The 71,276-nt window shown below is 36.7% G+C and overlaps 4 protein-coding genes across 4 annotated transcripts in view; all 4 read left to right on the forward strand.

Annotated features, from left to right (window-relative positions):
• Window positions 1-8,152: 8,152 nt before the first annotated feature.
• Window positions 8,153-37,228, forward strand: LOC112009304 (ubiquitin C-terminal hydrolase 12). The gene is made up of 32 exons (XM_024041637.2): window positions 8,153-8,361; window positions 8,732-8,801; window positions 9,367-9,517; window positions 9,612-9,769; window positions 11,526-11,791; window positions 11,883-12,101; window positions 12,189-12,297; window positions 12,382-12,497; window positions 16,479-16,577; window positions 16,731-16,840; window positions 17,972-18,046; window positions 24,334-24,412; window positions 24,496-24,642; window positions 25,183-25,263; window positions 25,374-25,493; window positions 28,485-28,607; window positions 29,112-29,189; window positions 29,282-29,370; window positions 29,455-29,563; window positions 31,697-31,765; window positions 31,860-31,970; window positions 32,642-32,697; window positions 32,848-33,025; window positions 33,104-33,205; window positions 33,286-33,357; window positions 35,129-35,194; window positions 35,532-35,597; window positions 35,793-35,879; window positions 35,999-36,115; window positions 36,317-36,391; window positions 36,475-36,561; window positions 36,799-37,228. The coding sequence occupies exons 1-32, from the start codon at window positions 8,332-8,334 to the stop codon at window positions 36,838-36,840; spliced, it is 3,357 nt and encodes a 1,118-aa protein (XP_023897405.1). The 5' UTR covers window positions 8,153-8,331; the 3' UTR covers window positions 36,841-37,228.
• A 1,514-nt stretch (window positions 37,229-38,742) lies between these two features.
• LOC112009306 (uncharacterized) lies at window positions 38,743-42,377 on the forward strand. The gene is made up of 4 exons (XM_024041639.2): window positions 38,743-39,231; window positions 39,330-39,366; window positions 40,975-41,058; window positions 41,561-42,377. The coding sequence occupies exons 1-4, from the start codon at window positions 38,881-38,883 to the stop codon at window positions 41,611-41,613; spliced, it is 525 nt and encodes a 174-aa protein (XP_023897407.1). The 5' UTR covers window positions 38,743-38,880; the 3' UTR covers window positions 41,614-42,377.
• Window positions 42,378-44,117: 1,740 nt separating this feature from the next.
• On the forward strand, window positions 44,118-47,011 carry LOC112009305 (carboxylesterase 15). The gene is given in 3 exon segments (XM_024041638.2): window positions 44,118-44,582; window positions 44,584-44,910; window positions 46,502-47,011. Coding segments are annotated over 3 exon segments (933 nt in total). The 5' UTR covers window positions 44,118-44,283; the 3' UTR covers window positions 46,809-47,011.
• Window positions 47,012-62,643: 15,632 nt separating this feature from the next.
• LOC112009326 (kinesin-like protein KIN-12E) overlaps window positions 62,644-71,276 on the forward strand; it is a 12,057-nt gene continuing 3,424 nt past the window's right edge. The window contains exons 1-19 of the mRNA XM_024041655.2: window positions 62,644-63,018; window positions 63,560-63,715; window positions 63,815-63,898; window positions 64,067-64,186; window positions 64,786-64,899; window positions 65,148-65,240; window positions 65,529-65,618; window positions 65,729-65,799; window positions 65,908-65,982; window positions 66,115-66,202; window positions 66,824-66,882; window positions 67,166-67,229; window positions 67,573-67,638; window positions 68,622-68,777; window positions 68,857-68,961; window positions 69,749-69,984; window positions 70,511-70,580; window positions 70,680-70,736; window positions 70,830-70,895. Coding sequence (XP_023897423.2) covers window positions 62,743-63,018; window positions 63,560-63,715; window positions 63,815-63,898; window positions 64,067-64,186; window positions 64,786-64,899; window positions 65,148-65,240; window positions 65,529-65,618; window positions 65,729-65,799; window positions 65,908-65,982; window positions 66,115-66,202; window positions 66,824-66,882; window positions 67,166-67,229; window positions 67,573-67,638; window positions 68,622-68,777; window positions 68,857-68,961; window positions 69,749-69,984; window positions 70,511-70,580; window positions 70,680-70,736; window positions 70,830-70,895 — 2,046 coding nt within the window. The 5' untranslated portion in view covers window positions 62,644-62,742. The remainder of the gene's footprint in view (window positions 63,019-63,559; window positions 63,716-63,814; window positions 63,899-64,066; window positions 64,187-64,785; window positions 64,900-65,147; window positions 65,241-65,528; window positions 65,619-65,728; window positions 65,800-65,907; window positions 65,983-66,114; window positions 66,203-66,823; window positions 66,883-67,165; window positions 67,230-67,572; window positions 67,639-68,621; window positions 68,778-68,856; window positions 68,962-69,748; window positions 69,985-70,510; window positions 70,581-70,679; window positions 70,737-70,829; window positions 70,896-71,276) is intronic.

Consider the following 71,276-nt stretch of genomic DNA (forward strand, 5'->3'; position numbering starts at 1 on the left):
TATGAATCTCTAGGAGAAAATCATAACATAAAAGTAAGCACTGAGAAAGGAAGAGGGAAAAAAAAAGGAAAGACAAAGAACTTAGAATGGCAGGCATGCACCAATAGGTTGGTCTCCTCTCTCCCTCTAAAGCCCTGCCCTCTATCAAAGAAAAATGATCCTCATTGAACATAAACCATTTAGGCCCATTCCCTCAAAGCAATTAGTCTTTTTTCTTTGAGAGATTATTTGTATTGAGGAAGTGGTTTCCCTTCTCGGTTTCAACTTTGTAGCATTACTTGGCATGGCAGACTGATTTTCCCCCTTGATCCAAGAAGCCCATTATTATTATTTCCCCATTTATTTCTGTTACCTTTTGTGTACGGGGGTACTTCTTGTCACTCCCTTTTATCCATTATGTCTAGTATTTCTGTGTTATCTTTATTATATTTGTCTGCCATAACTTCACCGTAGTAGCTCTGCCTACCATGGGTATGTTATCAAAGTCTGGTAAAAAAGGGCATAGTTTGTGTACAAGCCAGACCAAAGAGAGTTGCAGTTGGATCGGTCTCAATTCCCTTACTCAGAACACTTGAGCCCAGTACCGCAGGTGGCAGCCCAGCCTAACATTGTAAAAAAGGTCCACTACAATAACAATACTTGATTTTTTTTTTGTGTTAATTCTTTGGCATTATTATTTTTTTTTTTTAAGAATTGTGGTCGTGCTTGAACTTCTTTGCATTTTTAAAAGAGAATTAAATTTTTTTAAGAAGTCTTTTAGTTATAGGGTAATGAAATTCCTTCTAGTGAAGTAAATTAAAAAAAAAAAAAAAGAAAAAAAAAAAAGAAGGTATTTTAGTAGTATGACAATGACTTTTACAAAGTTGGCTATGGCACCTGCTAAACGTATACCAAATTTGTTGTGCCATTTGTTATTATGTGAGACAATTTAAGCTTTTAAAATTTATTGAAACCGGCCATAGTAAGAAGAACATAAGTCTTTTAATTATAGGACTTCGAATCCTATGGGATGGTGGAAAATTAAATATTATATTATTTTTGTTATTCATCTTTTATTCATAGCATTTTGGGAGCATTTGGTTTCGTTTTTATTTTTTAAGAATTATTTTTGTTGTTAGACTTATTTTAACTTTTTTTTTTTATAAATATATATATTTTTTAATAATTCTTTAGTAGTACTTGGGAAAATTTATACAATATTAGCGATACCATGGGACAGTGATATTTATAAAGTCAGCTGTGTTGCTTAACACAATTTATACAAATATTAGCTATACAACTTGTCAATTCATGAGACAATATAGAGTTTTTTGGATTTTCTTTGAAATGGAATTGGACCTCAAAAATTAATACTTTGTTGAATCTTAGAAATGCATAAAAATTGGAAATAAAACACAAAAGTGTTTTTTTTTTTTTAATGAAAACATAAAATCTAAAACACCACTACATTTTATTATAATTTTTTTAAGGCCAAATGATTATTCAATTAAAGAGAAAGAAAATGAATAAAGAAAAACCTAACTTTTGTCTCAACTAATTTTGATTTAAAAATTAACATTTGATTAAATCATAGAAAAACGAAACAAACAAATATTTGTGAAAACATAAAGAAAAAAAAAATAAAAAAAACAAAACACACAAACTTGAAAATATATATCATTGATATTAATCCTGCAAAAGACACTGAAATTTTTGGTCTATTAAGAGATCTCATAAATGTTCCAAAAAGCCCCACAATATGATTTCATAGAGAAAGCAAACATGACCAATTTGTCTAAAATGTACAAATGCTAACCCACACATGCATGATGTGATCGTATACAATAAAATAATTTTATTAGAAGGAACAATGTTTTGGTCATGCGATGCATTTCAAAGTATGAGTCCCCTAACAAAGCATCCATCAAGTCCACAACCTTGCCTCCTTTCCAGTCTCTATGTCTAAAAATATTGAAACATATTTGTCTTTGGTTGGTCTAACATATCCTGAAAATAAGTAACTATTAAAGACATGTGGATCCTATGAGGTTAAGGCTGAAAATTAAAGATGAAGCAAGAGAGATATAGTTTGGTGCACTACCTTCGTTGGTTTATTTTATGAATTTGAGAGAGAGATTAAAGAAAACAAAGGTCTAAGAGAGAGAAATTGAGTTAGTTAATGTGTACCTAGCTGAATGAATGTAATTATTGTGGTCTCCTCGATTTTTTAGTTGCTTGTTGTCAGCGAGTCATTTCTCATTTGCCACTAAAATTAAAAAAATTAAATTACACATATGGTACAAAATCGGATTCAAATTGTAAAATATAATTGGATTTTATCTGATTTCTAGCTTTATATACATAAATAGACTATGTGTGTATCAGAAGATGACCCTATTAAAAATAAAATTTGACTGGAAAATTTTAAAATATTCTAATTAGAAGTTATTAGGTGGTGTAAAATTAAGATACAACATAATTTGTAGATTGATATTGACCCATTTATGTATATGTATAAATGCCATAATAGTTAAAGGGTGTTGTGTGATTGTATGAATCAGTAATCCACTTCACATGTCAGCCATGTAAGAAAGAAATTAACGAAGATTACTCAGAATAACAAAATTGTTTAGTTTTAAACAAAAAAAAATTTATTTTTTCACCAACAAACATTTTCATAAGAAATTGGGGCGAAGTTTCTCTGTTCGCTAAGAAAATTTTGGCTTTGGCCATCTTCTCTTAGGCAGTATAATAGTTTTGTCCCTTCCTTGTGAAGGTGCTTTAGTTCTCTTGAGGTAACAGGTTTAACTTTTGAGCTTGTTGGTTTTTTTCTTCATGGGTTTTAGGGAAACACATTTTTTACTTATGGAAGATCTTACTAGAACTTGGAACAATCTCTCTCTCAATTAGAGGGAGGGTTCAGGTTTCACACTGCATAACAGACTTAGATCTCCGGAGTTCATTTTAGCTGCCAAGTTCTTAACTAGACGTGTGTTGAATATGGAAGCAGTAGGACGAACCTTTAGGCAACTATGAAGATCTACTAACGGTTTTAAAACATGAAAACTCGAGGGTCATGTAGTCCTCTTTGTTTTTAGCAACTCAAATGATATTTCTCAGATTATTCAAAGTGAACCACGGCGCTTTGATAAGCATGGTGATTATACAACTTGGACAGCATATAAGTTGCTGGCACTGTCTGAGATGAATAAAAAACCAACCCGTTCAACAAATAGAAGAAATAGCCAATTATGGAAGGGCATATGGAGTTTGCAGGTACCATACAAGGTTAAGCATTTAATTTGGAGAGCAACAAATGAAGCATTACCTACTCTATACAACTTGCTGTGCAGGAAGGTTGTTCAAACAGCTTACTGTCCAAATTGTAAAGCTGTCTAAGAGGATACAATACATGTTTTATGGGGTTGTCATAGGTTGTATGTTATATGGGAAGCTAATGTGGAATTAATGAAATACACAAAACAAAAGTTCATTGCTTTTGCTGATTTGTTGGAAGTGTTGTTTTCATTGAGGGACCGAGTTGATGTGAATCTTATATCTATTTAATGTGGCCAATTTGGAATAAAAGAAACTCTGCTAGATTTGTTCAAGAGCTGTTAGGTGGATGCCCCCCATTTCTCCACTCTACAAAATCAACTTTGATGGGGCCCTTTTTAGTGACCTGGGTGCTGCAGGACTAGGAGTGGTGATCTGTGATTCTAGTGATCGAGTTGTGGGAGCCTTGGTAGAACGCATCTCAATCCTTAAGTCTGCTACAACTGTTGAAGCACTAGCTTGTCGCTGTGCTCTAATCTTTGCAAAAGAGTTAAGCATCTTTAAGGCTGTGTGTGAAGGTGATTCAGAAGTAATTATTAGAGCTTTACTATCTAGGGAGGTGGTGCATCCAGAATATGGTCATGTGTTGCAGGATACTCTTGCTTTAGCTATTGATTTTTGAGTTTGTAATTTTGTTCATGTCAAACCTTTAGGCAACTCTATTGCCCATTTTCTTGCTAGACGTTCAAAGTTAGTTAACAAGTTGCAGGTTTGGATTGAGTCCATTCCTGATGATATAGCTCCTCTTATAACGAGGGATTCATTGTAATTCTTTTTTTTTAAAAAAAAAAAAAAGAAAAAAAAAAAAAGATGATTGGATTAAAGTTTCCCAAAATTGAAAGACTAATCAAATTGACCATAACTAAAGGTACAACAAATACAATTTACCAATGCTAACATTACCTAATTAAATTTTTTTATTAGTAATCTATTTAATAGGTCGTATACCATGCAGATAAATTGAAAAAAAAAGCGTACGGAATTATTCAATTTTTTAAAGAAATTTAAACGAGTTTAATTATTCTTAAAAAAAAAAAAAGAATTATAACTTTTAATATTTCTTGTATTTTAAGACAAAAATGCAATTTATAGCATTCACATTTAGTGTTGCATTATTTCTTCAATTTTTGTTAGGAACAACTCACTCTCATATATTTATTAACTGCACATTTTTCAAATACATATATACACCTCACGAATCATTTTCTTATATATCCTAAAACATCTTTGATAACGATTTGTTTGCTTCCCGTCACTCCCTCGAGCTAGATTAGCCACCATCGTTTAATAGCCCCTCATGTTTAGACCAATCACTTTTGCTTAGCAACCACTAAATGCTTAACGATGAAGACCTAGGATTGTAAATGAATTAAGTCGATTATAAATAGCTCAAGTTTGGTTATGTAAAACACTTGTTAATGAGTCTTAGTTTTAGACTCGCTTAACAAACAAGTTGTACTCAAGCCAAAAAATTAAAAACAAATTTTCACGAATATGTTTGTGGAAAATAAAGCTTAATATAAATCAAGTCACGGTTATGCTCATTCATAAGTTTGGTAAGAAGCTTGACATGAGTTTGACAAATAAACTCTTATCTGCTGAGTCTTTACTTAATTGGGAACTTAGAGCTGTGACAACTTGTCAAACCCAAAACTAAGGGCTTTAAGCTTAATATAGTAATAAGCTTGACGAGATTAATATGTTGCTTTTGCTTACATCATTTTTTGAAATCTAGGCATTTAATAGCGCACCTATGTTGGATTGTGAGCTAAAGAGCTTGATACCGAGCTCGACTTTGACTAATGAATCAAGTTTAGCAAAGTTGAATTCAGGCTTTTTAGCTTGACCAAAATGATTAACGATTGAGCTCAACTTGGCTAAACTTAAAGTTTGGGTATGTTTTCATTTTGGTCATTTACATTTCAAAATTTTAATTTTGGCCATTTATATTTGATTACGCCTTCATATTAATTATGTCATGGCTTAACTCATCATTGACATGATATTGTCCACTCTAGGTTTACCCTTTATAGTTTTAAAACGTGTCACACCAATTGGAGTCCAAAGCCTTCCATACAGGGCGTAGAACCTCCCCCTATTAAGATGATGTGGGATTTATTATCCCTTACCTCAGTTAGGTCCCATAGCTTATGCCATCTACCTTTGGCAATAATCTAACCTTTAAGTGCCTTTTCATGCTTAGCAATTATTAGCTTTGAAATATTATGACATACACTAATTTCATTGTTACAAACGTAAAAACATATTATGGATGGCCATATTATTAATAGAGTCATAAATACCAAATTGAAAATAATCCCCAAAACCTTAAGGCTTCGTTTGGAAATTCATAAGGGAATGAAATGGAATAAAATATAATGATTATAAGGGAATAAAAAAAAATAGAATGTATTTTTTTTTTTTTTTTGAGAAACAAAATAGAATGTATTCAAGTAAGGAAAATGAATGGAATGAAATTAAGTAATATTGTTTGGATATTTTAAAATAAAGGAATGGAAAGAAATGAAAATGAATGGAATGTAAGTAATATTTGTTGGGAGTAACATTGAGGGAAAAGAATTGAATCATTTTAAAACAATATTACTATTAAACTCATATTTTAAAATAAATGGTTAATTATATAGAGGTATTTTAGGATTTTTAGTAAAAAAAACATTAAATCAAATTTCATGCCCTTCAATTCCTCCCAATTTCTTGGGAATGAAAATTTGAGGTTTTAAGGGAATAGAGAGGAATGAGTGTTTTTTCCTACTCATTTCATTCCCTTACACTTAAACTCCCAAATAAGGGAATAAACTTTCCATTATCTCCACTTAAATTCTCAAAATAAGGGAAGGAAATAGTATTATAAAATTATTATTTTCATTCATATTTATTCACTCCTCCCAAACGAGAGCTAAGGCTAAAAACTAAAGTGTATTTTACTCTAATGCTTTGTTTGTTTCAATGGGAAACTTTAGGCTGCGTTTGTTTTTGTGGTAAAGGAAATCCGAAAAATATTTTACACCCTTGAGGGGTGTTTGGACGTGCATGAAAATTCGGTCAAACTGAAAACCAATTTAAGTTGGCTGTAAAATAGCCACCCCAACTCTGTAAAACCAATTTTAGACTCATTTTACCTTCAAATGATTTCCAGCCTCACTCATAACTCAACAACTTGAAGAGAGAGAGAGAGAGAGAGAGAGAGAGAGAGCACCAGAGGAATCGGACCGCCGTGCAAGAATAACTCAACAACTTGAAGAGAGAGAGAGAGAGAGAGAGAGAGAGAGAGCACCAGAGGAATCGGACCGCCGTGCAAGCTCCGCCCATCATTCGCCGTCTACCGTGCAAGCTTCGTCCACCATCTGCCGTCCGCCGTGCAAGCTACGTCCACCGTCTCTCTTCTGTTCCTCCCTCGTTCTCTCTCTTTTCCTCTAACCAACCATGGCCGAATCTTCAAGCATGTCATCGATCTACAACCCACCACACACCCCCGCTGTTGCTGTCGCCTCTAGATCGAACCACCTATCTCGTCGCTCGAAGCCCCAAGCTCGATATCGATCTTGACAATTGATCTAACTGCCACCACCAATTGCCAATCTAGCCGCCACTGATCACCAGTCCACTCCACTCCACCCCCAAACCCACCTGATCTAGCCACCGTTGTCCTCCAGCCCACTCCGATCCTCTCCTTCCCTCGTTCTCTCTCTTTCCCTCGTTTTCTTTCTTTCCCAATTTGACTAGTTTATGAATAAACAATGTTTTTATTTTAATTTTTGGTTGTGTTAAGCTTATATTTTGAATTTTTTGTTATAAAATTTGTTTGGGAGCTGAGAAAATGGTTGGGAAAATGTGAAAACTTTGTAGGAAAATAGCATTTTCAGAATGTCACAAAACACCAGAAATCGTTTTTTGGATTATTTTCCATTGTAGAACCAAACATCTGAATTTCATTTTCCTTATGGGAATTCACTCTCCCTTGCATTCATTTTACACTCGGAATTCAATTTACATCGAACCAAACGCAGCCTTAGTAAATATAATTTTCCGTATTTTTCAGTGTTTGGTAGTATAAAAAATATAAGTCAAAGGAAAACTATATTTGGTCAACCAAAAAATGATGACTTATTTTTAGAGATTATTTTTCATTAAACTTTTTTTGGAAAACAAGCTAAATAAGGGAAGTTATAAGATTATTTTTCATCTCATTTAAAGCTATCACCAAACATAAAAAATGAGATAATTTTATAGATAGTACTTTTTAAAAAATGATTCATTTTCTAGAAAACATTTTTGCTTAAATAAACATATCGTAAAACTACCATCGTGCACCGTTGATGCGGTGGTCACTCTATAAGTATAAATGCTTGTGGGATATGGAGGATAAAAGCCGAGATTCAAGTCTCTAGGAGAGAGTTTTACACATATATATATATACACATTTAGATTAGGTTAGATAATAAATTCTATCTTATTAAAAAGAAAAAAAATTAAAACCGGCTTCTATGTGATTACTGATTAGGTATAACTTTTTTGACTAAAAAAGATGAGACGAACAAAGTCCTAAAAACTCTTTAGTAATTCCCCCAAAGTGCGCGTCCCGACGAGTTGATTTTTATTTGGTAGAGAGAGAGAGAGAGAGAGAGAGCAATCACAAAGCGTCAGTCTTTAACCCGCTGCCCTCTACGGTCATAGAGTGTACAATTAGCGTACGGAACCAATAGCATCGTCATCTCCAATTTCTTGTCTACCCAGTCTACCCGTATCACAACACAAGCTCCCAAATTACCGAAAATATCCCTACACAAATAAAAGACCAAGACCTCTCTTTCTGTCTCGCTCCCTCTCATCGACCAGCTTCTTCTGGTGTGATCTCTCTCTCTTCTCGCTTCGCACTCTTTCTCTCTTCTCTTCTCTTCTCCCCCCCCTCCCCCCCTCTTCCCTCACTCTCTATCGGGAAGGAATTCCGCTTTCCTTCGAAAGCCGCAGCAGAAACCTTAATTCCCTTCTTCAACCATGACTGTCATGACTCCTGCTCCTATTGATGTATGTCCTATTTCTCTCTCTCTCTATTTGTGTATATATATATGTGTGCGCGTTTTAATTAATTTTAGTTTAAATTGCTCTTACTTCAATGCCCTTAATCGTACGGTTCAATCTCACTGATCGTCTTAATTTTTTTTTTCAATTCGTACACAGTTCGATATCTTGATTGAGCTTTTTTTGGTTCTGTTTGGGGTTGGGGTAATCTAGGGCTTTTTCGTTTCAGTTCAGTTCAATTATGCTTATATGTCGCATTGATGCTTGGATTTTGGCCATTTTAGGGGTTTTGGGTTAATTAATTAAGGGTTTAGTTTTTTTTTTTTTTGGATCTTAATACACTGATTTTTTTTTTTTTGGTGTGCTCTGTTTACAGCAACAGGAGGATGAGGAGATGCTCGTGCCGCACTCCGATTTAGCTGAGAACAATCACCAACCAATGGATGGTGTGATTCTAGTCTTTCTTTTGATCTGTATCTTTTCGGGTTTAATTTTTTCAGTGCTTGTTGATCCGATTGAATTCGTTAAATGATAAGATAATGTTTAAGTTGTTTTGGTTGCCAATAAAATGTTGTAAAGTTAGTGAAAAGTAGCTGTTAGGATTCTAGAATGCATTTTTGGAGTATCCTTATTGCCTATGTGAGCAAATGTGAGAGCAATTTTTTGTTTTTTTCCCCAATATCCCAATGAGGGAAGTGCTTGTTGGATTTTTCTTGGACAGTTTGGCTCATTTGGCACCTTCTCCTTCTCTTATAAGTGCTAGGTGGAGGCTGAAATTGTGGGTTCAAGACCCTTTGGGTGTGTGTGTGTAACTTACCACATAAAATAGCTTACTCTGTCAGAGATGAATATGACTTATTTGCCTTTTTTTTGGGGCAGCCAAATGGAGTTCTGGTTTTAGTTTACATTGTGGTCACAGTACATTATAGGTTTCGATTACTGCTGGTGTGCTAAGATATAAGCTATTTATCTATTTTATGTGTTTATGGTTCTTTTTTTTCTAATCGCTAGTTGTAGCACAAACTGAAACTGCTAGTACTGTGGAGAACCAGCCAGTGGAGGATCCTCCATCATCGAGGTTCACGTGGAGGATTGACAACTTTTCTAGGCTGAATGCGAAGAAGCTCTATTCAGAATTATTTGTTGTTGGTGGTTTTAAATGGTATTGTTAGTTTCTTTTCACTGTTGAAATGTGTTGAACCTTCATTATGTGTGTATTTCCATCGCTCATCTTATTGTTTGCTTTGCTTGGGCAGGCGTGTGCTTATTTTCCCAAAGGGAAACAATGTGGACCACTTGTCTATGTATTTGGATGTTGCCGATTCATCAAGTCTGCCTTATGGGTGGAGTAGATATGCACAGTTTAGCTTGGCTGTGGTTAATCAAATTCATCATAAGTACTCAGTTAGAAAAGGTACCCCCTTGTTTATATTATTCCTTGGGATTTTTCTCTTTTTTCTTTATGAGGGAAGGAGGGGGGGGGGGGGGGAAAAAGGTACCCCCTTGTTTATATTATTCCTTGGGATTTTTCTCTTTTTTCTTTATGAGGGAAGGAGGGGGGGGGGGGTGATGGGGAGGAGGCATAGGTAGCAGTTTTTATCATTTTATGGTTTTAGTAATGAGTTGTAATGATTCCAAGAATTCTCCCATGTTTGAAGGATTGAGTAAGATGCAAGAGTTAGTTTGTTGGCAGTTGGGGCTAGCCTTGTTAGACTAATGTACCCTAGGCAATGTTAATCATAATTTGGGGAGTAGGGTCTGGTGTTGGCATGATTACTGGTGTGGGGATTAGCCATTGAAAGTAACTTTACTGATTTTATTTGAGATTGCTATTTCTAGGGATGTGTCTGTGTAGATGTGTTGGTGAATCAAACTGTGGAGGAAGGGTGGAGTTGGGGTATACCATTTCATCGTGGTTTTAATGATTGGGAGATGGAGTTGGTTGGGGGGGGGTTTCCACACTTTGGAGCTGCATAAACCTTCAAATGAGGATGGGATAGGATGAGGTGGGGGTTAAGGTCAAAGGGGGATTTTGACATATAGTCCTTTTATGGTGCTCTAAGGGATCTAGCTCTACTAGTTTTCCTTGGAAAAGTATTTGCGTTGTGAAGGCTCCATGGCGAGTGTCTTTTTTATGTTTGGACGACTATGTGGGGGAAGATTCTCACAGGCGATTATTTGAGGCGAAGGGGCTTTACATTTGTGGATTGGTGCTGCCTCTGCCGGTGTAGTGAGGAGATTGTTGATCACCTCCTGTTGCATTGTGGGGAGGTTTCTCGGTTATGGAGTTTTGCTTTTAGATCGTTTGGTGTGAGTTGGGTTTTACCCAAGAGGGTTAGTGACTTATTGGCATGATGGAGAAACTAGTTGGGAAAACATTCTTCCAATATTTGGAATTTGGTAGTACATTGTGTGATGTGGATTATTTGGAGGGAGCGTGATAATCATATATTTGAAGATTTGGTGCTTACTGGTGATCAACTTCTAGCTTTATTTGTAGGAACCCTGTTTGATTGGTCATTTACTTCTAGGGATTCAATTCCACAGTTTTTAGATTCCCTTACTTCTTGCACATAATTTTTTATTTTCTTTTCTGTTGCTTGTTCTTATATTTTTGGGCTACTTCATATCTTTAATGAAGTAGTCTTCCCTAAATATATTATTTCGTACTCATCAAAAAAGAAAAAAGAAAAAAGAAAAAAGAAAAAAAAGGGCAAGGAGCTCAAGGAGTGAGAGCCAATTTAAATGCGAAATAAGTAATGCTACAATTTTCTTTAGTAATCCATAATTGTTTTTGTTTACATTTACTTATTAAAAAAAATGTTTTTGTTTACATTAAATGAAAATAGCATGTTTGAACTTGCCTAACCTGCCAGCACATGCCCGTTTCTGTTTGTTTGTTACAGCAATTGAGCATGTGTCTAGATACTTCTAAGCACGTCCTTAGCCGAATTATTAAACATATTTATGTTTTGACTCTTGCCTGTTCTCTGCAACTTGGTGATTTAGACCATGTGATTTGAAAACTCTAAAGTGATTATGGGTTTAGACTGACGTTCAAATTTGGTTTGGTCAATAGTGATTTCTTGTCCCATAACTGGATGTTGTCTTTGTTGTTTGGGTGTACCCATAATTATTGTTGTGACTCCCATCATATTCACATTATGCAGACACACAGCATCAGTTCAATGCGCGAGAAAGTGATTGGGGCTTCACGTCCTTTATGCCTCTTGGCGAACTATACGATCCTAGTAGAGGTTATCTTGTCAATGATTCTGTCATAATTGAAGCTGAGGTTCTAGTTCGTAGGGTTGTGGATTATTGGACTTACGACTCAAAAAAGGAGACTGGTTATGTTGGACTCAAGAACCAAGGAGCAACATGTTACATGAACTCACTTCTCCAAACTCTATTCCATATTCCTTATTTTAGGAAGGTTAGCACTGATGCTTAATTTTTTCTGTAGCACTTGAAAATGTCCCCTTTGTGGTTACTTTAGAAGTTAACGTCCTGGGTTTATATTGCAGGCTGTGTACCATATGCCTACAACTGAAAATGATTTGCCATCAGCTAGCATTCCTTTGGCTCTGCAGAGCCTATTTTACAAGCTCCAGTACAGTGACAACAGTGTTGCAACAAAAGAGCTGACCAAGTCTTTTGGATGGGACACATATGATTCTTTTATGCAGCATGATGTGCAAGAACTTAATAGGGTTCTTTCTGAAAAACTTGAAGACAAAATGAAGGTAAAAATTTGACGGGATTTCTCTTCATGAGGTTTTTTCAGATGTGAGACTTATTAAAAATCTAGGTTTTTGTTGATTTGTCAATAGGGAACTGTTGTAGAGGGAACAATACAGAAGTTATTTGAAGGGCATCATATGAACTACATTGAATGCATTAATGTGGATTACAAATCAACAAGAAAGGAATCATTTTATGGTAATGTTTTCTTCAAATTTGAATGAGGATTTTGTTGCTTCTCCTGTGTTTTATGGCATGAACTTCTTTATATGCATATGGCAGATCTTCAGCTTGATGTCAAAGGTTGTCGGGATGTTTATGCCTCATTTGATAAATATGTGGAAGTCGAACGTCTTGAGGGTGATAATAAATATCACGCTGAACACTATGGATTGCAGGTTAGTTGCTACTTGCCAGTATGCATCTTTATACTGTAAATATCTTATTTAACCCTCAGTAGAATTCATGCCAAGATAGTAAATCTAATTAAAATTGTTGAGTTTGTTGAATGTCTTCAATGGTAATTGTGGGAAATTTATTTGTCTGTTTATAATCTTTTAAAATTGTTGAAAGTGTTCAGTGTTTACTCATGTTTAAAATTCTTCATTTATTTATTTTGTATGTTTTCTAGCTTGGAATTATTTTATTGTGATCCTAAAAGTGCTATGGGAATATATATATATATATGTATATATATTTGGTGTCGTATGAGAAACCAGAAACACTTACATTATTTGTAATCTAGTATTTTTCTTGGTTGAAATTAGTTTTACGTCTGCGGTGTATCCACAGGTTTGTATTAACCATTAATATCTACTTATTTGCTAAAGTATGTAACATCGGCTTCCAAAATCTTAAAACCTTTCCTCTTCTGTTACATATATGGAAGGATTTCATATTTTCACGCATATATGGCAGGATTTGATATGTGCACACATACTGGCAACTTCATTTTATGTAATTGCTTCTAGGAGCAGGAGGCATGATCCCACCATATATGCGGCTTGCACTTTGTGCAATTGACATACTGCCAAATGTATAGTTCCATGTTCCATATTTGTGCTGCATGGCCACATGAGTTTAATTGTTGAGGTCAATGATTGAGAGTGTATCGATTCTCTGTGATTGTGTGCATAGCAACAGATCCGAGACTGCAATAATAAGAGCTACTGTCTACTGGCAGATTTAATCGAATTGCAGGTGCATCTGGCATTGTTGTTATAAAACCCTAGAGGAATGATTCTCACTATGATAATCCTCAAAAGAGAAATATATGTATTGTAGAGTGGTGTTGCATGTGCAAGAACAGTGGGGAGTCTACAGTCTATTTGCTCTTTCACTGTGAGTATGTGTATGGTCTATGGTTGTTGGTGTTTTGTTTATTCGGACTACATTGGATTATGGCAAAGAGGTAGTGGATTTGCTGGCTTGTTGGAAAGGGGGCTCAGGCCTAGTTTTGCTGACTTTTGGAGGCAATTTTATTATGCATCATTTGACTATTTGGAGAGACTATTTGGGATTGAGTGTTCTCCTTCAGAGTTAAAACTGTTTTTGTTACGCTCGATGTATGATTGGATGATTGATTTGAGCGGTCACTCATTTTCTACTTTGGAGGAATTTCTAGATATATGTAACTTTAGATGACATTTGTAGTATCCCTATTACACCTCTTGTGTGCATGGAGAGTATTACACTGCTTGTGTTCACAGAGAGTATGCAATTTTAAAATTTTCAATAAAAATCTTCAATACCTATCTGAAAAGAAATTTGTTAATCATGGTTTTGAATTTTGGCGGGGTCTTGGTTTTCTTATAGAAACTTATAATGGTATCTTGAAATATTGGCCACAAATATTAAGAGTTAGATATCAGGTTGGAGGAATTGGTTTGGGAAGCATTCTTCATGTATTTGGAATTTAGTGCCCTTATGTTTGATTTGAATTATTTGGAGGGTGTAACAGACATACATTTGAGTATTTGGAGAGTTCAGAGGACCAGCTTTTGGCCTTATTTGTTGGAAATTTGTTTGATTGGTGTCGTACATGGGGATTCACATCTAGTGACTCCATTCCCATGTCTATAGTCCCTTTCTTATTGTACTTAATTTTGTTTTCTTTTGGCTACTTTGTGCTTATTGCAGAAAGTATTCTTATTATTTTTTTTTTTAATAAAATTATTCTTACTTTATATATATATATATATATATGTATGTATAATAAAAGGGAAAGTACGTGAGGTTATAGGGTTTGATAGGTAAGCGGAAGGGCATGACTTGGGGTTTAAGGAAGAAGGAAAAGAGAGAAATTTATGGTGTTCAGGGGTTATTCACTGTATGAACAGCAGCAAAAAAAAAAAAAAAAAAAAGAGAAGGAAAGAAAGAAGCCTTTATTATTCTAGTACATTGAGCATAAATAAATATAAGAACTCATTTTTGCGTTGTGGAGTTTTGTATTTTGTTCCTTTGGGTTTCATTGGGTGCTACTGGAAATGTTCACTGACCTCTTGTTTGGTTGGTGAATTTGGTTCGGTAAGCGTTCTTCAGATATTTGGAATTTGGTCCTGTTATGTTTGTTGTGGACTCTATGGCGGGAACTTAATCGTCAATACATTTGATAGAGCTGTTTGTTAGATTGTTAGGGTGTGGAATCCGTAGGGCTACAATTTTTTGAGTTGTTTGCATGTTGTTCGATTGGTGTTGAGCATGGGTTTTTACTAATAGTAATTCCATTCCTGGGTTTTCAGTATCGTTATCCTTCTGTACATAATCTTCTATAATTCTTTAGACCTAACATGTCCATGAAGTAATCTTGTTCCATAAAAAGCGCATTTACTTATCTTACATACATATATATATATAGTCTATTTAGAGTAGTAAACTTAATAACTAATAAGGTAATAACTAATTAAATACTAACTTGAATTCAAAGAGCATAAAACATAATATACTTAGGATCTTTTAGAAATTTCTAGACTAAACTGAACTACCAAAATACCCTTAATTTGTAGGGGTTGCATAAATTACAGTGTTGCTCCTAAAGACAAAATTGACTATAACTTGTTAAATAAAATCTGTTTTAACTCTAGGACACATATAACTAGACTTTGGAGCCACATGACTTTTAATTCAATTGGACTTAACACGTGGGCACCATAAAATAAGTCTTGGATAGGCGAATTTGTGAACCAGTAACAAATTAATTTTCCGTGGTTGCATTATAGGTGATTATATAAATCTATACAAAAAATCTGGTAGAAAGGACATTTATCGTTTTTAAAATATAGTGGTTGAGATATTGGTTTTATTACCTATGAAAAAAAGATATTGGTTTTATCAGTCCAAATCTCAAAACATGTTGGAATTATTGTATATATAAATATTAAAATATAATTTATCATGAAAAATCCGGTCTCGCTAGGTTATTCCGAAATGACCTATGTTTTTGGTTTTTAAACCTGGATAGGAAGTTTGGAGTGAAATAGGAATTTTGGGGTGAAATGAAATTATATATACAATAAACCAAAAATTTTAGCTATGGATTTAACTTCTTTTTTCTAATTATTTGCTCCAGTTGTTTAGAATGTGTACAAATGTAATCACATAAGAAATTTCTATTTTATGGGTTGATTTCTTAGATACTATTATTCATAAAGGGGTGTTGCTGTGCTGTTTGGAGATAATATTATCTCTGCAGATGGAAGTAACACTAAGGCCTCCTTTGAGAATAAACAGCACAGCAACACCCCTTTATGAATAATAGTATCTAAGAAATCAACCCATAAAATAGAAATTTCTTATGTGATTACATTTGAACACATTCTAAACAACTGGAGCAAATAATTAGAAAAAAGAAGTTAAATCCATAGCCAAAATTTTTACACTCTGCAGATGGAATAATACATTGAAACCACAAAATAATCAACTGTGCTGCACATCTAGCCACCAGTTCTTTTTTTTCTTCTTTTTGACTAAGTCAGTTGGATATATTACGGAAGCACAAAGAGGAGCAAAATCTGAGTACACAGGCAGTATAGAAGAAAACCACCAAGAGTAGGAAATGGCAGAACAAAGCTAAATAAAAAAAATTAGAAAATCAAAGAAGTATAAAAAAGGAGAAAGAGAAAAGTTCAGACACTACCATTCACTGATTTCACTCATAAAGCAACCCCATAAGTCTCTTCCTTTTTGTTATCCATTCCCTTAGCTTAGTTTCCTGATTTCTTGTTTTGCTGTGCTGTTTGTTCTTTTTTTCTTGTTGTTCATCATCATGAACAACTTGTACTTTTCTTGTTTTTTCTCATTAATAATATTTTTCTGATTATCTATAAAAAAGAAAAAGAAAAAAAGATACTATCATTCATAATATTGCATGATTCTTTCAGGATGCTAAGAAGGGGGTGTTGTTCATTGACTTCCCCCCGGTACTTCAACTTCAGTTAAAACGATTTGAATATGATTTTATGCGGGACACGATGGTGAAGGTCAGTAGTCAAATAATGTTTTTTCTTTGTGTCCATTCACATATTATACATTAAAAATCATATATTATACATTTTTGCTCTAAACTCTGCTGTTTTATGTTATAATTATTCAGTTTGACAGAAATGATTAGAATTCTTTTCCTTTTTGTGTAGATAAATGATCGTTATGAGTTCCCATTGGAACTTGACCTTGATCGGGAGAATGGCAAATATTTATCACCCGATGCTGATAGAAGTGTTCGTAATCTTTACACGCTTCACAGGTAATAATATTAATTTGTTTTGCCATTTGCGATTTATCACTATCTGTTTGGTCTACGCATATAGCCAAGCTTTGTGGTGATATTTATTACACATGGTATTTAGAGTCGCAATGTTATTTGTAGACAAGACATGTGGATCTTTGTATTGTGTTAGATTAAAACATACTTTCCATACTTCATGGGGGAAGTGTTGCATCTTTAGATGCTCTGCTCTCATTTACGTGGTTGAATACTTTTCAGATGTGTAATAATTGCGGTGGACCAAGCCAAAGTACTATAAAATTACTGTGATCCATGAACAATCATGATACAGTCAGGCAGCAGTCTACATGGAGTATACATACATGCATGCATGCATGCACGCACGCACACACACACACACACACACATATATATATATATATAACTTATCAAAGAATGGAGGATTTTTTTTTATTTTTCTTATCTGGTTTGGTCTGCAGAACTTTGCTTGTGTTGCTTGCTCCCATAATAGGATTTAAAAAAAAAAAAATTCATATTAACGTGATGTTTTTATGTGCTCTACTATATTTGTACACTTGTATGCTTAGGTAGATTGGTTTGAGAGTGCTACTTATTTTCTACATTTTGTTCCCTTTTTAAAGTCTGAAACATATGGGAACTCTCATTGTTATTGTAGGACAGAGTGAAGGGAAAAATTTCAAGAATGGATATACTGTTTAATTCCACCATAAATTTTGATAAATTACGCATTATTCTTAAGAGCCTTGTAGCTCAACTAGCACCTCCTAGTGTTTGTTTTCAATGGAGATATCTAGAGTTCGAATCCTCCAACCCAATTGTAACTATCAAATTTGAAAAAAAAAAAAAAATGGAGCTGAACGTGTGGAGTTTTTAACTGTTTAAGTTGGAGGTAGAGTGGAGATAAGGTTCAAACTCATAATCACTTGCTTTGATATCATGATAAAGTACCGATTGTTTCCAAAGCTTAAACTAATAGGAAATGGTAATTTAATCACTTAACAAATATTATAACAAATCTTATTCATTGACCCCATTTCTAAACTTGTTTGTGCTTTTCTTACTCGTACCATTAATTGTATTTTCTGTTCATGGTACCATTAGTATTTATGTATTTTGCTTTGTTTGCAGTGTTTTGGTACACAGTGGCGGGGTGCACGGAGGACATTATTATGCATTTATCAGGCCGACTCTTTCTGATCAGTGGTATGCATTTTTTTTAATAGATTTGTAGTGTCCATTTGTCACACATGCCACACTACTTTTTTGTGCTGTAAGCCTCAATGAAAACATGATGCAAGATTTGCTACATAAACACAAATTTCATTACCAAGCTGTCAGTTGGAAGCAGCAAAGTATGAAGTTGTAAATATATAAATACACAACAGACATATGATCATTCATAAATTGATAGATACATGCGCATATTTAGCCCATAATACATTCTGTAGACATTTACTAAAAAAATAAGTCACATCCTGGTCATGGTGTTGTATGTCTCAATAGTTTAGTTTTTCAATCAATCCCTGAACCTTTTCCATTCCCTCCTGTCTGTGGGCTTCAGTTGGGATTACTGTTTTGTATTTGTGGCTGTTTCCTTATCATGATTGTGGAGTAGTACTTTTTTGTTGTTGGGGGAAAGAAAAGCCTTCAGAAGTGGTCTGCCTCCTTGGCTGCACACTAGTCTCCAATGCATCTGTTTGCCTGAGTTCTTGCTATTATGTGGTCTGTTGAATCAATCTATTGAAGCTAAGAGATAAACTGTACGGTATATTTTGAGGTAAAGCCATGTTGTCTAATGTGTTTGGCAATGTCTATTGTTTTATTCCATTGCCTGGTTTTTGGTTTTAATCAATGCCATACCAAGTGGACTTTTGGTAAGTTCTAGGGGTTTATGTCAGGGAGATCCTCTTTATCGCTCCTCAGTGTTAAAGTAATTGAAGCTCTTGGCAGATTGAAAGCTAAGGCATTGGAATTGAGGTATCTTTCGGGATTTTCTGTAAACAATTTGAATTGTGAGTTGTTGAGGATTTCCCACATACTTTTTTGCAGATGATCCTACTATTTCTTTGGGGCAGAATCTGATCACCTGCAGTATTCGAGGTGTCTTTTGTTATGTTTTGAAGCCATTTCAGGTTACCCAAATCTGAATTGGGACAGTTGGGGAAGTGAGGGATGTGGAGGAGTTGAAACTTTTCTTGGCTCTTAGGTGTCTTCCCTCCAAGTAACATATTTGGGACTACCCCCTACATGCATAATTCTAGTCAATAAATATTTGGAGTGGAGAGCAATGAGTCAGCTCAACTGGCACTTCCTTCTCCCATACTAACTGGCTGGAGGGTGAGTTTGTGAGCTGAAGACCCATTGAGTGTGTGTGTTACATACCAGTGTTGGAAAGGATTAAAAAAAATTGGCTAGTTGCAAGAAATTTTTTTTGTCAAAGGGAGGACAACTAACTCTTACAAAGAGCACTTTGTCTAGTGTTCCTGTGTACTATTTGTTGCCTTTTTCATTGCCAGCTGGTTTGGCAAATAGATTGGAAAAGATCCAACTTTTTTTTTTTTTAAATTTTTTTATTTTTATGGGAGAGGAGCAAAAGTTCTATTCTGTGAATTGGAATGTAATCGGTAATCTTATTTCCTCAAGGGTGTGGGGGTAAGAAAGATGTTTTTTAATTAAGCACTTCTTGTGACTTGGCTGTGGAGATATTTGGAGGAAAGGGATAGTCTTTGGAGGAAGATAGTTGACTACAATTATGGAGAGTCTTTATGCTGGTGCTACTTTGCATTTAGCAGTTTTTTGAATATACATCTTTCTTACCTATCAAAAAAAAAAAAAAAATGGAGTCTTGGGGCAGGTGGTGATATGATAATTTCTAGAAATAGAGTCAGTTTGTGGAAGCATATATGAATGGGGTAAGTTTTTTAGATTTGTTCAGTTCATGGTAGGGGATGGGTCTAGAACATTTGCATGATAATTGGTGCGGGGGCAGGTTGCTTAAGGATGCTTATCCTGAATTTTACAACATTGCAAGGGATAAGGATGCATTGGTGGCGGATTACTTCGAACGGATGAATGGTGGTATTCATTAGAATCTGATTTTATTATGTTCTTTACATGATTGTGAATTAGAGTCCTTGACTTCATTTTTGGAGATCCTATATGCTTGTTCACATTAATGTCACGGAAGAGGATAGAATCATTTGGTTTCCTTTAACAAGAAGGGTTTTCCAAGTTAAGTCATTTTACAAAGTTTTTAAGAAGGCAGTCAATCCTTCACTTGGTGAAGCATGTGGAAAGTTAATGTGCCATCCATTTATATTATACTTTTTTTGCTCAACTACTCTGCGCAAAGTTAGTTTCGTATATGTTCGATAAATGGGCAATCGGTTGAGCTTTGAAATATGATATTCCATTCGGTTGATATTATATGGTGATGCCACAGATGATGGTTAATTTCTTAGAATGTTGGAAATCATGAAGGAATTACGACTCAGTAGGCCATTCTCCTATGTTTGATGTGGTGTATTTGGAGAGAAAGGAAAGAGTGAACATTTGAGGGAAAGGAGACACACTAGATATTTTGAAGAATTCCTTCTTAAGGACTCTCCACAAATGGACCAAGGTCATGAATCTGGCTTCCCTAATAAAATTTTTGGATTTTTAGATATGCTGAAGTTTTGTGCTTAACTTTTTTATACTTATTTTGGGTTCTCCCTTGTGTGCAGCCTGTGTATGAGTGCTATTCCATATAAATTTTTCATTTTGTAATTCTTTAGGAGGCTACCATTTTAGATTTCTCTTATCACCAAATTTTGTTAGTACTTATAAATGGTCTTTTCTCCTTCTTTTGTTGATTTTGATGACCATTTTTGATTGTAATTCTTGTGTTTACCTTTAACTCAACAGTTCCACCTATTTTTTTCAACAATATAATTCAACTTAAACCAATTCGTGAAACTTCTTATCTAGATGGGAATCAAGAAAATTTGAATTTATTACTTTACAAAAAAAGCCACGTGGTTATAGGAAGTTTTATGATTCATTCTGGTTGTATGCCCTTTTTTCTCTCCCCTGCCTTTTCTTTTCCTCCCTTGTATATTTGCTCTTCAATTCTAGAAAACTCTAATCCATCCATAGAAGGGCGCCAAGTATCTGACTTAGTGTACAAACTCTGATAAAAATGGACCACCTTAGACCACACCTCTTCCTCATCCTCATAGAGGACACCATCCACCTCTATACCCCGAAAATAATTAGTTCTTCTATGGGAATTTGCAACCCGATGAAAAAAGCGAGTATTATTGTCCCCCTCCTTCACAAATAAAAACTTGGACTTTTGTCTCCAAGAAATCTCCTCCAAGAGGCAAGATGTGCAATCTCTCCTTTAATCTGAGTACGACGAGTTTGATCCTCATGAGAAAGGTCTGACAAGTCCTCCCTAGCATCCAAACTCAACAATTCTGATAAAAGACATTTCTTCCTAAAGGCCAAATCCTCAAATTCCTCCTTATTCCACTTTTTCAAGTCCTCTTTAAGAGCTTTTAATTTACGACCCAAAATAAAGCTAGGAGAACCCGAAAAGCAATACCCATTCCACCATTGCCGAACCCTCTCTACAAAACCATCTTCTTTCAACCACATATTCTTGAACTTAAAGGCACTTCGGCCTTTATTAACACTATCTGCCACCGCCAACAGAGGGCAATGATCAGAAACTACACGAGGGAGAACCCTTTGAGACATGTTTCCAAAGTGATCAACCCAATCCACTGATGCCAAGGTTCTATCAATTCTTGACATACAATCTGACCCCGAATCTCTAAACCAAGTAAATGAAGCCCCTTCAAGGGGTAAGTCCACAAGGTAATTAGCCTCAATGAAGTCTGAAAAAGCAAACATAGCCGAACTAAAAGCCTCACAACCAAGTCTCTCACTCGGATATTGAATGATATTGCCAATGAATGTTTAGACAGTAGACTGAAGTGTTGTACCCCGGGGGTGGTGTGTAAGTTAGATATTGAGAAAGCTTATGACCATTTGAATTGGGACACTTTGTTTTATCTGTTGGAGAGGATGGGATTTGGGGATAGATGGAGGAGATGGTTAAAGACTTGTGTCTCTACCGTTCGCTTCTCAGTTCTGGTTAATGGATCTACTGCTGGTTTCTTTGGTAGCTCTAGAGGTCTCAGACAAGGCGATCCTTTGTCTCCCCTCCTATTTCTTTTGATCATGGGGGTCTTAAGTCGTATCATGAAGAAAACTGAGGAAGGTGGCTTCATTCAGAGCTTTCATGTGGGTCCTATTAATTCTACTGGTATTCGTGTTTCTCATCTTTTATTTGCTGATGATACCATTCTTTTCTGTGATGCCTCTAGAGAGTAGATTCTGTCTATTAGGTTGGCTTTGACTTGTTTTCAAGCTTTTATTGGTTTGAAGGTGAATGTGGGGAAAAGTGAAATTGTCCCTGTTGGGGAGTTGCGTAACATTCAGTCTTTGGCTAATATCCTTTAGTGTAGAGTGGGTAGTTTGCCTATGACTTACTTGGGTATGCCTTTGGGAACTGTGTATAAAACACTCTCCATTTGGAATCTGATCCTTGAGAGGATGGAAAAGAAGCTTTCAGGTTGGAAGCAGCTTTATTTGTCGAAGGGTGGTAGACTCACCTTGCTGAAGAGTACCCTTTCAAGCCTTTCGACATATTACCTTTCCCTTTTTACTATCCCCAAAGCTGTGGCGACTAGATTGGAACGCATTCAAAGGAACTTCTTGTGGGGTTCATCAGTTGAGTGTTTCAAATATCCTTTGGTGGCTTGGGAAAAGGTTTGCTTACCGTGTGAGTTGAGTGGTTTAGGAATTCGGAAGTTGGCACCTTTTAATTAGGCCTTTTTAGGGAAATAGCTGTGGAGGTATGGCCATGAAACCTCTCATCTGTGGCAAAGGGTCATAGCCATGAAATATGGGGAGGGAAAAGGGGGTTGGTGCACTAGAGCTTGTAGTAGGGCCAATGGTTGTGGGTTATGGCGGAGTATTAGTGAAGGGTGGGAAACTTTTGCTAAGCATTTCTCTGTTGTAGTGGGGGATGGATCTTGTACTCTTTTTTGGCATGACAAGTGGACTGGGGATGTCCTTCTTAAAAGTCCTTATCCTCAGTTATTTTTGTGTTCAGCTAATAAGGAGGCTTGTATTTCTGATGTGTTAAGCCCTTCAGTGGGTGATAATGACAGAGTGTGGAGTTTAAGATTTCAGAGGGAATTACTTATCAAAAAAAAAAAAAAAGATTTCAGAGGGAATTCAATGATTGGGAGTTAACGGCTTCCTACTCCTTTCTTCATTTCATCCAAACCTAAATCCCTAGGGGTGGAGGTTGTGACAGGCTTTGTTGGGATCTTAATGACAGTGGGAAGTTTGATACTCGGTCTTTCTATCATAAGATTCGTAATGCAGCTCCTTCTACCTTCCCTTGGAAGGGTATTTGGAAAGTTAAGGTTCCTAATAGGGTGGCTTTTTTTATGTGGACAGCAGCTCATGGTCAGATTCTAACTTTGGATAATCTTATGCTTCGTGGTCGCCCTTTGACAAATCGTTATTAGTTGTGCTGTTGTAATGCGGAATCTGTGGATCACCTGTTACTTTTTTGTCCGATAGCTCATTTTTTGTGGATGTATATGCTTCGATTGTTTGGGATTGATTGGCTCATGCCAGGTTCAGTTGAGGACTTATTATTGGCTTCATTGGCTTGGGAAGCATAGTTCTGATATTTGGGATTTGGTCCCAGGCTGTTTAATGTGAACTATTTGGTCTGAGCGGAATCGGCGGGCTTTTGAGGATGAGGGGAAAACTGTGGTTCAGTTATTAGAGTTTTGCCAGAGGACCCTCTTTGATTGGTCTCGATGTTAGGGTTTTTCGGATTGTTCTACCCTTACGGATTTTATTTCTTCTATTAGAATAGATTAGGGGCTGTTTTTGTCTTCTTGTTTCTTTTTTTCCTTTTTTCACTACCGTGAACTCTTTGTGTTTCTCTTGCTTTTCTTTTATTAATAATATTCTATTCTTACTTATCAAAAAAAATTATTATAGTCAATAGGAAATTATCTGTTTACAATTTTATTTATTTATTTATTTATCTATGAGTCCTGTTATATCAGTTGAGATTACAAGTATTGAGAGTCCTCATTATTTTTAAATTTCTATTTAGTGCTTGGTGCCACTTTCATGATCACTTCTATTCTATAGTTTCTTTGCTGTGTTACATGAATGTCAGTGAATTTATGATATAAGCTTGATGGTGAAAGGGTCTACCATTAGTTTTGTGTCTCACTGTTCCAGTTTGAGGGTATGAGTATTATGAGTTTATAATTTTATAGAGTTTTGATTGAACTTCATGCATCACATACAATCTTGGAGGGGGAGTGCTTGATATTGCTGGTGCTTGGTTGTGGTCAATTGTTTATTCATTCTATGGTTTGTCATTAAGATATACTCATTTTCAGGTACAAATTTGATGATGAAAGGGTAACAAAAGAAGATGTGAAGAGAGCATTGGAGGAGCAGTATGGTGGTGAAGAAGAGGTATTGTTTTTGTCAGCACAATGTGTAATATTTGATTTTATAATAGTTACTCTGTTTATGATTTACCTGCCAAATTTTGACAGTTACCACAGACAAATCCTGGATTCAATAACACTCCTTTTAAATTTACCAAATATTCAAATGCATACATGCTGGTGTATATACGTGACAGTGACAAGGACAAAATAATCTGTAATGTGGATGAGAAGGACATTGCAGAACATCTTCGGGTAAGTTTCTGTTGTTGCAGTTCATTACGTTTGACAGTGAATTAAGCCTAGTTGTGAATGGTCTTTGGGCCAAATATGGCATCTCTTTCCCTTGCACTAGGGGTGGGGTGAGCTCTTGGGTTCAGTCATGTAAGGTTGCACGAGTTATATTTGCCTATATAAGGAAAATGAGCTGCGCCAACTCATGGTGGGATGCTTAAGCTTGTCTTGCAATGCTGACTGAATTAAGATGGGATCTTTACTCTCATGAAGGGTCTCAGACAAGCTTCTGACAGATTCTATTTAAAGAGGCTTAGTCACTGTAGTCCGATGAGACCAATGATTTAGTGGTATTCTGCTTGAGCTTGTCATGTGAAATCAATGAAATCTGAAGTTAGATGGTGGTCTGCTTCTTTTTCCTGTGAAAAATTTGAAATGATCCTCTTAATGGGCTTAAGTGAACCTTGGTTACCGTTGAGTCCTATAAATCTTTCAAGTCTTCTTGTCCCAAACTGCTTTGTTTTGAAATCGGGCCTCATCAGTTTCATTGGCTTGTTCCAGGAGAGGTTGAAGAAAGAACAAGAAGAAAAAGAGCATAAAAAGAAAGAAAAGGCAGAGGCACACCTTTATACTATTATAAAGGTTGGTGCTTTTAATTTTTGACTTGTTTTTAAGAAGAGTGCAAGCATTATTTTTTCCACATGGATTGTGGAGCATTATCAGCTTATGACTTACTTATAAGGTTTATGTAGGTTGCACGGGATGAAGATCTGGTAGAGCAGATTGGTAGGGATATATATTTTGATCTCGTGGATCATGACAAAGTCCGGAGCTTTCGTATTCAAAAGCAGATGCCGTTTAACCTTTTCAAGGTACAATGTGGAATCTGCTTGGTTTTTTCAATGAGCTTTTTCCCTGATTTTTGTGGCAAGTATTATGTTTTTCCCTTTTATATGAATTTCTTTAGTGGCTTCTCAATTTGTTCTGAGTAGTATTGATTTTCTTTTTCCCTAACAAGTGAATCTGGGTGGTAATGATGTTTTTTCCTCCATTTTTGTTGGTAACATTTTGAATTTCATGTGCTTAATATATACTGTAAACCGAGGTTGTCTTTTGGAGTTATTGGTGGAATGAGGGACCTTGTTTTTATTGGGAGAGGGGGATGGGGATGGGGATGGGGATTGATTACAAACGTGACACATTTCTGCAAGTCTCATTTGGTCACACGTATTCTTTTCTTTCATTCTGTCCAACTTGGGAGGAAGTAGATGGTGTGCCCCCAGGGCAATAGGATCCCTTCATCTCCGTTCCTCATCATTTTTCAAATCAAAGCAATGAAATAATATCTTCTTTTCCTCCTTCCTTCTGTCAATTCAACCAACAGCTAAAAACTGCCATTACCTAAGAAATAGGTAGATAAAATCCAGGATAATTTTCTTGTGAGGATATATATATATTTTAATCAATCTGTTCGTATATTGGGCAGATTGAATATTTTCAAGTTCTTTCCCCTTGAAAGCTGAAGAACGTAAACTTGCACAGGTGTGCATGTTTTGCGTGCGAGTGTTTGCTTGTTCAAAAAGCCAGGTAGTTTGGTGCGCATTTGTGGATTGTAAATTACCTGGACTTGTCTCCAAGTCTCCTGTACTTGAACTCTGTTTTCATGGTTTACTCCCTTATTTTGCTTACATACTCTCCACTTACTGTTTCCAATCAACCCTTAGATTCTCTCCTAAGCATAATTAAGTACACCTGAAGCACACACTGTGCTTTCTGCATACCAGTAAGCATTAAAAAGTGCACGTTTTGATATTTTAGTAAAAATATGTAATTCAATTACAATTTATGGTTGGATCTAAACCCAGTTATAATTTACTGTTGATTTTTTAGACCAACACTATTCTTATGATCTAGTGCACTACATGAGTATGTTTTTCTTGATATATTTAAATTTGCAGGATAAATTTTGGAAAAAAAAAAAAAAAACCTATTTGATAAGGAAGTTTCTTCTACCAAAACTTATAAGAGAAAGAAAAAAAAAAAGATTTCGAAGAATAAGATACTAAAGTTCAAGGGACCACATCATCGTTTTTTGGGCAATTTTTTTGTTTTTTTAGCTTTATTGGACACCTATTTTTTTGGGACAAAACAAGCCAAAAATGACATGATACTCAAAACAAAATGTATATGAGAACAAAAGGAAAATGTCATTTGTACAAAAATGACCCGCCATTTAAACTGTTCTGTTTTTGTCTACTATCTGTTTTATCTGAAAACAAACCAATGATTAATTTTTGCTATTAAGTACTGTACTGTAATTATTATTTGACAATATATTCTTATGGTATTATGGTCACTGTGGATTCAAAATAAAGATCTTGCAGGGTAGTATGCCTTTCTAGTAGATCGGAAGAACAAATCTGACTTGACATCTATTTAAAAAGTATACAACTTACTTAAATCAAGCATGATTGCCCTTCCAATATGTTTGGATGCAGGGAAAGATGATGGAAATGAAGATAGAGGAGAGAAAAAGGAGGGAAGAGTGTTTTTCCTTTGTTTGGTTGGGTGTAGAGGGAGGGGAGGGAAGGGAGATGGAGGGGAGAGAGCTCTGGGCCCACTATTTATTTTTTAGAATATTTTTAATTTCTGACTTTTGGATTGTAACTTCTTGGAGAGAAGGGAAAAAATCCAGGAGCTTGTGTATACCCCTGTAGACTTGGCTTATTCTCCTATTTCTAATAAAATCATTCTCCTATTTTTAATAAAATCTATGTCACTCATAGAAGTTTATTTTGTTTGGACTGCTACTTTGGGGAAGTGCTTAACGATTGACAATTTACGAAAGAGGAAGGTTTGGATATTGGATTGGTGCTACATGTGCAAGTGTAATGGTGAATTGGTTGATCATCTTTTTCTTCATTGTCTGGTTGCAATGGATATGTGGACTATGGTATTCGGTTTGTTTGGAGTGAGCTGGGTTATGCTGCAATCTGTAGTGGGGCTTTTAGCATGTTGGCAAGGCAGATTTGGTTGTCATTGAAATGGATATATATGGTTGATTGTTCCCCACTGCTTATTGTGGTGTCTTTGGAGAGAGAGAAATAGTAGGTGCTTTGAAGATAAGGAGAGATCAAGATCAGATTTGAAGCTATTTTTCTTTAGAACTTTAATGGATTGGTTGGCTGCATTGTGAAACCAATGATTTTATCTTTTCTTGATTTCCTAGATTCTTGTAATTTTTGTTCTTGATTGTTTGTCCCCTTGTACACTTCCTGTGTACTAGGGTTCTCCCCTTTTTTTGATATCAATAAACTTTTTACTTATTAAAAAAGAAGTTTATATTTCTTTTTTTGCACCCTGTTTTGGTTATAGAGTGGGGTCCTGGATGAAAAGTTTGGATATGGTTGTAATTTTTAGCATTTTTGCTTAAAAGTGGCCACCCACAAGAATGGAATCTGCATTATATTTTACCCTTAATTTGATGGGCCAGTCATTAAAAAAAAATTATATTTTACGCTTAATTTTCAAGTGGTACTATGTATATGTTAGTTATTCAAAGTGGCAAGCATTGAGAGAGTGATCTTTATAATGTTGATGAGCTTTAAGGTTATCAGGAGAGAGTCATCCCTACTCATGTGGAGAGTGGTAGTAAAATAACACACTTGAATAGAGAGAATAAATTGGTGTGATTGCCAAATGAAAATCTTGTGACTGTTATTGTAAGTGCCTGCTGATTGTTTTTTTGTGGCTTTCTAATGATGATGTATTTGTTCTATATATCATGACTATGTATTTTCATTTCCAGTTTTTTTGCAATTCTTTTGCAGTTTTTTGTTGACTTACAAATTTGGTGCATGCAGGAGGAGGTTGCTAAAGATTTTGGAATACCTGTTCAATTTCAGCGTTTTTGGTTGTGGGCAAAGCGTCAAAACCATACATATCGCCCAAACCGGCCATTAACACCTATGGAGGAAACTCAATCTGTAAATATCTTTTGCTTTCTGATGTTTCTCTATGTGCTCAGATTTGTTTGGCATTTTTGTGCGACAGGCTGTGATATGACATTTCTCTTTATTTAATTGACCATATTTTGTTATCTTAGATCTAGCATTTGATTTATTTGTATTTTTATGATCCTTTGTGTTCATTATCGTTAGCACAAAGTTTTGTTATAATATTGCATTCTTACTGATTAAAAAAAGAAAAGAAAAGAAGCTCATATCTTGTTCTACACACTCGTCTTGTCTTCACACATTCTTTTTTCTCTGATGCTTTTACATTTTCTTGACAATGAAAAAGAACCTGTATCTTTTAGTTTTAGCTATACCTTTGTCTTCATGTTGTTTTCTGTGCAAAACTTATGCATTTTAGTTGGTGACTAACATCCTCAAGTTCCTTTTCTTTGGAAATATGTATGGTTGTTTGTTTAAGTTGGCTGATGTGAAGATATCAATTACTAAATCTCATATTTCTTCACTGTATTATAGGTTGGACACTTGCGGGAGGTGTCAAATAAGGTTCACAATGCAGAACTTAAGTTGTTCTTGGAAGTAGAGCATGGCCCGGTAATGTTGTCTTCCAGTGTAGGCTTCATAGTTGTTCCAATGTAACATTCTTTGCAAGAGTGTTCACTCATTGTCTGTGTCATTTTGTTTAGGATTTACGCCCTATTGCTCCACCTGATAAGACAAAGGATGATATTTTGCTTTTCTTCAAGCTATATGATCCTGAGAAAGAAGAACTCCGGTAAATAATAGTTTCTTTAATTCTGCATTTTTTACAGTGTGTTTGCCTCAACTTGGCTTAGGTTTTTTTCCCCCATGATTTCAGTTATGTTGGGAGGCTTTTTGTGAAGAGTACTGGTAAGCCATTAGAAATCTTAACAAAATTAAATGAAATGGCTGGCTATACTCCCGATGAAGAGATTGAACTTTATGAGGTATGTTTTCCATATTTTAAAAAAAATTAGTAATTGGGTGATTTCATTGGTTTGTTCTGAATCTGCACTCTATTCTAGTACGTGAGAAGAATAAAACCAGAGGTTTAGTACCTATCTAAAAAAAACTTAAGGTTACCTTGTTATGGGTTTGGGCATGCTGATCAGGTCAGACTTAGTAACCTAAAAATTGGATTATTGCAATTAAGAGCAGTTGAGCATCCAATTCACAGATATGAAATCTGGAAGTTTAAATTGTTGATGCTCTCATAGAAAAGGAAAAGAATCTATTGTCTTCTATTCTTTTTTTTTTTTTTTTTAATACGTAAGACAATTTTATGAACAAAAACTACTTCATACAAGAATAATGAAGCAGCAAAAAAACAGATGTACAGAAAAAGAAAAAACAACACAAAGGGAATTATGTACAACAAGAAAGAGAATCTAAAAACGATTGGAATGGAATTTCTAGAAGTGAATTCCCAAGCACGAGACCAAGCAAACAAAGTCCCTACAAACAATGCTAATAGCTGGTCCACTGTTAGCTCCAAATCCTTAAAAGTCCGACTATTATGGTCCCTCCACACAATCCACATAATACAATGCGGTACCAAATTCCAAATCCGCGATGAATGCTTTCCTAACCAATCCCTCCACCCATACATCAAGTCAATCACCCTCTCAGGCAGCACCCAAGATACCCCAACAGATCTAAAGGCCAAACTCCATAGCTGGGATGCCCCCTTACAATGAATCAAAAGATGATCAACTTCCTCCCCACTACAATGACACATGCAACACCAATCCACTGAAGTAAAACCTTTCCCCCTCAGGTTATCACCAGTAAGAATCTTCCCCCATGCAGCTGTCCAAACAAGAAATGAAGCCCAACGTGGAGGCTTCACACCCCAAATGCTTTTCCAAGGAAAAGAGGTGAAGAAAATCCTCTCAAATCGCTATAGAAAGAACGGATATTAAAGTCTCCATTCATCTTCAACTTACACCGAACACGATCCACATTCTCATTAAGAGGAATGTGAGATTCAATCAGATGAATGAAAGCCGCCACCAACTCCATCTCCCAATCGTTAAAACATCATTGGAACCTCACATCCCAACACTGTCCTCTCCCTACACTCTGCTCACCAACAAATCCTCCACAGATGCCTCCCTATTTCTAGCAATCTCATATAACATTGGGAACACCACTTTTAGAGGTTCTTCTCCACACCAATGATCATGCCAAAAGGCCCAAAACTGAACTTTATTCCCCCAATCCCCCCTCAAACCGAATATTCTCACTAAAATTTTCCCACCCCTTCCTACTACTCCTCCATAGACCACAACCTTGTGAAGCCCTTCCCAACTTCAAACTCCAACCACCCCACTCCTTCCCAAATTCCCATGCTACTACCTGTCTCCATAACCTTGTCTCCTCCACCCCAAACCCTCACAACCATTTCCCAATAAAGCTTTGTTTAATGAAGTGAGTTTCCTAATCCCTAACCCACCACAAGCAATTGGAGAACACACCTTATCCCACCCTACAAGATGAAACTGCTTATTCCCCATGCCCTCCCTCAGGAAATCTTTCTGCAACTTATCAATTTTATTTGCCATACTAGTGGGGATAGTAAACAAGGATAAGTAATAAGTGGGCAAGCTCGAAAGTGTACTTCTAAGAAGAGTTAATTGACCCCCCTTAGAAAGATACAATTTCTTCCAGCTGGCCAAACAATGTTAAAACTTCAAAATGGGATTCCGAATAGATGTTGACTAGGAAGAAGCACGCAAAGGCTTACCAAGATAAGACATTGACAGTCCCCCTACCTTGCAGCCCAAAATAGCAGCTAAATATCTACATTATCAACCTCCTCTACATTATCTACATTAGGTAAAGGACTAATTGTTAACATGTGCTTGTGCCTATTATGCACATGCTCACATTAGTCAATATGCAACATAGACAAAGCTGGACTGTCAGGTATTCAGGTCTGCTTTCATTTGATTGACAATCAAACTGCCTTGTCATCAGTTCTGTGTTGGTTGTGTCAAGATCTGATTTTAGTTGGGACCTTGATTTATCTTGTGTCTTATATTCTGTGGATGTTGTCTTACTCATTCTTTGATTTTCAGGAAATTAAGTTTGATCCTCATGTCATGTGTGAATCCGTTGACAAGAAGTGCACGTTTCGAGCCAGCCAGGTATATGCCATAAATTATATATATATATATATATGGTCAGTTTAATAGTGTTTTTTTGTTTGTATTTTGACTGATTTGTGGTGTTTGTGTGCAGCTTGAAGATGGAGACATCATTTGCTATCAAAAATCTTCTCCAGTTGAAGGTGGTGAGCAGTTACGCTATCCAGATGTTCCCTCATTTATGGATTATGTTCACAATCGCCAAGTATGCTCCCCTCCAACTTTTTATAAATGTTTTGTTTGATAATTGTTAAAATGTGTAGTAGTTTAATGCAGGAGCAGTCTGGTCTCTATATTATTACCTTTTTGTTTGTGTCATCGAAGTCTTGATAATTATAGTAACAAAAAGAATCTGTATAGCTATATAAAAAAAAAATTATAGTACTGAGAAAAAAAGGTGGGGGGGGGGGTTATAATTGTTTCATTTGTTAGGAAATACGTGATGAATTGCATGCCTTGGACATTTGCCCAAGGTTTGAAGCCAGTCCTTTCACTCTTTGTGGAGTGACTGACATCGACTTGGTGCATGTTCTTTGAGCCTCACCTCTTTGTGGAAGCCTCAGATGCTCAAGTCCTTTTCTATAAACACTGTAGCATCCACTGCTGTCTAATCTTGTAGTCTTTACATGTTTGACTGCATGACTCAGAATTTTAAACTATCTTCTATTGATAATTTGTGTCTGGAGGTTTATGATTGAGGCACTGCTGATATTCAATGCTTCCTATCAAGAATGATAATTTACAAAAACATTATTTTTGCAATTTACTTATTATAGTTAATATAATTTTTAATTATACCCCTCCTTGCTTCACTCTTATCAACATGGTAAAGCAGCACCTGACATTGCTAATCATGCATGGTTTGATATATTTTAGGTTGTTCATTTTCGAGCTCTGGATAAACCCAAGGAGGATGATTTCTGTCTAGAGCTGTAAGTGAGTTAATTGGTTTAAGTAGAACTCTTTTTATTTATATTATCTTACTGAGAGTTTTATTTTGCACTAACTAGTGTATTTATGAGCTAAAAGCTTGTTATTGATTGCAATGTTATCTTCTACATTTGTTCAATACAAATTTGAAGGTCAAAACTTCATACTTATGATGACGTTGTAGAAAGAGTAGCGCAGCAACTTGGTTTGGATGATCCATCCAAAATCAGGCTTACCCCTCATAACTGTTACTCTCAACAACCCAAACCTCACCCTATCAAGTACCGGGGGGTAGAGCATTTGTCTGATATGCTAGTCCACTACAATCAGGTAATAGTTGCTTGGCCCTAAGTAGTGCATACTGCTACGATGGAAAAGAGCTAACCCTCTTTTTGCGTCTTGTGACAGACTTCGGATACGTTATACTACGAAGTATTGGACATCCCTCTACCAGAATTACAAGGTTTGAAAACTCTGAAAGTAGCATTTCATCATGCTACTAAAGAAGAAGTGAGTATATTGATCAAATTCTTACAAACTGAAAATTTATAGTTTATTCATGCTAAAACATTTGGTTCACTTCTGTCCAGGTTGTGGTTCATACTATAAGACTGCCAAAACAGAGCACAGTTGGAGACGTAATTAATGATCTTAAAACAAAGGTAAATTTGGACCTGTTCATTTTTACTAATGCTTTCAAAAAAATTTTTTTTCTTTTTTTTTTTTTTGTTGATGATAATTCGATAGTTGGAGGAGGGGAATTTGAACCCTGGGCTTCTCAATTGGAAACACTAAGGGCCTGTTTGGTTTAGAGCTAACTCAATTTTCATATCTCAGTTTTCAAAACCCATAACTCATAACTCAATTCTCAAACCTCACATTCACTCAAAAATTGCAAAACACATGTTTGGACTCAGTTCTCAGTTACATATCTCTACAACTTTTCCCCAAAACCGTGGACCCTACAACTGACACTACACAGAACGGTCATATGGGTACCCGCGTTTGACATTCTCTCTCTTCATTTTACTGCTCTTCCTTCCCGTCACAAAACCCAGCAACTGATTTCACGCCTCTGTACACCACAAAACCCATTTCACATAACCCAGTAAGAGACTGGTTCCCTCCCACTTCCGACACCGTTTTTCCATGAATTTTTTCTCTTACTCATAGCACATATTTTCCCTCTTCCCTATTCCAAATTTCAGATGTTTTTTTCTCTTACCCACAGATCAAAAACCACATATACAATGGCAAACTCAGAACCCACCACTGTCAACACCACCAACGGCCAAAAAAAAAAAAAAAAAAAAAAAAAAAAAAAAAATCCAACCATTAGCTACAGCCACAAAAAGAAAAAATTTCCAATCATCAATACCACCACCAACGACACAAACCCAACTCCATCACTGCCCAAGCTTCAACCACAACTACAAACATAGAAAACCCAAACACACCAACACAAAATCTTCAGATCAGTGATCCAAAATTGCCAACTCAAACCCACAAATACAGAAAACCCAAATCCAAACCCAGGAATCCTTAGATCGAATACCAAAATCATGAAAATGAGGAGTGGGTTTCTGTTTCTGGGTATATGTTTATGCATGGATGAACATGGTGAGTGGGTCTGAAGAAGAAATAAAGAATGAAAAAGAAGAAAAGAAAGAAAGACAACCAGGAAGAAGAGGAGAGAAAAAAAAAACCTGTTGGTAGTGGAGTGAATCTGATGAAGAAGAAGAAGAAGAAAAAAATGTTGTTGGTGGTGGAGTGGGTATGAAGAAGAAAGAAAGAAGAAGTAGAGAAAAAGCGCACACAAAAAAAAAAAAAAAAAATGAAGAAGAAGAAGAAGAAGAAGAAGAAGCAAGGAAGCCGGTGGAACTTAGTAGAAGAAGAAATAAAAGAAGAAAAAGAAAGAATGAAGAAGAAGAAGACAAAAAAGGGGTTGGTGGTTGAGTGAAGAAAGAAGTAGAGAAAAGCAAGCAAAAAAAAAAAAAAAAAAAAAAAAGAAAAAGAAAAGAGGAAGCCGGTGGAGTTGACAACACAAAAGCTGTGGGCTCCACGAGGTCAAATTTTTACAATCTTGTCACTGAGTTATGTAACTCAGAAACTGAAAACACCAATTTGGTGTTTCTGGTTTTCATCACTCTCACTCAAACCAAACTGAGTTTGAGTGATGAAAACAAGATTAGGAAATCAAGCCAAACACTCAAAATTGTGTGGGTCTCACGTTTTTTGATAACTTAGTTATGAGTTTCCAGTCATATGACTCAAAACACCCCTAATCCAAACAGGGCCTAAGAAGTGTCACTTGAGCTACATGGCTCTTGGCAAACACTTGCATTAGTTATTATTGGCTCCTCAGTGGCTTTCTGGATGAAGTTTTCATTTTTCTTCTTTTTTTGGTACTTAGTTTGATGCATTCTGAAACAGGTCGAGTTGTCTCATCCTAATGCAGAACTTCGGCTGCTTGAAGTTTTCTATCACAAGATCTACAAGGTGTGAGCCTCGTGTTTGCTTGCTGTTCTGCTCTTACTATTATTCTTATGAACTATGAATTTTCATATAAAGAGAGAAGTTTATGAATATTTACCTGGGATATTTTTGGAACCGCGTTTTCACCCAAAGTATAATGGTTTTGTCAGATCTAATAAGCTTTGTCCATTAAGTGAGCTGGTTGGGAAAAAGTATTTATTTAATTTGAGGCTTCCATTGATAACTATTTCCTGTAGCCATTGTCACTTTTTTGAGCTATCAGATAACTTGTACATGTGGCCACATTTATTGGTTCTCATCAATTTATAAGCCCTTTGATCCTGCCATCGCATATATGCAGGTTTTTCCTCCTAGCGAAAAGATTGAGAACATAAATGATCAATACTGGACATTACGGGCAGAAGAGGTTGCTCTCTCTATCTCTCTCTCTCTCTCTCTCTCTCTCTCTCTCTCCATTAAATATACTTGCATCAGATGGTTGAAATGACACAACAAGAGAGTAATGATTTGGATGTAATATTATTTCTACATTCTGACTTGTTGAGTGTTTGTTTATGTGTGTGTTCATAATGATGGATTCCCTTGTTTTCAAATGTTTTAGATCCCAGAAGAAGAGAAAAATCTTGGTCCTCATGATCGCCTAATACATGTGTACCATTTCACAAAGGATACAGCTCAGAACCAACTGGTAAAGAGTTCTGCAAATAATTTATTTGCGGTCATAATTCTATGTTTTAATATTTTTTTAATGTATTTTATGATCAAAACTATTTGCTGAGGATGTTACATTTTTTCTGTTCTATACAGCAAATTCAGAACTTTGGGGAACCGTTTTTCTTGGTCATACATGAGGGTGAGACTTTGGCTGAAATTAAAGAGCGAATACAGAAGAAATTACAGATTCCAGATGAGGAATTTGCCAAGGTATATCTTACTTCCTACATTTATGCCATGTTTTACTCATATTTGTGCAATTGCGCTCAGTAACTTGGTTAGGTAGATATGTTAATAATCAGTCATGTATCAAACTTGTACTTATTTTTACTACTAAATATGTTGCATTAAATCAATATTTTTGTAATCATTTAATCAATCCTAAAATCCCTTTGTTTTTTATTTGGCCAGTGGAAGTTTGCATTTCTTTCTCTAGGTCGTCCAGAGTACCTTCAGGACTCTGACATTGTGTCCAATCGTTTTCAGGTTTGTTTATAGAAATATCTTACTGTATTCTATCAGATAGTTTTCACATTTGTTTAATTGTTTTCTTGTTGACATGTCCATAGAGAAGAGATGTTTATGGTGCTTGGGAGCAGTATCTTGGATTGGAGCACTCTGACAATGCTCCTAAAAGAGCTTATACGGCTAGTCAGGTAAACTGTGCTCTTCCCAAGAAAATATAGTAAATATAAATTTTAGATTTTAATGACGTGTCTAGACTGAGAAATTGGGAGACATGCTGAATGCGTGTCTCCAAGATATGTTTCAATTTTTGTGCACTATTTACATGATGTATTGTTTTCTGAATCTGCTAGTTGAGTATTTGAGTAAACACTGTATACGCTGGAATCTGTTGATTCTAATTTGTCATTGTCATTATGTTTTTGCAGAACCGTCACACATTTGAGAAGCCTGTAAAAATTTACAACTAGGAAATAGTAGGAGAAAGTTCCTTCTTGCATTGGAATGACAACCCTCTACACATTCAGGCTGTAAAAATGGAAAAGCGGTGAAGGCAGCTCTGTTTAGGCATCAAGTGAAGTTAGCATCGAGGGTGGTGTCTGTGGGGTTTTGTTGTTGATTTTAATGTAATTCTTTTTCCTAGTTTGATGGGGAGGACTTTTTCCCAGAGTCATTATGTATCTTCTACTGTCAACCACAGCCCCTTTGAGCTTCTAGTACTTCCGATTTTTGGTGGAGGTTCTTCTTTGGGTGATGGGTGACTGGTCAGTGGCCGTCATCATGAATTCTATGTAACTGAACGGTACATATACAAGATTTTTGAACTAGTGAATGTATACAGGGTATAGTTGGGTGACACGCATTTGTTCTTTCTGGCTTCATGATTTTGTTCGTTCGGTTTAGATGTGTGTAGCAAATTTGGGAGTCTATGATGGTTAACCAGTCGCAGTTTCTGAGTTTAGGTCTGAGCTGGTGCACTTTGAATTGTTATCAGAAGGGATCCATAATATTTAAAGAAGCAAATATGAAATTTTTTTCCTCTCTCTTGGAAGTAAAAGAGTTATACGAGTGCTTTTCCTGCACTTTTTTTAATAGATAAAATAAAAATATTATTTTTTACACTCCTGGCTTCCCATTCGTTTTGCATTTTAAATCAGCCAGATTATGCGATTATTATATGGTATAATCAACGTTTTGTGATGGTTCCAGTGCTTCATGCGTTTTGCAACCCAGCCGAGATGGGGGATTGAATGTTGAATAGGGATTCTTCCTAGCAAAGAAAAGCATATTTGCACTGAGATCGAAAACAATTTATTTTTTAGTCGAGATGTTTACCTAGGGACATGTCCACTTCTAAAGTCACTAATGCTGGGGCGCAATCGAGTCAATTCGGACTGATTTGGGCTCGTAGGTTGTAATTCAAATTTTAGCTTATTAATATTTAAAGAAAAATATTATATTAACAATATTTTTACAGCAAATTTTAAGTGGTAAGTTGTTATTAGTGGACAAAAAAATAATTTTCTTAGTAGGTTTAAATTAAAACTAATAATAATTTTCCACTTATTGATAATATTTTTACAGCAAATTTTAAGTGGTAAGTTGTTATTAGTGGACAAAAAAAATTTTTTTAGTAGGTTTAAATTAAAACCAATAATAATTTTCCACTTATGATTGTTATGAAAATATATGGATGTAATATGTTTCAAATTTAAAATCTTGAGACCGGCTAATTCTCAAGATTTGTAGTTAAAAAAAAAAAAAAAAAAGTCTTGATTTTATCTTTTAGTGGATTGGACTTATACTCCAATTTTGTAAAGTCAGGTGTTTTAAGCGGAGGTGATATATATATATATATATATATATAGAAAAAAAACTTAAATAGTCCTGGATGCCTAAGAATTGCCCATATAAATATAAATATATATATATATATAAATATATCATTCTGGAGCAATCTAAAGGGTAACACTTCTTACACATACTATATAAACATTTTGTTTTTAATTAAATACGTGACTTGTTCAAAACAGATGAGTGTGTGTAAAGAGTGTGGTTTTACGAAATTTATTGTAAAAGAAGTTGTATCCATATCATTTTTTAGCAACAAATTATCTTCATATATATATATATATATAAGGGTTCAAATTACACCTGATGTAATTTTAAGTAATATTATACTATCCAATAACTCGTTATAGAATTCATATTTTAAAAATCCTACCTTTGAATATATATATAATATAATAACAGTAGAGAGAGAGAGAGAGAGAGAGAGAGAGAGGATGATTCATATCATTCTTAAGAAAACCCATGAACAAAATCGTAGAGGTGAAAGTGTTTGTTATTATACGGTATACACCGAATGCGAAGCCAACAAAAGAAAGAAAAATAGATAGTACTACTACTAGTAAATAGTGGTAGAAAGAAAGAGAAGGGAAGGCAGAGCTAAAAGTGAAGGCAGAGCTAAGCGCCACATAATAATAATCTCTTCGTATTATCTAATATCCATGGCGACACAGCCTTTACACTCTCTCCATCCACTCTCTTCTTCTTCTTCATCTTCAAAGACTACCGCTAAAGCCACAGCCACTCATTATTGTTATTATCACTATTCTCTTCCAACAAAACCACAAAGCCCAGCACCAGCTGAAGTGTCCCGCAGCTGTTGTAGTTGTAGACTGCCCAAACCCAAACTCAAAGGCATTGTACCAACAACAAGCCTCTTCAACCTCCCGGTTTTGCTCTTCACCGGCTTCGCTTCTGATAGCCTCTTGGAGTTGGAATTGGATACCCAAACTTTGCTTGCCACTCTCAGTGTCTTAGCCGCCATTTCTCTCTCACTTTTTCTTGGTCTCAAGGTGTGTGTATGTATGTCAACCTCTCTTTATATATATGTGGCATTGTTTCATAATATAAGTGTTGGTTTTTAGTACTTTGTTTTCATATTCTTTTGCAGGGAGATCCTGTGCCGTGTGAGCGATGCGCTGGCAATGGTAACAACTATGCTTTCTGAAGACTTTTCGCTTTTTTTACATTTTTCAAACGAAGTCATGAATGTTATCCTTTTTGCCACATTAATTAATTGCATGTGTGTGTGTATGTGTGCTTTCTAATGGGCTTTTCTCAATTTTGTTTTATGAATCATATATTGCATGTGTTGCATTGGCATCTTTATTATGAAAGTTCTTAATACGTGTAGCAGGAAAACTAAAACAATAGTGTCTTCTTTAGAAAAGAAGTGCACTTTGTTGAATGCCATCATATTGGTGTCACTGCATGATGGAAATATGTACTTTCAGATAATCAGCTTGAATTTTCCAAGGTTTATTTGGGGGGTTTACTAAAAGGTAAGAGGTCATCCATTGTGGCATAGGTTGTATGTTTAATTGAGATTGATAAGGAAAGAACTCTATGTTTGGGAAATCACTTGGGATAATGGTAATATGGTGTCCATGTGATATGGGATGATTTCACAGGCAAAACTATTGTTTCTGTTGTATATGTACCTTTTTTTTGGTGATAATTTGATAGTTGGGGGAGGGGTGGATTTGAACTTAGGATGTCAATTTTGAAAACACTAGAAAGTGTTAATTGAGCTACAAGGCTCCTCAACTTGTATACGTACTTAATGGTCGTAGCATTGCTTGGAAATAAAGAGTACTTGTCTATCAGATGGATAAAAAATTAAAAATTAAAAAAAAAAAAAGGTACTTTCAGATAACTTAGGTCCGGTTTGCAGAAGTAAAATCCTCTGGATTATCTCACGAACTACATATTAATTTGTACATTTGTTCAATTTTCTAAAACTCAATTCATATTAGGCTTCCTTATAAAGAAAAAAAAAAAACTAAGTTTGTTGGTGCATGAAATAGTGGGCCTCATAGATTGCTGTTGCTTCTTTAGGTCCGTTCTACATCGTTACTTAAAATTTTGTTTGTGTTCTGTTCTTTTCTTCTCTTCCTTTTCACCTTGAGGTTGGAGGGTAGGGGTGTGAAGGGATGTTGAATGTCATCGATATTTCTGTTACATCTGAGTCTCTTTTGCTTCCTTTCTGATTAGCACTTTGTTAGATAACTAATCCTATACTTTTGTAAATGGCTGCTTCCCGGTTGGACAAGTGATGTACAGCCAGAATTTTGAAAGGTCTAAGCAGAATGAAATGTAGTGATGGTTTATCAGCGATTTTGAGAGTGTAAAGTGGACTGCTATGCTTCACTTTATTGCTCATTGCTTAAGTGTGCTTGTGTATTTCAAATGGCTCAAAACCCCAATTTGTGGTCATCTATTTCAATAGATGTATGGTTGCATGTAGCTTACAGTAGCATAATACTTCAACATACTAAAATCTATTGGTGTAAATGGTGTTTAAAAAAAAAATGGTCTTATGTGCTATAATTTTATTAATGCTTGGTACTTTGGAAAATGTGCTAACCCTGTTTTTCATGATTCTTCCTTCAGTATCTGTTTTCTGCTTGTAGTGACATGATTTTTTTTTAAAGTAAAACATCCCCCTGGTATCCCTTTTCTACTGTGACCAGTTATTTTTGTATTTGGTGTTCAAGAAAAATAGCATGTTTTTAGAAGTGCTCTTTGATGGGCAGGTGGCACAAAATGTGTGTTCTGTAACAACGGTAAGATGAAGAAAGAGACAGGTTTGGTTGATTGTAAGGTGTGCAAAGGTGCAGGTATTACTCTTTCTGACGCTCAGATACTTCTGAAAAAGTTTAAAAGATGGGGCTTTTGGAAAATTGATATTAATCATTCTCTCAATTTGATTTCCATATTGTTTTGAAATTTTGAATGAGCTATTTGATGAAATCTTTGTTTTTAGCTTTGGGATTATGATCATTTTTGGACACAAAACCATTCAAGGATATTGATGAATGGTCTTTCTACATATTATTATGTGACCTTCATTTTCAAATGACCACCAATTCTTGCATTCTGTTGCAATGTGAAACACCTTGGAATAACCTATTCTCATATGAAATTGGAACAGAAAATCATGCAGATAGAAGTTAGTCGTGCTATTCTATTAGTTTCAAGCAACAAATGATATGGTCCTTGGGCTTTGAGCTTAAAATTTATGCCCTTAAAATATATCAGATTCTAGAATTGTTGAATCTTTGTATTTAGTTCAATTTCTCTTTACTTTTACCTCTACCTAAATCAGTCATCTCTCTGTAGGATTAATCTTCTGCAAGAAATGTGGAGGTTCTGGATATTCTAGACGGCTGTGAGCTTGGTCTGAGATTTTTTTTATTTGCTCTTCTCAATCCCTATGTTTACAATCTGTAAGATTTTGCCCCTAGCTTCTTCTTCTTCTTCTTCGTTTTTCCCCCCTGGTCCAGTACCTTGCTAATTTTCTTTTTCTTTTCCTAAATATATCCTCATCGCTGTCTTTTCTGTTGTCTACTGTCCTTGTTCTTAACTTACTGGAAATTGGTGACAAAGTGAAGGATCGAAAAAATTGTAAATTTTGTTGCATTACTTTTTTTCATTGTAGATGATTTTTAAGTACTGTGAATCAAATTTTTTTTTTTTTGGGTATCTAATGATTATTATCTTTCAAGTAGAAGGTATATTGAATATCTGTTTTAAAAACAATATTTTATGACATTTCAGTGACAGATTATAATAGGTTGTTGCTTGTGAAAGAAGAGGTATCACTATGGTTGTTTTTATTTGGACATTGTGAGAAGTAAAGACCATGTCTGATGCTATGGTGAATGTGAAACTGACCACCTCTTCTGTAAATATGAATATTATGACTGTCAAAATCTCGGATTTTAGGATTACAATTGGGTATGATTCACTTTGATCGATGGTTTGAATCATGTTTATTTCTAAAGTCAAATTCCAATGCAAATTTAAGGTTTATTTTATTTTTTATGATGATAATTCAAAAGTTTGAAGAGTGGGGATTTGAACCTTGGATTAAGAGGTACCAATCAATTGAGTTATAAAACTATTAGCTCAATTTAAGATTAAGTGAGTACTCATTATATATACTCAATCAAGTATGTTTGTTATATTTGTTTTTATGCCCATTGTTTAAAGAGAATACTCTTGCATTTTACTTTTAGTCTTTATATTTAATTTCTCATATTGCTCTTTTTTCTTTTAAATGGTAAGTTACACATGTACCTGATGAGTTTTAAACCTATGACCTCACTCTCCACATCAACACTTACAACTTGTAAGGAGAGAAGTTACTGGTTGAACTAGAATTCATGGGCAATTTCCCGTAGTGCTCTTGACATTGATATTGGTTTATTTATTTTATTCTCAATATCTCGTTTGGATCCCTACTGTTTACTAGTGAGTTAAAATGCACTCTAAACTAGGCATGTCCTCATGCTAATGGACTATAAGAAAGGGTTTTACATAGGTAAGAAAAGTAGGCATGTTATGATGCGGGGCCAATTGGAGTCCGTGGCTATCGCAGAATGACATAATGGAATGAATTGTAAAATACTCTCTTTGTTCCGGTTTGTTTGTCCTCTATTCTATTTTGGGATGTCCCAAAATATTGTCCTGTTTCTAAAAGTAAAAGTTATTAATTTACTAATGTTCCTATTATACCCCTACTTTATTTTCAAAACTATTTGAAAAGAAAACTAACAAATATGTAAAAAAAATCAATTTAATTGGGGCACCTTTTCAATTGCCTCATTAAGAATAACTCTTAAAAAAAAAAAAAAAGCTAATAAATTAATTTAGAGGTAGTTTTGTAAACTTATATATTTTTATAAGGTAAATTAGGCAATAAATAATGTTCCTTTAAAAAGTTTAACTTTTCAAACAGGACAAACAAATTGGGACGGAGGGAGTAGGAGTTAACGGTACGACTTTACTCCAATTTGTGGTTTCATTATAATAATTAATTGGATAATACAAAAGTTGATCTTCATGTTTGTACCCTTACAACTTTTTACCTACCTTACACCTAGCATGAAACATAATAAAGGTAGAGATAAACTAGGAAAGCAAAGCAAATCAATCTAAATCTTATTTGAAATTCAAGTTCAAATTCAAATAAGACACGTCAACTAAAAGACTATTAAGTGAAATAAGTAAATGAAAATTAATCAAATATATTAATGAGATTAAATTCGGTTAGGAGGGAGTGTAAAATCCATGTTTTACCTCTCCAATTTTAACATGCCACATCAACTTATCATATATTTAAGAATAAGTAAAATCACACTCAATCAATTCTAATACTCATATATAAATCCAACCAAATTGAGAGTTTAATGAGATGTTATTAGGTGTAGTAAGATGTATTAAATTTTAAATAAAATGATGATATGGCAATTTTTTATTAGATGGTGTATAACGTGGGTTTTACACTCATCCTTACCAAATTCGGACTCTCTATTAATTATTGCTTTTTAACTTCTACATACATATACTCCTTTTAAAGATAGACATCATTTTTGTAATTATCACTGATCCTAAAATGTAGGGGACTAAATTGACTGTAACCGCAAAATTGTATTTTTGCCCCCAAAAAAAAAATGCTATTTGTGACAAACACTATTCACATGCGTTTCATGAAGCTATTTGCGTCATTTTATTTATTTATAACTTGATTTAAATACATGAGATCTTACAAGACTGTCAGCGATTATTTCAATATAGATCACATACGTCTTCATCCAAATAGAAAACGTCAGTTTCGTGATGAGATCATGATAGTGCATCCATTATTATCCATAGGACCAAAATGTGTTATGGATTGAAACATTTGTCAAACATAAACCGTAGTCATACCATAGAAAAGAACAAAAACAAGCAGCCGCAGCCACAGTTAAACCGAACTGCACTTGTTAACTCTTTCCTTCTTTCTTTCTCAATAAAAGCCTTCTTCATCTCCCTTCCCTGTGTACACACAAACTTAAAGCATGTCTAATTGCAGTACCACCCCTCATGTAATAGACGATTGCAGAGGTGTCCTTCAAGTTTACAGTGATGGCTCAATTGTGCGCTCTCCAAAACCAGGTTTTAACGTCCCAGTCCAACATGACGGTTCCGTTTTATGGAAAGATGTTGTTTTTGACGCCGTTAACAACCTTCAGCTCAGGCTCTACAAGCCGAAGCCGAATCCGTCTTCGGCTCACTCCAATTCCAAGCTCCCAGTGTTTTATTACATCCACGGTGGCGGCTTCTGCATCGGCTCACGCGCCTGGCCCAACTGTCAGAACTACAGAGAACCGGCTCCCGGCTGCTATTGAGGATGGCTTCTTGGCTCTTAAGTGGCTCCAAGACCAAGCCGTGTCTGAGGAGGAGGGGAAGGACACTTGGCTTGCTGACGTGGCTGATTTTAGCCGAGTGTTTATTTCGGGTGACTCGGCTGGGGGTAATATGGCTCATCATTTGGCGGTTCGGGTCAGAGCCGGGTCGCCTGAATTGGCTCCGGTTCGTGTGAGGGGTTATGTTCTGTTGGCACCCTTTTTTGGTGGGACGGTTAGGACTAAGTCTGAGGCTGAAGGACCTAAGGATGCCTTTCTCAATTTGGAGCTCATTGACAGGTTTGCGTTGGTTTTTTATTTATTAATTAAAGGCTTATATCAATTGAGTAATGTTAGAGAATTTTTTAGTTTTAATTTTACAATTATTCACATAGTAAGCAATATCACCTTAACATTAACACCGTTAGTAATATTATAATAGACTAATCATAGCAGGTTATTTCAATTGTTATGAAAAATAACACGTGTTTCGGGCATTCCAGGATGTTTTGGCAAATACCAGTCGAAACTCAAGATTCAGCCAATATGAATTTTAGGATTATTGTTTTTACCTTTAAAGATGTGTTATGGTCTTTTATTTGTTTTTTTATATGCTCTCTCAATTTTAATTTTTTTTTAAAGAGTCCAAATCCGGTTTTTAGACTCTTGACAAATTTTCCAATGGGTCTTGGCAGTTCTTGTGGGAGTTCTTTTTTGATGAATTTGATAAATGATGATGAGGAGTAATATTTTGTTATAAACTTTAATGGCTTATTATGGGCTTACGCAATGAGAAGTGACTTGTTATAAATCTTCTTATTTTAGGACTTAAGACTAAATGATTTGCATGATTTGATATTTACTTTTTTGAGTTGATAATTTTATGTTATATATTTTAGGTATCTGAAACATCTTAAAACGGTACATCGAAATAAGCTAGTATTGATTCTACTAGACAAACCGAAATGGGGTTCGAAATAGAATTAATAACATTGCCTAAAAACTTATTTTTATGCACAAGCACTCATAAATCATGATATTAAACCTTATATTTACATTTTTTTTAATATTGATTAGAGATAATAAAAATTCTCCACTTTTCTTGACTCGCCCTAATCCAAACTGGACAAATTTTGCTATTGTTATCCTGATTTTTGAATGTCCATCACTCCATCTATATGTTATATTTAATATATATTTAAATTATTTATACATTATCATACCAAAACACGTGTTATATCTTTTAATAGTCTCACAACTTTCTCTTCATATATATACATATATATATATATCTTATGATTATATTGAAAAATCCTTGATAGGAATGACAAAATACTTTCATTTTGTAGAGTCTTATATTGCTTTCTGTTTCACGTGTTTTTCTACTCCATAGAAGGGATGGGATGACGGGATCGAAACGTCCTGATTTGATCCCACCCTGTCGGCTGGAATAACCAAAATCCATCTGATATATGATTATTGTTTAGTCATGAAACAATTTGGTGATTAATTTATTGGGATATATTATTTCAATGGTCCCTAATTGTCCTTAATGTTTCTTTAATCTAATGCTCTCTCAAGTCTCAATCAAAACAATATTATCGTCAGACTTTACACATGTTTCAAGGTGCCGTCTGTCACGTAGTTAACAAACTTGTGATGTAGCATGCAATACCGCTACGTAATAGTTTTGTTTCATTACGTGGCTAATGGATTCAGACAAGTACGAAAATTAAAACAAAGTGCAAAGCCAAAAGATAAATTACAGACTACTATGAAACAATTTATAAAAAAAAAAAAAAACAACGATTTTAGCACTTGTAACTATACTAAAATTACAGTCCTTTTAAAATATGCTCGTGTATCACTAATATCACTAATAATTGGATAGGTATTGGAGGCTATCTATACCAATTGGAGACACTACTGATCACCCAGATGTAAACCCATTTGGGCCATTAAGCCTAAATCTTGAAACAGTGGATCTTGATCCCATTCTAGTGGTAGCTGGAGGAAGTGACCTGCTGAAAGACAGAGCTGAAGATTATGCAAGGAGGCTCAAAAGTTGGGGAAAGAAGATTGAGTACGTTGAGTTTGAAGGAAAGCAACATGGCTTTTTCACTATAGATCCTAATTCTGAAGCAGCAAATGAGTTGATGCAAATCATTAAACGTTTCATTGCTGAAAATTCCAACTAAGACTGCATTCATGGGCATGTTACATGAAAGCTCCACTGTAAGGGTGTTGGGTTGCCTTTTCACTTTTCTTTGTAAGTTCTTTGCTTAGTTACCCATCTTGTATGTTTTTGAAACTGAAAAATATACACATGGATTTTACTTTGTTTTGTACTAAACTCAGTGTAAGGGTTTAGTAATCAAGCACCTCATCCACTTTGTCTTTAGCACTCGGGTTGGCACTAGGGTGGCAGGCGATGCATGATTAAGGCTTATCTCACTAGGTGGAAAAGATAAACTAATTAAATCTATTATAAAGTATTATAAAATAATTAAAACTATTATCTCACAGTAATTATCGACACTATTATAAACTAATTAAAGCCTAATCAACAATTGAAGAGAGAAGCAATTCATATTGACTGTGGTGTCGAACATGATTGGGGTTGAAGAATATGTTGTATCCGATTCCATATATAATAAACTGTGACTAAGAAATTATGCGGATTAATGAGGCTTAGGAAAGTAGTTGAGGAGGTAGCTGGGAAAGATTTGAGGATTTATGTGATTTGAGAGAAAGTTGGTTCTAAATGGATTTGAAAGAAGGGCTGATAGATCTGAGCATGAAAGAATATGAAGAATTTAAGAGGAGTTGAGCCATTGATAGATAGAGGAGTGCGAATGAATCTGAAGAATTTAATAGAAGTTATGAGATAAGAGTCCAAATAAAAGAGCTATTGTCTGTGTGAAAGAGAAGTGTAAGAAGATGAGATTCTTTGTTTGCAAGAGAATACACATAAGAGAGAAGGAGAGAAGGCATGAAAGAGGTGGAAGAAAAAGAAAGAGATAAAAGCTTGAGAGAAAGGAGTTTTAGTTATGTTTGGTCTTGCCAAGTGGTTCTCACAATTTTCAACTTATTTACAACGAGACTTTTCATCATTGTTACTTAAAAACTAAAAACTAATGTGGATGAGTTCTCAGAATATATGTTTTAAATCCCGTAAATCAATTTTAACATTGAAAATTGTTGGTCGAAATCTGCTATCAAAATGCTATCAATCTCATAATTCAACTTTTTTTTTTTCAATAAAAAAAGAAGTATAACAATCACCTGATGAACAAAAGTCTCCCATCACCAGTCCAAAATAAAGAAAGCCAACAACACCTTTTCATCAGTATTGTCAACTTGCAAGATCTCCTTATAACAGTGTGACACATATGATATGAGTTCAACGCTTTGCTCTTCTCTTGCTTGATGTTAAGGAGGTATATGTAGCTAGTCGTTTGTACCTTTGTCTACCTATATATGAAAGTGGTTGACAAACAATTTGCTCAGGCGGAACTTTTCAAAGTAGTAGGAAAGGCTTAACATATGATTTCATTGCGGAGATCTAACAGTTAACAGGTGCATGAGGATCTTATATGTCTCTAATAAGTGGTCATTGGATCATTTTGGGGTTCGTTTGGCATGATTAACTTTACAAACTTATTTTACTATTCAACTTATTTTTTGTACTATTCATGGGTCTCACGGCACTTTTTTGGTACTATTTATGAGCCTCACTGTACGTACTATTTTGGCTAATTTTTACTTTTATCTATAATATTTTCAACAAAAAATTTTCAGTTTCAGCAAAATAAGCGGATCCCAAACAGACCCCAAGATCTATCAAAAGTCACAATGGACAGTTAGTTATGTCCACCAACAAAAGGGAGTCTATCTTACAGACCAAGTCATCCATTGAGGTCCCCTTGATTTTACCCAATTGATCATTATGATCATAAGCATCCATTGAGGTCCCCTTGATTTTAGCCAATTGATCATTATGATCATAATGGGCTTATAATGAGGGGGTGTAATTGCCCATATTAAGGGTCTGTTTGTGATTCGCTTCTTTTGTTGAAACTAAAATTTTTTTGCTGAAAATACTGTGGATAAAGGTAAAAATTAGTTGAAATAGTACAGTGGAACCCATGAATAGTATCAAAAAGTGCAGTGAGACCTATGAATAGTAGTAAAAATAAGATGAATAGTAAAATAAGCTGACAAAATTAAGCATGCCAAACGCACACTAAGCCTTCGTTTGGAAAGCACGTTTTGTGCCTCACGTCTGCGTTTGGCATTTGAAATAGTGGGACTCACGGCTACTATTCACATTTTAAAATGAAGACCCACTGCAGTGTTTTAAAATTGGGACCTACAGCTACTGTTCATGTTTTAAAATTATTTTACTATAGTGTTCTCAGTAAACTAAGCAATATCTAAACAAACCTTAAGTATTTAGAGTGACACTAGCATGAGATCAACCTAGTTGCTTTGATGTAAGCTATTGGATTATTTCCTAAGTACTTAATTTTTGTGAGCGTAAAGTATTTTTTTCAGATCTTATTTCAAATTTAGGCTTTCTTGTATATGAATCTTTTACAAGAATAGTTTCCTTGATTTGAACCACCTAATCATCATTGGGCCTATAATGAGAGGTATAATTGCATTCATTTTGGTAGAGGGTTTAGGCATGTAAGATATTGTGCTTGAGCTTGAGCTTGAGCTCATTCCTTGTGCCTAGATGTTTAGTTATCATTTTTTTTTTTTTTTTTAACTTGTTGGGCTTTGGTTTCTTGTTTCTCGTTATGTATGGGTTGTTCTTCGGCTATTAACTAAAAAGGGTGGAAGAGTGTGCAAGTTGGGCTTTCTTTTAAGGGTCTGTTTGGGATCCACTTAGTTTATTAAAACTAAAAACTTTTTTGCTGAAAGTACTGTAGATAAATGTAATTGTTAGTTGAAATAGTATAGTAGGACCCATGAATAGTAGCAAAAATAAGTTGAATAATAAAATATGTTGGTAAAAAATAAGCTAGCCAAATAGACACTAGGTCTAATTTTTGAGGACTAACTTAATTTCCGTTTGGAAACAACTTATTTAGCTTTTTGCTTTTTATTTTTTTTATTTTTTTTATTATTTTTTTTTTTAACTAGAAGTGTACTAAAGTATACTTATACTTTTAAAGAAGTGAGAAAAAAAAATAAGAAAAAAAATGAGAAAAATTGGAGTTTTAAAAAACTACATAAAAAGCTAAGCTTATTAGCCCTAGCCAAATAAACACTTAGAACATTCACATCAGTAAATGTAAAATACAAAAAGTGATCAATTTTGCAAATCTAACCCCATAATTCTCCCACATCATTTGAGTTAAAATTGTGTAAATTTACACAATTATTATAGTAACTGTGTAAATATACATAGTTACTGTAGCTTTGTATTTGATATTTTATTAATTTCTCACATCTCAGAGCAGACTATCTCTCCCTCTTATTCTCTCAGTCTTAAAACCTGTAACGCAACACTGCCTAAATTGAAATGCAAATCCCATCCACCACCATCATCCAACCACTACCAACACTCAACCACCACCACCACCACCAAAAGCTGTTACAACAACAAAAAATCAACCCAAAATACAATGGAAAATCAAACTTGATAAACCCAATATCGATAGAAAATCAACACAAAACCAACCATCAACTAAAAACCCATAACCTGAACCCAAAATCAAAATCAAAATCAAAATCAAACCTAAACCTAGAGCTTCGACAAATAGAGAGAGAGAGAAAGAGATTTCTTTAGGTTTGCCACAAAGAAAGCTAAGATAAGAGAGATCTCAGAGGAGAAAGAGAGCTAGGGTTAAGAGGAGAAAGAAGAGAGACCTAATGGCTAAGAGGAGAACGTGAAAGAGAACAGATTTGAAAGGAAAAAGCAGAGGGTTGTGAGGAGAGAGAAGAGATACCTGAAAGTGAAAGACAGAAGGAGAACGTGCGACGGTGTGAGAGAGAGACTTGAGATGAAATATTAAAAAAAAAGGAAAGAGTGCGACGGTGTGAGAGAGAGACTTGAGATGAAATATTAAAAAAAAAGGAAAGAATATATATGAGTTTTTAAATAAAATAGAAGGTAGAATAGATTAACTGAAGTGAGTATTCTGTAAAAATGGTATTGTAAAATATAAAAAGTAAGGTTTTATGCTAAAATAGATAGAATCATTTACACAAATTGGTGTGAATGCATTTAATATGATCTACAACCTTAACTTTTTGTAGGTAATGATTATAGGGTTATCAGATTCTTACTCTCGAAAAATACATTAAAAAAAAAGGCTTTTGTAAAAGTTGGATTAAACTTCTATAGTGAAATGACATTTATTCTTATACACTTCTTATGGTACATCATAGATGACGAGGTAGACAAGTACTGACGAAACTATCAAGCCTTCCCATGAGGACGAGACCTTTGATACGGACGAGAATACCCTCAGGATAGACAACGTGGAAGGCAACACTACTAACAAGGACACCCATTCCATTTAATGCAATCAACTAAACGGTTACACTTCCAACTGTACGAACCGTTTGAAGACATTGATGCCTCATTACACAGCCCCAAAACGTTACCCAATGGAGCATTAAGACCTCCATAACTCCTCCAACAGCTAGAGACTATGAGGGCATATATAAAGCCCATACACTCCCACAAAGGAGGGGTGAGACAAGTAAGAAAGGAGATTGTTTATTTGCTTTTTTGTTCATCTTATATTGCTTTTCTTTTAAGAGAGTTTCATATTCTGACTTTGGCATCGGAGGCGTTGTGGCAGGCACCACACCGGTGACCATCTGTGGAAGTTGAAGGATCACCTCCATCCGACGAACAGTACCGACGAGTTCACACTCATCAAGTACTGATGAGTTCACACTCATCAGTTTGGCGCCGTCTGTGGGAAATGACATTTTCGTGTTCAAACTCGAAATAGTGGTTCCTTATTCTTATTCTTTTTAGGATGGAGTCCAATCAAGATTCTCTAGCCCTAGCTCAGCAAGTTCAGGCCCTTGCAGCCACAGTCGAAGAACTGACTAGGCAAAACCAATAAATGAGGCTACGGCTTCAGCAGGAGGAAAATCGTTCAAAGGAAAATCAGGAAGATGAAGGGGATAGCAACAGAAGAAGTGACCATCGAAGGCTAAACACTCCCGCCGAGCAAAATTCAGACATTCTTCGGGAGATGAGGAGGGAGATGGACGAACTAAGGAATGCCATCAAAGAAAAAACGGAGCGGAGCGTGGATCGGATGGTCCGGGCGACGGATTCGCCATTCACAACAGCGGTTCTAGACTATCCAGTGTCGTCAAAATTCCGGTTACCTCAGCTCGAGTCCTTTGATGGACTGAAGGACCCCCAAGATCACCTGAATACTTTCAAAACGACCCTGGGACTCCAGCAGCCCCCAGATGAAATATTGTGTCGTTCCTTCCCAACTACACTCAGGGGAGCTACCTGAGAATGGTTCACAAAGTTGCCAACATCATCCATCGATACGTTCGAGCAGTTGAGCAACGCCTTCCTGCGTCACTTTATTGGGGGACAACGACCAAAGAGGACCGCTGACCACTTGCTTACCATCAGGCAGGGAGAAAAGGAAACCCTGAGGTCGTATGTAAAACGTTTCACGAGGGAGACACTGGAGGTAGACGAAGCCGACGATATGGTGCAGCTGACGACCTTCAAGGCAGGGTTGAGGTCCAGGGAGCTCGTTAGTTCACTCGTGAAGAACCCCCCAAAGACGATGGCTGAAATGCTCCTTAAGGCGCAGAAGTACATAAACGCTGAGGATGCGTTGGCTGCTATCAAGGATGGGGATAGACCAGGGGACAAAGGAAGAAGAGAAGACGATCGTAGAGGACAAAAGCAGGACCGACCAGATCATCGAATCAATGATGGAGTCAGAAGGAAAGATGATAAAAATCCACGAACGGTAAAATTCACCCTTCTTGTTATGCCTGTTGACAAAATTTTAGCACAGATTAAAGACGAGCATTACCTTAAGTGGCCACGACCACTGCACTTATCTCCTAACGTCCGCGACAAGAGTAAGTACTACCTATTTCACAAAGATCATGGTCATTACACCGAAGATTGTAGGGATCTCAAAGAGCAAATAGAAGAATTGATACGAAGGGGGAAGCTGCAGAAATTCGTGAAGAAGGGGGAACACAATAAAATCCGAGATGAAAACAAAGGCCAACATAAGTCCTCATCCAGGAACGACGGCTGTCAATCCCAACCTCCTCAAAATGTGATCGGGGAGATACAGATGATCGCAGGGGGGCCTACCATCGGGGGCTCATTCAAGTCACTCAAGAAAACACATCAACGACAAGTGAATAGCGTCCATATGACACCCCTGCCAAAGCACAGATGAACTGATCAAGATATGACCTTCAACGAGAGTGACTCCAGAGGAGTGAAATAGCCTCACACTGACCCCTTGGTCATAATGCTCACCGTAGAAGGGTTCAACACCAAAAGGATCCTCGTGGACAACGGTAGCTCTGCCGATATCATTTACTTTTCTGCATTCCAACAATTGAAGCTGGATCCCAGAAGACTTCATCCGTTCGATTCCCCACTCGTCAGTTTCAGCGGTGACAGGGTGTATCCTAGAGGCATAGTGACGCTGACAGTAACAGTGGGAACGTACCCAAAGCAGTTAACTCGTCAGATAGACTTTTTGGTAGTAGACTGTCCCTCATCCTATAATGTCATCATCGGAAGGCTAGCACTCAACAAGTGGAAGGCGTCCACATCCACCTACTGCTTGAAGGTAAAATTTCCAACGGAAGATGGTGTTGGTGAAGTTAAAGAAGACCAAGTTCTAGCTCGAGAATGCTATCAAGCTGTTTTAGCAGCTAAGGAGAACCACACGTGGATAGTAGAAGAAAAAGAGGAAGAAAAGGTGGAAGCACTGGAAGTAGTGGAGTTGATCGAAGGGGAAATGACGAAAACAACCAGAATAGGGACGACCTTAAGTCCTGAGATGAGAACGAGGCTCATTCGATTTCTCAGGGAGAACTTGGACGTCTTTGCCTGGAGCTATGACGACATGCCAGACATATCTCCAGAAGTTATTCAACACAGGTTGAATGTGGACCCAAAGAGGAAACCCATCAAGCAGAGACGAAGAACCTTTGCGCCTGAAAGAGACCAAACAATTGCTGACGAGGTGAGTAAACTCTTGATTGCAGGCTTTATCAGGGAGGTGTACTATCCAGACTGGTTGGCAAACGTCGTCCTAGTAAAGAAAGCAAATGGAAAATAGAGAATGTGCGTGGACTTCACGGACTTGAACAAGGCCTGCCCGAAGGACAGTTTCCCTCTTCCCAGAATAGACCAGCTAGTAGACTCTACAGTCGGGCACAAGCTGTTGACATTTATGGATGCATTCTCAGGGTACAACCAGATAAAAATGGCTGACGAGGATCAGGATAAAACCGCCTTCATCACCAGTCAGGGGCTCTACTGCTATAAGGTAATGCCCTTTGGACTGAAGAACGCAGGAGCGACTTATCAGAGGTTGGTGAATAAAATGTTCGTCAAGCAGATAGGTAGGAATATGGAAGTGTACGTCGACGATATGCTCGTCAAGAGCAAGGAAGAACTCGTGCATCTGGACGACCTTAAGGAGACATTCGATACCCTCAAGCAATACCAAATGAAGCTAAATCCTGGTAAGTGTGTTTTTGGTGTCGCCTCTGAAAAATTCCTCGGATTCATGGTGTCTCAGAGAGGAATAGAAGCAAATCCTGAGAAAGTGCAAGCCATACTCAATATGGCATCACCTAAGACCGTTAAGGAAGTCTAGAAGCTCACAGGCCGGATTGCAGCTCTTAACAGATTCGTGTCTAGAGTAACGGACAAATGCTTACCATTCTTCAAGACCCTGAAGCAAGCCTTTGAATGGACCGACGAATGTGAAGCGGCCTTCCAAGAGCTCAAGCGTTACCTTAGCAATCCACCACTCCTAAGCTCGTCCAAAGAAGGTGAAAACTTGTACTTATACTTGGCAGTTTCATCTACAGCCATCAGTGCAGCCTTAATACGAGAAGAAGATAGGAAACAGCTCCCAGTCTACTACGTCAGTCAGGCTTTCCAAGGAGCTGAATTCAGGTACCCAAAGATCGAGAAAATCACGTTTGCATTGATAGTAGCCTTGCGCAAGCTCAGGCAATACTTCCAGGCAAACCCAATCTTAGTGATGACGGACCAACCCATCAAGAAGTCTATGAACAAACCCGGAGCAGCCGGGAGGATGGTCTAGTGGGCAATTGAACTCAGCCAATTCGACGTGGAGTACCATCCTAGGACGGCCATCAAAGCACAAGCTCTGGCTGACTTTATCGCCGAGTTTACCCATCCAGACGAGCCGAGCCTTGCCAACAAGGACGAGACATGGGTGATGCAGACCGATGGCTCGTCAACACAAAAAAGAGGGGGAGTAGGGGTCGTCATAACCACTCCTGACGGAGAAACATTGAAATATGGAGTCCAGCTAAAATTTCCAGCCACCAATAACGAAGCTGAGTACGAAGGAATTCTGACAGGTTTAAGGCTCAGAAGAGAGCTTGGGGCCAGGAACCTGCTAGTCCAGAACGACTCAAAGCTAATAATTGGGCAGATCAGAGGGGAGTACGAAGCAAAAGAAGAAAGAATGCAGAAATACCTCAGGTTGACGAAACGCTTGACTCAAGAGTTCGAAAAAGTGAAGTTCATCCAAATTCTGAGAAGCCAGAATATGGCTGCAGACGAAGTTTCAAAGATAGCCTCGTTGGAAGAGGCAGAATCAAAGACAGACTTGATGATGGAGATACAGAGAAACCCCAGCATAGAAGAAATTTCAACATTCACAGTCGAGGACACAAGTAGCTGGATAACGCCCATTATGTCTTTCCTCCAGGATGGCCACCTACCCCAAAACGCAGATGAAGCTAGGAAGATCAAGAAGAGATCCGCCATATTCACAATTCTCAATGATACCTTATACAAAAGAGGTTTCTCCATGCCCTACTTGAGGTGCGTTGACGAAGGAGAGGCCGAATACGTCCTGAAAGAGGTCCATGAAGGGATCTGCGGAGATCATGTAGGCCCAAAATCCTTGGTAAGAAAAATTATGAGAGCAAGTTACTTCTGGCCAACCATGCAAGATGACGCGACGAGGTTTGTCAAGAAATGTGACAAATGTCAAAGGTTCGGGAACATTCAACGGCTCCCATCAGAAAAGCTGACGACGATAACATCTCCATGGCCATTCGCACAATGGGGAATCGACATCATTGGCCCACTGCCTCAAGGCAAAGGTCAGGTAAAATTCTTACTAGTTGCTATTGATTATTTCACTAAATGGGTTGAAGCAGAGGCATTAGCAACCATCACCGAGGCCAGAATCTAGGGGTTCGTGTGGAAGAATATAGTTTGTAGGTTCGAGATGCCACAGACGATCATATCGGACAACGGACGACAGTTCGATAGCCAGAGTTTCAAGAACTTCTGCTCAGGCTTGGGCATCAAGAACCAGTTCTCGTCACCAGGCCACCCACAGGCGAATGAACAGACGGAAGTAACGAATCGCACGTTGCTCAAGATCATAAAGACCAAACTGGACGACGCAAAAGGTGCCTGGCTAGAAGAACTGCCCAACGTCTTGTGGGCCTACAGAACCACAGCTAGGACCCCAACAGGAGAGACCCCCTTCAAACTTACCTACGGTACGGAAGCAGTGATCCCTGTCGAGGTGGGAATAACCAGCACCAGACGAGAGGCTTTCAATAAAGAAGACAATGACGACCTACTGCGAGTTGACCTAGATTGCCTTAACGAAGTACGAGACAAAGCCTTCAGCAAGATGACGGAATACCAGAAAAAAATGACAGACTACTACAACAGAAGGGTGAAGCTCAGAAGACTCAACATAGGGGACCTCGTCTTGCGCAAAGTAACCCAGGCAACCAAAGACCCAACTCAAGAAAAGCTCGGCCCCACGTGGGAGGGGCCATACAAAGTCACTCACTACTCCAGACAAGGCAGCTACCACCTGGAGACCCTAGACGGACAAAGGCTCCCAAGACCATGGAACATTGAACACTTGAAGAAATACCATCAGTAGATGTAATGGAAAGACGTATTCGTCATTTACGATCAATAAATGAATTATTCAGCCAATATTTGTGTATAAACAGGCCTGGAGAAACTAACGAAAGCCAAAAATGGCTAAGTAACAAGATTCCGCCTAGACGGATGTAAGTTACCGACGAAGATCACTAAGAGTGATTAAAAAGCCAAAAATGGCTAAGTAACAAGATTCCGCCTAGACGGATGTAAGTTACCGACGAAGATCACTAAGAGTGATTAAAAAAGCCAAAAATGGCTAAGTAACAAGATTTCGCCTAGACAGATGTAAGTTACTGACGAAGATCACTAAGTGATTAAAAAGCCAAAAACTGCTAAGTAACAAGATTCCGCCTAGACGGATGTAAGTTACTGACGAAGATCACTTAGTGAATAAAAAGCCAAAAATGGCTAGGTAATAAAGTCCCGCCTAGACGGATACAAGTTACTAACAAATATATATGCGCCAAATGGGCCAAACAGTCTCCCTCTTGATGCTACTGACGGCAACCAAACAAATATAAGGTGCCACCAAGATGACAAACACGGCAAACATGCATCAAACAAAACAGAAGAAGGACGTGCAATCACGAAAACAAGTAAGTGCCAAAGAAATAAAATTAAAAACCAGAGGCTAGCAGGCTAATTGCCACTGTTTCTACAACTAAAAGCCCATAAACGCTGGGCTAAAAATGCTGTCCTCAAAATAAATAAAATTGTTCAGCAAATAGATTTACAAAAAAAAAAAAAAAAAAAAAAAAAAAAAAAAGATGACGAGGTAGACAAGTACTGACGAAACTATCAAGCCTTCCCATGAGGACGAGACCTTGATACGGACGAGAATACCCTCAGGATAGACAACGTGGAAGGCAACACTACTAACAAGGACACCCATTCCATTTAATGCAATCAACTAAACGGTTACACTTCCAACTGTACGAACCGTTTGAAGACATTGATGCCTCATTACACAGCCCAAAACGTTACCCAATGGAGCATTAAGACCTCCATAACTCCTCCAACAGGCTAGAGACCATGAGGCATATATAAAGCCCATACACTCCCCACAAAGGAGGGGAGACAAGTAAGAAAGGAGATTGTTTATTTGCTTTTTGTTCATCTTATATTGCTTTTCTTTAAGAGAGTTTCATATTCTGACTTTGGCATCGGAGGCGTTGTGGCAGGCACCACACCGGTGACCATCGTGGAAGTTGAAGGATCACCTCCATCCGACGAATCAGTACGACGAGTCACACTCATCAAGTACTGACGAGTTCACACTCATCAGTTTGGCGCCGTCTGTGGGAAGACATTTTCGTGTTCAAACTCGAAATAGTGGTTCCTTATTCTTATTCTTTTTAGGATGGAGTCCAATCAAGATTCTCTAGCCCTAGCTCAGCAAGTTCAGGCCCTTGCAGCCACAGTCTGAAGAACTGACTAGGCAAAACCAATAAATGAGGCTACGGCTTCAGCAGGAGGAAAATCGTTCAAGGAAATCAGGAAGATGAAGGGGATAGCAACAGAAGAAGTGACCATCGAAGGCTAAACACTCCCGCCGAGCAAAATTCAGACATTCTTCGGGAGATGAGGAGGGAGATGGACGAACTAAGGAATGCCATCAAAGAAAAAACGGAGCGGAGCGTGGATCGGATGGTCCGGGCGACGGATTCGCCATTCACAACAGCGGTTCCTCGACTGTCCAGTGCGTCAAAATTCCGGTTACCTCAGCTCGAGTCCTTTGATGGACTGAAGGACCCCCAGATCACCTGAATACTTTCAAAACGACCCTGGGACTCTCAGCAGCCCCAGATGAAATATTGTGTCGTTCCTTCCCAACTACACTCAGGGGAGCTGCCGAGAATGGTTCACAAAGTTGCCAACATCGTCCATCGATACGTTCGAGCAGTTGAGCAACGCCTTCCCTGCGTCACTTTATTTGGAGGACAACGACCAAAGAGGACCGCTGACCACTTGCTTACCATCAGGCAGGGAGAAAAGGAAACCCTGAGGTCGTATGTAAAACGTTTCACGAGGGAGACACTGGAGGTAGACGAAGCCGACGATATGGTGCAGCTGACGACCTTCAAGGCAGGGTTGAGGTCCAGGGATCTCGTCAGTCACTCGCGAAGAACCCCCAAAGACGATGGCTGAAATGCTCCTTAAGGCGCAGAAGTACATAACGCTGAGGATGCGTTGGCTGCTATCAAGGATGGGGATCAGACCAGGGGACAAAGGAAGAAAGAAGACGATCGTAGAGGACAAAAACGGACCGACCAGATCTCGAATCAATGATGGAGTCAGAAGGAAAGATGATAAAAATCCACGAACGGTAAAATTCACCCTTCTCTCGTTATGCCTGTTGACAAAATTTTAGCCAGATTAAAGACGAGCACTACCTTAAGTGGCCACGACCACTGCACTATCTCCTAACGTCCGCGACAAGAGTAAGTACTACCATTTCACAAAGATCATGGCATTACACCGAAGATTGTAGGGATCTCAAAGAGCAAATAGAAGAATTGATACGAAGGGGGAAGCTGCAGAAATTCGTGAAGAAGGGGAACACAATAAAATCCGAGATGAAAACAAAGGCCAACATAGTCCTCATCCAGGAACGACGGCCGTCAATCCCAACCTCCTCAAAATGTCGAGATCAGTGAGAGGGGCCTATCTACAAGCATCAGACATCACGACATGAGTCTTGCGCAGACAGGACTGTCAGATACTCACAGACTCCAGAGGAATGCCTAATGCCTGGTCAAATCAACCGTAAGCCAACGTCACATACACGACACGACAACGGCGCAAGACGGGACAGTGACCACATCAGTAGAGCAGACATGACTCAGTTATGAGTGACTAGCACATGTACCTTGGCAGAATGTGGATTGCAGAAAGCCATTTCCAAGTCGATCGTGTCAATGCTATAGCAGCGAAGCTAGCAGTGCTGAGAACGAATGAGCACAGGATCAGAGCAGACTGATAGGAGCAGTAAGATAGCGGTTGTGATTAACATGAGCTGGAGTTGAGGATGAGCGTAGTGTACAGGCTATTCAGTATAAAGGAGACATGGCGGAAAACTTTATTACTCGACCTCACAAACTGCAAATCTGCACCTTGACGAATTAAACAATCATCACAGGTCAGAACTTCAGCTCACACTTTCTCTAATGTCAGAAGGGTTCAACACCAAAAGGATCCTCGTGGACAACGGTAGCTCTGCCGATATCATTTACTTTTCTCGCATTCCAACAATTGAAGCTGGATCCCAGAAGACTTCGTCCGTTCGATTCCCCACTCGTCAGTTTCAGCGGTGACAGGTGTATCCCTAGAGGCATAGTGACGCTGACAGTAACAGTGGGAACGTACCCAAAGCAGTTACTCGTCAGATAGACTTTTTGGTAGTAGACTGTCCCTCATCCTATAATGTCATCATCGGAAGGCCAGCACTCAACAAGTGGAAGGCGTCCACATCCACCTACTGCTTGAAGGTGAAATTTCCAACGGAAGATGGTGTTGGTGAAGTTAAAGAAGACCAAGTTCTAGCTCGAGAATGCTATCAAGCTGTTTAGCAGCTAAGGAGAACCACACGTGGATAGTAGAAGAAAAAGAGGAAGAAAAGGTGGAAGCACTGGAAGTAGTGGAGTTGATCGAAGGGGAAATGACGAAAACAACCAGAATAGGGACGACCTTAAGTCCTGAGATGAGAACGAGGCTCATTCAATTTCTCAGGGAACTGACGTCTTTGCCTGGAGCCATGACGACATGCCAGGCATATCTCCAGAAGTTATTCAACACAGGTTGAATGTGGACCCAGAGAGGAAACCCATCAAGCAGAGACGAAGAACCTTTGCGCCCGAAAGAGACCAAGCAATTGCTGACGAGGTGAGTAAACTCTTGACTGCAGGCTTTATCAGGGAGGTGTACTATCCAGACTGGCTGGCAAACGTCGTCCTAGTAAAGAAAGCAAATGGAAAATGGAGAATGTGCGTGGACTTCACGGACCTGAACAAGGCCTGCCCGAAGGACAGTTTCCCTCTTCCCAGAATAGACCAGCTAGTAGACTCTACGGCCGGGCACAAGCTGTTGACATTCATGGATGCATTCTCAGGGTACAACCAGATAAAAATGGCTGACGAGGATCAGGATAAAACCGCCTTCATCACCAGTCAGGGGCTCTACTGCTATAAGGTAATGCCCTTTGGACTGAAGAACGCAGGAGCGACTTATCAGAGGTTGGTGAATAAAATGTTCGTCAAGCAGATAGGCAGGAATATGGAAGTGTACGTCGACGATATGCTCGTCAAGAGCAAGGAAGAACTCGCGCATCTGGACGACCTTAAGGAGACATTCGATACCCTCAAGCAATACCAAATGAAGCTAAACCCTGGTAAGTGTGTTTTTGGTGTCGCCTCCGAAAAATTCCTCGGATTCATGGTGTCTCAGAGAGGAATAGAAGCAAATCCTGAGAAGGTGCAAGCCATACTCAATATGGCATCACCTAAGACCGTCAAGGAAGTCCAGAAGCTCACAGGCCGGATTGCAGCTCTTAACAGATTCGTGTCTAGAGCAACGGACAAATGCTTACCATTCTTTAAGACCCTGAAGCAAGCCTTTGAATGGACCGACGAATGTGAAGCGGCCTTCCAAGAGCTCAAGCGTTACCTTAGCAATCCACCACTCCTAAGCCCGTCCAAAGAAGGTGAAAACTTGTACTTATACTTGGCAGTTTCATCTACAGCCGTCAGTGCAGCCTTAATACGAGAAGAAGATAGGAAACAGCTCCCAGTCTACTACGTCAGCCAAGCTTTCCAAGGAGCTGAATTCAGGTACCCAAAGATCGAGAAAATCACGTTTGCATTGATAGTAGCCTCGCGCAAGCTCAGGCAATACTTCCAGGCAAACCCAATCTTAGTGATGACGGACCAACCCATCAAGAAGTCTATGAACAAACCCGAGCAGCCGGGAGGATGGTCAGTGGGCAATTGAACTCAGCCAATTCGACGTGGAGTACCATCCCAGGACGGCCATCAAAGCACAAGCTCTGGCTGACTTCATCGCCGAGTTTACCCATCCAGACGAGCCGAGCCTTGCCTTGAGATGAAATATTAAAAAAAAAAAAGAATATATATAAGTTTTTAAATAAAATAGAAAGTAGAATAGATTAACTGATGTCAGTATTTTGTAAAAGTGGTATTGTAAAATATAAAAAGTAAGGTTTTATGTTAAAATAGATAGAATCATTTACACAAATTGGTGTGAATGCTTTTAATATGATTTACAACCATAACTTTTTGTAGGTAATGATTATAGGGGTATCAGATTCTTACTCTCGAAAAATACATAAAAAAAAAGAAGACTTTTGTAAAAGTTGGATTAAACTTCTATAGTGAAATGACATTTATTCTTATATACATCCTATGGTACATCATTTACATACATCACCATTGTTGTCTTTTAATATGGACATCAATGAAAAAAATATTTATATCTCATGTGAAATTATAAACATGAGGATGTGTTCAAAATGTTGAGAGAACAATTACGTTGGTGAAAACGCACATAGGTGTTACTTAAGATTTTAATTTTTTAATATATCTTAATTATTAATACAGATAACAATTAAAAAAAATATTTATTTAGAATAATCGCGAGTGCTCCTCACGAGGCAAGAGCACGCGTTGTCCCTCCTCTCACTCGTAACATCCAAGTCCAACTCATACACACAACGTTACTTTGGCTCGAGACTCTAGAGTTCAAAAATTTGAAATAGCGATCTCAAACGGTCCTCTACCCCATCTCGACCGTTGCATCTCAACGAATCTCCACCGTCCGATCACTCCCCCTTCCCACTTTTCTCTTTACCAACCCTTGATTCCCTCATTTCCTAAATTTCAAATCTCACCCTCCAAAATTTCTCTCACTCTCTCTCTCTCTCACATTGACTACAGCAACAAAGAAACTCGTTGATGAAAATGGCGTTCATATCGGAGACGGCGAGCGCAATCAAGAGCCGGTTCGGGTTCCATGACCACGCCTCCAAGTCCTCTTCGACGAACTCTTCTCCCGATCTTCTCAAATCTACCTCCAAAGACAACAATGCCGCCGTTGCGCACTCCAATTCGGTGGTTCGCACCATCTCTAACTGGGACGAAGACGACACCGTTTCCGTCGCCGGATCTTCGTCCACGCAGAGCTTCGACTTCGACGAGGACCCTTCCTTCTGGAAAGATCACAATGTGCAGGTGCGTAGCTAGAATTGGTGAATATATGTATATAAGAGTGAGTTTTGAGCTTTTTTTGATTGCTTTGTAACTTAGTTTAGGTCTTTAAATTTCATGCTACTAGTACTGATATCGTTAATTGATGTGAATTTCTTGTCACTTTTATGTAATTGAATGCTTGATTAGAAGGAAAACCCTAATTAAATAGTTAATGCTTTGTTTAAGACCAAAAGTTCTATTGGATGCTTCAGAACTTGGTTAGAATCAGAAAATTTTAGGCATTTTACTTGTTCATGGGATCAGGTTTCGGAACTCGTAAATTTCCTTTGCTAAAAATTTTAGCATTTTAGTTTCAAATGTAACAAATTAAACCTTGAAGTTTCAAAAGGTAACAAATTAAACGTGTTCATTGTGGTCGGGTTTTGAAATCTCAGGGTTTAATTTGTTATGGCCCCTTAACCATAAGATTTAGAATGATATTTTCCCCCAAAGATATTATTGTTTTGTGATTTAATACTGTTTGACTCAAATTATTTTGTTTTTCGGATCTTATAATGTGTAGGTTATTATTAGAGTCCGTCCGCTTAGTAGTACTGAAATATCACTACAAGGCTACACCAAATGTGTTAGGCAAGAGAGTTGTCAGACTATTACTTGGACCGGGCACCCCGAGTCACGCTTCACCTTTGATGTTGTTGCAGACGAGAATGTCAGCCAGGTACCGTTATTAGATTGATTATTGTGTCTGTTCTGTTGCGCTTAGTTGTGTTTTTTCCCAATGCCATGGTTGGAACTCATTTAAGTGATGCAACAACAGGAGAAACTATTTAAAGTGGCTGGATTGCCGATGGTAGAGAATTGCATGGGAGGCTACAACAGTTGCATGTTCGCATATGGCCAAGTGAGTTCCCCCGACAATGATGTTGGATAGTTCAAACGTCTTTTGTGCCAGTTCTGTCCAGCATGTTATACTTAATCTGCCAGCAAAGTTTAATGTATTTTCGAAATTTAGCTTGCATTCTTTTATGATCTAGTATTGCTTATATTATATATAATTGTTTGTATCTAGACTGGAAGCGGAAAAACTCACACAATGCTTGGAGACATTGAGGGAGGCACTCGAAGACACAGTGTAAATTGTGGGATGACACCTAGAGTATTTGAACATTTATTCACAAGGATTCAAAAGGTATGTGCCTAACTACCCTGGGATTGGCATTATGTGTGTACTTACATAAGAGTCCTCTGCTTCACGTCATTTCTCATATGATCATTTGGATTAGACACCAATGACATATGACATATGATCATTTGTAACTAATATTTTTGAGGTTTCTTCCTATTACTAGGTATATTTAATTTACATTTTGGGGTTCAAGTGATAGCTCGATGGTAGTGACCCCCTTTGTGGTGCCTAATGTAATATTTGTAATTCAAACCCCATCTTCCCCCTCCCCCACTATCTATATATCTATCTATCAAAAAATATTTTAAAAATTACATTTTATATGAAACCATTTCAACTTCTAAAATTTTTATATCTTTATATTCTAGTTTTTGATTTGAACATGTAAAATGTGTTTCATTTTTCCCGTGTCTTTATATATGCCTGAAATTTTCTCGACAAGCAAATATGGTTAAACCTTTGATCATAGTCTTATTTTGTCTGTTACTTCTTTTCTTCCAAATTTTAGTCCCATCGATATAAAATTTACTCTTTAAGCTACCTTTGTTTATTTGTTGCAAGAGATTCAATGCATTTGTCAATGGCTCGGTTTTGGTATGCAGGAAAAAGAGGCTCGTAGAGATGAAAAGTTGAGATTTACTTGTAAATGCTCATTTTTGGAAATATACAATGAACAGATTCTTGATCTTTTAGAGCCATCCTCTAATAACTTGCAGGTATGGATAATTTTCTGCTGAAAGTTCTGACCAACCAGTTATGCCTACAAAAAAATGCACATTATTAGTGCAGGAAGAGTTTTATATTTCTGCAAATTTCTGTTCTTTATGAGGTCATTAAAAAATAGAGAACAATTTCTCTTATGATCTTGTTGGATTAATGGCTACATTGAAGTTTTGAGCTGCTCCATTTGTTTTGATTAGTATGCCAGGAAACTTAATTCCTTATTTTGGTGTCTATGTTACAGATAAGGGAAGACATTAAGAAAGGCGTTTATGTAGAGAACCTGAAGGAAATAGAAGTTACAAGTGCTCGAGATGTTATTCAACAACTTATTCAAGTATATAACACCATTATGATATGCTCTTTTATTTGTGCTACTTCATTATTCATAGTAACATAGCACTCTTAAATATTTGGTGAATCTAAAAGGTTATATAGTTTGAGTAAATTAATCATATATAGAATCATTTTCTTCTTACTTGGACTATGTACTAGAAAGACTTTTATATGTCCTACATGCAGTCTAAGTCTAAGATTGTAGAGAAGTTAGCCACTTGATATGGATGTTATTATTATTGGTTAAGTGCACATAATTTTTATAATCCTCCCTTTTTTATGTTTCCAGGGGGCATCAAACAGAAAGGTAGCTGCTACTAATATGAATCGTGCTAGCAGTCGTTCTCACAGTGTATTTACTTGCATCATTGAGAGTAAGGTGAGTAAAATTTATGGTAATTTTTTCCCCTCATTTCCTTCTATTGTTCTTCATTCTATTTTCCAAATCATATATTTTTTGATAATTCTAATTGTCTTTTTAATTATCAGTGGGATTCCCAAGGTGTAAGTCACCATCGATTTGCTCGGCTTAATCTTGTTGATTTAGCTGGATCCGAAAGGTAAGTCAATGCAAAGAAGAATGTCTCATATCATCAAGTGGAGTTAAAAACTTGTACTTATAAATTGCAACTTAACTCGCTGCTGCTGTCTATATGTTTTGATCACAGGCAGAAGAGTTCTGGTGCTGAAGGTGAACGTCTCAAGGAAGCTACCAATATCAACAAGTCTCTTTCGACATTGGGGTGTGTTTCATCTATTATTATGACTGGTTAAAAAATTATATCAGCCATTTTTGTTTTTATTTTTCTTATTGATGTTTAATCTAGTGGCTTTATATTACAATTCGTTTATGCAGTTGGTTTTAATATATGCAGACTTGTGATCATGAACCTAGTGAACATGTCAAATGGGAAGTCACTCCATGTTCCTTACCGGGATTCTAAGCTAACATTTTTGCTTCAGGTAGGTGGTGATATCTTTTAGAAGATAATTCTGAGATGCACAGTGTTACTTTGTTAATGGGTTATAACTTGCTACATAGTAATCACATTTCTTAATGTGGAGCAGATCAGTATTTGAATGTGAGATAATAATAGGTTGAGAGTTTGTTAGAGCTGTTAGTCTGTTACATAAGGAACACAGCCAAAAACTTAATCTTTTAAATATATATTTTTAGGGATACAAGTATAGTTTCTGCAGTAACTATTGCACCTAGCTGAAACGGTACGTACAAATTTCTTGCACTTGGGCAATGTAGGCTTATTTTTATGTGGAAGGACTCCCTTTCCTCCTCCCTCCCCTTCTTAAGGCGAAGTTTCTTTAGTATTGTCAAGAGAGTTAGTGGATGGAGCTTGCAGTTAGTTTGCAAACATTGCCATGAATGCAAAATACTTATTGTTCAGATAGATGGAAATTTTGGCAGTAACTATGAGTTTATGATGAAGTAATTGCTAGAACAATGTAATGCTTTATATGAAGAAAAGGTAACTTAAGTCTGAATTTCTAGTACAATCTGAAAGCTTGCTATAATGATTTAAAATTGTCTAATGACTCTAGTTAAATTTTTTGTTTTATTCTTTACAGGATTCTCTAGGAGGGAATTCGAAAACAACTATAATTGCAAACATCAGTCCTTCTAGTTGGTCAGTGAATCTCTTTCTTTTAAAAATTCATTGCTATAATGTTTGAGCTTTCCTATCTATCTTTGTATATATCTACACAAAACACACATATTTTAGAGTTCACTTCCTATAGATAAATGTTGTTCCTTCATTTTCTATTCCACTTTTTTGAAAGAGTGTTGTCTTAACTCTTAACTGAACCCATAGTTCTGATTTTGTAAATTTTTTGTTCTACATAAAGTAGTAAGCTTGAATTATCTAGTTATCTTTGTTTATGTGTAACATTTTTGGTGGTTTTTTGCAGCTGTTCATTGGAGACACTAAGCACATTGAAGTTTGCACAACGTGCTAAATTTATTAAGAACAATGTACGTGATTTTTACTTGCTAGGTTTTCTTTTTTAATTGTACACAACTTATGTATGTATGCTGCTGGTATTCCAGTAGTAGATAAGGATGTTCCATCTAGGCATCTACTTTGGATGTACTAGCAGATGATAGAATTCATGTGATACATGACTTCATCTCGTTTTTATTTGTCTATCCTTTTTGTCTGATAAGATCATGGGAAATATTGAACTTAGTTGTGAACAACACTGTTAGTTCTGATATTTGAACTCTTGTTGTGGATGCTCATCTGATTTTGCTGAGGCATGTGTTTTACACCTCTCCATTTCTTTGCTTATTGAAAGCATTTGTTACATTTCTTCAGGCAATTGTCAATGAGGATGCATCTGGAGATGTCATTGCCATGAGGATACAAATTCAACAACTCAAGGTGCCATTCTTAATTACAGAATTTTCCCCCTTTATTTTGAGGTGCTAATCTGCTAGTACTTTCTGTCACATACATCATTAGTGTTGACCCTTTCTCTCTAAAATCTGTCCTTGGTGATTTATGAAGTAAGCCAGTTATTAATGCCTTGTATGGAAAATAAATATTTATTGGACACCATGTACAACTGTAAATCTTCTAGAAACTTAATGATTGCAATTAGTGTTTGGTAATTTGTCTATAGTGTTTTTTTTTGGGTGCGTGTGTGTGTGGGGTGGGAGGTTCATTTTTCTCCTCTCTTTTTTTATTTTTATTTTTGTATTTATAAAGTGCTGATGTTAAACACCTTAACCTTGCTACTCTGTTTATTCACTCTAGGTTTAAAGTTTAAACCTAGAGAGTACTTTAAAGTGATACCTTGCTACTCTGTTTATTCACTCTAGGTTTAAAGACTCTAGGTTTAAAGTTTAAACCTAGAGAGTACTTTAAAGTGATACCTTTATGGAATCATTTTTTTCCTGGGTTATTTTGAAAGCAGCAATCAGCTGTATATTAGGGTATCCCTTTCTCCCATTAGCTTTAGTTCAAATGACACCTCTTTTTCTTGTAATAGTAAGGCAGAGGGTGAGATTTTTAGTTCAAGACCCACTGTGTGTGTGCACTGTGTAGTTTATCAATAAAAAATAATCGGGTTAGCTCTCTCATTATGTATAAATTTGTACCTTTCTCTTCTGATGACGGTATCACTCCATGAAGACTTTACTAGTAGGCTTAACAGAACCTTTATTATACTTATAAAATTAATATCACTTGTATATTTAGATCAATTAATAAAATTCACTCTCCTCTCCCACACTCACTACACTAATTGATAGTCATCTATTGGATATTGTTCTCTTTATCAGTGTTACTAGACCAATGTATATCTTATAGCTTTTCTGGTGATTTGTAATAATTCTTATGTGTATCATCTGTATTATTTTTAGAGAGAAGTATCTCGACTACGGGGGTTAGCAAGTGAGGGTGAAAATCAGGACAATGATACTTCAACATTAGGCTTTCCTGGTTCTCCAGGATCCTTTAAATGGGAAGGATTACATGGATCATTTAGTCCACTTGCCTCTGGTAAAAGGATGTCTCAGGTATAAACTATTCTTTCTTTAGGTTAAGAAATCTTTTGGCTTGTAATTGTTGATATAATGAGTTACATTGTGTTCTCAGAAAAAAGATTATGAAGTTGCCCTTGTTGGGGCTTTCAGGAGGGAGAAGGATAAAGACATTGCGTTACAGGCATTGACCGCTGAAAATCAGGCAGCTGTGCAATTAGTATGTCTGAAAAACTGTCTTATTCTTGACTTTTTAATGGATTTATAGCTGCTCATTAGTCATTACTAGAAATATTTGCAGAATGTTGTAGGTTGATTAGGTTGTGTATGGTTAAGTATGCGAGAAACAGCTTCTGCATTCATAAAAGATGTCACAACCTTATATTTGATATAATGGCCGTTGAATTCCTTCATAAATTGTGTTACTTCTGTATGTTATCGAAATCCTATTAAGCCCGAGGCATGAAGAGCCAAATGGGGTACTCGTTTGAGTGAACATAGTTAGTATACATATTATGAACACAAATTATATGCACTGGAATATTATAGTAATTTTTTTTTTTTTTTGCAAACATGTGCTCTACTGTTTTTCCCAATTGGTGTTACCCTTTTTGGCCATTTTCTTATCTGTTAGGACCCACAAAAAAACTCAAGAATATTGATTTTAGTACCTTTGCTAATGAAAAACTCATCCTTTTACTGACGGTTAAGAAGCCCTTTCACTAAGAATTATTTGGTCTATCTTTAAAATAAAGGAACTTTTAGAAAGGCACTCAGCTTAAGTGCCTGGAAATTTATGCAAGGTGCTTGCCTAAGTGCTAAAAGGTGATTGTGTCACTAAAGGCATGTCTTGCATCAAGGCTTCAGAGGTGCCTTGGCTTGCCTTTGACAATGCTGCTTTTCTTACTACTTTTATTTTATATAATAACTTGATTTTCTGTGATTTTGAAATCATTTTAAAATGTTTTTTTTTTTAATAAAAGTTTTCATGTTTTGGGGTGAATTAGGTCAAACAAAGAGAAAATGAGATAAAAGTTTTAAAAATGGGGCTACGTTTTCGAGAAGCTGCAATAAAGAGGCTAGAAGCAGTCGCCTCTGGAAAGATTTTAGCAGAGACACACTTACTGAAAGAAAAGGAGGAACATTGGAAGGAAATTGAGGTCCTTCGAGGTCAGGTTGCTCGGAACCAAGAAGTGACGAGATTTGCTATGGAAAATCTGCAGCTAAAGGAAGAAATTAGAAGGTTTGTTGTTATTTTTATGCAGCTTGAATCTTTTTGTTCCATTCAACATGTTATTTTTTTCTTTACCTTTTCTCTGAGTTCAGCAGAAATTTATTTTAAACACGTTGATAAAAATGTAAAAATTGAAGAACTAAGCAAACTGTTAATGTTAATTATATTAAAGGAAGTTGAAATTGGAAGCAAATCTCCATAATCAATCTCATCAAAGTTCTTCAAATTTAACACTTCAAAAATGTGTTAAAGCATATATTGCTATCATATAAAAGTTTTGCGTAATGCAAAAGTAGAACACATATGAGGTATGCCTCTTAGTTCTATTGGGAGAAACCTAGCAGGTCCCAGGATCAGGAATTAAGTGTTTGTCTTGTGGACTTCAATGATTTGTTTGCATTTTCTAATTATAAATACATTTGATTTTTTTTGTTCCCCGAAAAAAATAAAATTTTACCCACATCTTTTTATCCAAAAGTAATTTAAAATTTTAAGACTTTGTACTTCTGTTACTTATTCATCCTTTAACCTACAGATTAAAGTCATTCTATGAGGAAGGAGAAAGGGAGATGATGAAAGAACAGATTGGGGTGTTACAAAACAAGGTAAAACAGTTGCTTAAATTTCCTATGTTTTTTTTTTTCAGTGTCTATGGCCAACTTACTTTCCGAAATTAAATGCATGTCTTGTGGGTAATTTTGCAGTTGCTAGAAGCACTCGATTGGAAACTTATGCATGAATCAGATCCCTCGATGGTTCAGGTTATTTCCAAGCTTTGTTATGAAATCTTAAGGTAATTTTATTGTGTAAAGTTTTCTTGTTAACCTAAAATGTTGAAACTTTTTATATTGTAGAAAGCAAATTCAGATGTGGTGATGGAAGAAGTTCAGGATGATGGTAATCTACAGATTTCCAATCAGGTGAGATCCAGGTTCATCATGTTCAGTAGCTAATTTTTCCTGGCATGTAATTTGGTCATGTTCTAGAAATTGAAAGTTGAAAAGTGATAATCTCTTTTCATGTGTATCCTCATTTGAATGATTTGATGACATGCATGTATCTAATAATAGTCATTGTTTTAAGACCTCTGCAAACTAAGAAGTAGATATTTTATCCTTGGGGTCACACCTCTTAAGGTCAATCGGCTGAGAACCATGTCTAATGAAGTAGAGGTTGCTAGTTTGAACTCTTGCCCATAAGGCCAAAACTTATTTATAAAAAAAATAAGAAAAGTAGAGAGTTTACTTTGAAAGATGAAATAACATAAACCTTGCAAAAGGATGTCTGTATAAGGAACTAAA

The sequence above is a fragment of the Quercus suber genome, unplaced genomic scaffold (assembly GCF_002906115.3).
Source record: "Quercus suber isolate HL8 unplaced genomic scaffold, Cork oak 2.0 scaffold_299, whole genome shotgun sequence".
NCBI classification, from domain to species: Eukaryota; Viridiplantae; Streptophyta; class Magnoliopsida; order Fagales; family Fagaceae; genus Quercus; species Quercus suber.

Excerpts from the sequence above, each read along its gene's own strand:
- LOC112009304 (XM_024041637.2), top strand. The coding sequence starts at position 8,332 with ATGACTGTCATGACTCCTGCTCCTATTGAT. Across the intron at positions 16,841-17,971 it reads AATCTTTACACGCTTCACAG|TGTTTTGGTACACAGTGGCG; the intron begins GTAATAATATTA and ends CTTTGTTTGCAG. Across the intron at positions 33,358-35,128 it reads TTAATGATCTTAAAACAAAG|GTCGAGTTGTCTCATCCTAA; the intron begins GTAAATTTGGAC and ends ATTCTGAAACAG.
- LOC112009306 (XM_024041639.2), top strand. The coding sequence starts at position 38,881 with ATGGCGACACAGCCTTTACACTCTCTCCATCCACTCTCTTCTTCTTCT. Across the intron at positions 39,232-39,329 it reads CACTTTTTCTTGGTCTCAAG|GGAGATCCTGTGCCGTGTGA; the intron begins GTGTGTGTATGT and ends ATTCTTTTGCAG. Across the intron at positions 39,367-40,974 it reads TGAGCGATGCGCTGGCAATG|GTGGCACAAAATGTGTGTTC; the intron begins GTAACAACTATG and ends TTTGATGGGCAG.